Genomic DNA, 71,554 nt, shown 5'->3' with positions numbered 1-71,554 from the left:
GAACAGAACTTGGGAAGAGGTCTTGGAGGTAGATTAGGAGCCCTAAGGGGAGAAGAAGATTGCAGAGCAGCAACAAAGGCCAACTGGGAACTTGTTCTGCCATCCTTTTGATGCCTCAGCTAACCTGACTACAATAAAACCTGCAAGTATCATTTCTAAGTGGAAGCAGATGGCTCAACTAGCTGAGTTAAGCACTCTCTGCACCATCCTAAGCGTTGTTCGAGTGTGGGAGCTTTGTGGGCTAGGAGAAGAGAATTTGGGTGAGTGAGGGAGAATCTGCTGCCAGGATTAAGTATGAAGCATCCTCTGATCCACTGGAACTTTGAGCTGTTATTCTAATTATTCCCCTAAATCAGTGTTTCTCAACCTTGGCTGGCTGGGGAATTCTGGGAGTTGAAGTCTGCACACCTTAACGTTGCCAAGGTTGAGAAACACTGCCCTAAATAATGGCAAATGGGTCGGTGAGAATGACTTTCTGTTTTGGAGTTAGCATAACTTGCTGAGCCCTGCCACCCTCACTGAGCTTCTGATCTCATAAGGTTTCTACGGTGGGGTGTTTCCACAGGTCAAACCATTCTCTACTGACGTCACTTTCCGCACAGGCCTGCAGGTCCCCAAGCTGGGTGTGATGCTTGTTGGCTGGGGGGGAAACAATGGGTCAACGGTGACTGCTGCTGTTTTGGCCAATAGGCTGGGTCTCTCCTGGATGACCAAGAGGGGTCAAAAGGTGAGTGAGACATTCAGATTCTTGGTTGTCTGTGTCATTTTCTCTGCAAGGGATTTAAATTGTGAGCAAGAAAACTGGTTTATAGTCTGCAAAGTCTAAAGAGGATTTAGCTTGTCTTTCACCTGGTGAGAGGGTTCTCCAAACCAAACATAGACATTATCAGATATTCTACCAGGTCTCATAAGCAGCTTTTAATAGGACTGGTAAAATATCCTACCCTTGTGTTGGGGTGACTAATACTCAATTTTAATGAGAGGTTTTTAAAAAAATACTTAGTTTTTATAGCTCAAAAATTTGAGTTCAAGAAGTTTGGGAACGTCTTCTCTCCCTCCTAGTAAATACCAGAGTGAAGAAATAGATGGGTCTTCCTATATATAAATCCATCTGCACCATTCCTTCCTTTCAGGAAGGGAGTCAGAATTTTGTATATTAGAATTTTATATGCTTTTTAAAAAACCATTTTATATAAAGGAATGTTTCTGTATTTTTATGATTAGCAGGGAAAGTGGGAAGCTGATAGGATGTCTTTAAAGGTGAAAATACAAATGTGTTGCATATTAACAAATCACCTCTCTAATATTCATGGGTTCTAAGTAAATCCTTGCCTGGACAGTGGAAGAATCCTAATTTTATGGGGAAGGGGTGGAAATAAAGATCCCCTCTTAAATTTGTTGCTGAAACATGATTTGAAAGACATCAGTGATCATAATTTAGACAGTGGGAAGTAATAGGGTATGATGTTCACATATGAGGTGATGCCTTAGTAGGCAAGTGGGGACCAGGCACCTTCCCATTAACTTTTTTTTTGTAAGCAAATGACTCTGAAAGTGTGTATGAGAACCAGTTTGGTCTAGTGGTTAAGGCGCTAGAAACCAAGGGTCCATGAGTTCTAGTCCCGCCTTAGGCATGAAGCCAGCTGGGTGACCTTGGGCCAGTTGCTCTCTCAGCCCTGGGAAGGAGGCAAGGGCAAACCACTTCTGAAAAACCTTGCCAAGAAAACTGCAGGGTCTTGTCCAGGTAGTCGCCAGGAGTCAGTATTGACTCAAAGGCATGCACACACAAAAAAATGTGTATAACCTGGTGGTCCTGATGCTGGACAAAAAATTCTGTCCAACTGTGCTCCCCACCTGTCCTGGATGAGACAAGCAAGTTCTCCAGTGTCTCAAGCAATATTAGGATTATTCTCATCAATTGCACTGAATCTTTTGAACTGGAGATGAAAGGACCATAGTTCATTTCCCTAACAGTAAGAGCTTCCTAAAACTTCGTAAGAATAATGCCTATTTAGTAGTGGGAACAATTACAGGTAGTCCTTGCTTAACGACCAGAGTAGGGACAAGAATTTTGGTTGCTAAGTGATGCGGTCATTAAGTGAGGCACCATGTGACTGGACCCAATTTTATGACCATTTTTGCAGCAGGTGCAAAGCAGGTCACCACGATCGTAAAGCGAATCAACCATTTCCAATTGATTGTTTGGGTTGGAAGCCAGTTGGGAAGGTCGCAAATCATGATCACGTGACTGCGGGACACTGCAAACAGTTGCAAATGTGAGCCGGTTGCCAAGCGCCCAAATTGCGATCATGTGACCACGAGGGTGGTGCAACGGTCATAACTTTGAGGACGGGCTGTAAGTAACTTTTTTTAGCCCTGTCATATTTCCAAACCTTCGTTAAATGGATGGTCATTAAGCGAGGACTACCTGTATCCAGAGAGATGATGGGTTTTTCCTTAGATGTGTTCAAATGGAGGTTAGAAGGCCAAATTAAAGTATATCTGGGATGCTTTAATTTGGATTCTAGCCCTTAGGAGCAGGTTGGAGTCAGTGGCAGCCCTTCCAACTCTAGGCTTCTAAAAATTAATATAAAAAGCAAATGGTTGATACTTCTTCTGCTACTGGAAAAGATCATTAGGCAGTTGCATTGAATGCTTCACCCATTTTGCCCATACTGATGCCAGGTCTCCCATTTCTGCCCCTCAGCACGCCAACTACTATGGCTCTCTCTTACAAGCATCCACAGTATGTCTGGGGAGTGGTCCCTCCGGAGACGTTTATGTTCCTTTCCGTGATATGCTCCCAATGGTACATCCTAATGACATAGTCTTTGATGGTAAGTGCTGGTTTGCAAACAAAAACAAAAAGTCAAGGGAAGGGGGTCTGCTTGCCTTCTTATTAAAGCTTCAAACTTTAATTGGGAGATCAGTCAAATTAAAGAAAAAAATTGGAAGAAGGTCATGTTGTGAATTGGCCTGAGAATTAATGCCCAAATTTTGGAAGCAGCTTTGTTGTGCCTTCTTAACATGTTTTTCATGAGCAGTATTTCTCAACTTTGGTAACTTTCAAGACATTCCCAGTTTGCTGGCTGGGGAATTCTGGGAGTTGAAGTCCACCTGTCTTAAAGTTACCGAGGTTGAGCAACACTGATACAGAGGTTGGGATGGCTTCGTATTGGTGATGCTTGCTCTTAAAAGGTTCGCCTTTTTTCCCATCCTGCTAGGCTGGGACATCTCTTCCATGAATTTGGCTGATGCCATGCGCAGGGCCCAGGTCTTGGACTGGCCCCTTCAAGAGCAGCTCCGTCCCCACATGATAGGCCTGAGGCCCCGGCCTTCCATCTACATCCCTGAGTTCATTGCTGCCAATCAGGGGGACCGGGCTGACAATGTTCTGACCGGGAACAAGGCTGAGCAGGTGAGTAGAAGGTGCAAAGGTAAGGTGTAAAGTTACCCAAAGTCCGATCCTTGATCCATCTAGCTCTGTGTTCATTCTTGCAGTAGTTAACAGAGGTCTGTTTTGAAAAGAGCCTTTCTAATCTACATCTTTTTGAGATGAGATCCACATTTGGTCTTCCATTGGGGTGCCAAGAGCCTGGCTCCTTAAATAGGCAGGGCCAGGCTTGAAAACTACACTAGTTTGGATTAAAGTCAAAACTGAATTTAAATTAAATAGAGTTCATATGATTATTTCTGCACTAAGAATACCATTTGGTATTTTGAATAGCAATTTTGGGAAGTGTGCTTGGGGCACTTCCTTCAAGGCTTTGTGGGAGATAGATGTGATTCCTTAGACATCAGCTTTTGCGTTTCTGTTCAGCCTGCAGGTGCCCCACTTCGAGTCTTGATGGACAAGTCCATGCAATTTTCATGGGAGCATTTTTCCAGGGCTGACTGGCCCAAAGTCACCGACCTGGCTTCCATGCCTAAGGCATGGAATTTTCCTGCTCTGTCCAGTGCTGTAACCATTAAATGAAGCTGACTTTCTTGGCCTGCATAAGATGCTTTTTTGGGGGCGGGGGATGCCTTCAAGTCAGTTTTTGACTCCTGGCGACTGCCTGGAGAAGTCCCTGCAGTTTTCTTGGCAAGATTTTCAGAAGTGGTTTGCCATTGCCTCCTTCCTAGGGCTGAGAGAGAGTGACTGGCCCAAGGTCACTCAGCTGGCTTTGTGCCTAAGGTGGGACTAGAACTCACAGTCTCCTGGTTTCTAGCCCAGTGCCTTAACCCCTACACCAAACTGGCTCTCCTAGAGATGCTCTACTGTGGAGTTATGCGTGATTTCAATGAGCCTGCAAAGCAGATCAAGAACTCTTGAGTTTTTCTCACCTTACAGATCCTTTTTCCTGAAGCTCTTGGACATTAAACTTGGCATGTCTGCCAGCCTTCAGTGGTATACAAGCCCTGATGCTCCAGGGGAAGAACGTAGCTGGCTAAATCTTCGTTCATTAAACCAGGAAGCTGCCTGAGGCCATCTAGCCTAATATCACCTCCACCGGTTTTCAGGCAGTCTCTGTGGTCCCATCTCAATAAGAGGCCTTTCTCATCAGTTGCTGCTGGAGTTACTTGCTTGGAAATTGTTGGCATTGTTGGCAGTGCCTTAAATTGTTAGGCACTGAACAGAAATTAAAAAATTGAGGATGTTAATGTTACAGCAGTACTATATATAATCTAAATTGCCTAGATTAGTTAAATCCCAATTTATTTACTTTTATCCAGGGATTTTCCCAAGTGGGCAGTATACAGTGCATATTATCTTACGCAGTCTGGATGTTATCCTCTTATTTCAGATGCGGGGAAGAGTGGCTTACTGAAGGCTGTTGGGACATTTGAACTGGCAGTTTCTCAGTTTAGATCCTGCTTATTTGGACCCAAATTGATGGGAAGTTGTTTGTAATGCATCCAGGATATATTTAGAAAGCTTGGCTTAATTGTCTTGATTAGGAATCTGGTATGATTTGTTTTCCTTTTTTTCTGGAATGAGTTCTTTGCAAGCAGCAGCAATCCAACTGCTCATTTACTTGTTAGAATCTGACATTTAACTTACACATGTTCTTCACCTTATGCTCCTCCAAAGATAGCTCAGATCCGCCACGATATCCAGGACTTCAAGAATTCCAGTGGAGTGGAGAAGGTGATTGTCCTCTGGACGGCCAACACTGAGCGCTTCTGTGAAATCCAGCCTGGAGTGAATGATACAGCCAGCAATTTACTCCAAGCTATTGAGGTGAGATATGGGTGCATATGTCTCTTTCCTTCTTTCATCCAGTGCTGACTCTTCTTGTTCCTCAAATGGATTTTCCTTTTCTTTAACTTGAGCTTAATTTTTTTTAAAGAGATGTAGGACTGAGACTAGGCACCTAAGTGTTGCAAATCTAAACCAATTTAAAACTCATTATTCTTACTTGGTGGACCCCTCTTCTCCTACCTCATCAGCCCCAGTCACACACAACAAATGAGCTAGACTTTTAATGAAAGAACTCAGTATCTTCATATCTTTTCTCAGTCATTTGGCTATGCCAGGAAGGTTAAAATGCTTTGAAACACCAACTTATAATTGCGGTGTAGGTATGCACCAAATATCACCCACTTTAATTTTTAGCTGTGGTATATAATTAAAATTTTGCAGACAGAAGATATAACAGCTTACAGTTTTAAGGAAACAAACTTGTAGCAAAGGTTGAGGAAGAGGGTTTAATTAACTGTGATTACCTTGTGCAGCCTTGTCCAGTTTTTTCCAGATTTGTTGGTATTACATTTCCAGTATCCCCAGACAACCTGAGCATTTGAAATTATACTAGAACTTTCTAGTTTCATCAAAAAGGTTCATATTCCTCACTTTTCTTAGGTTTATAAACATCATATTCATGTGTTTTGGTTTTAGTGTGGTAAGGGAACCCAGCCACTGTAGTTGATAAACCATGGCTCATGGTTCGACCTTGAACCCAGCCAATTCTAGTTTGCTTGTACCGTGGCTTGATACAATATGTGAACCAGCAATCCTGCCCTCAAAATTGTATCTCAGTTCTCCTTTCTCCAACAGCCACTCCCCTGTTCTATCTTGTCTGCCCTAACTTACAGACATTCCAACAACTGCAGGGATGAATATTTTACTGAAGATGTGGGTCTCTGGGGTGGAAGGCAGAAGAGGAGGTCTCTCTGTCTTTCAGCCTCCTGACCAACTGACCTCTTGATGTTTTTCTCCAGTCTGGCCTGGAGGTCTCTCCTTCTACACTCTTTGCTGTGGCAAGCATCCTGGAAGGTTGTGCCTACATCAATGGCTCTCCCCAAAACACTTTTGTACCTGGAGTTATTGAACTTGCTATCCAGCAGGGGGTCTTTATAGCTGGAGACGATTTCAAATCTGGTCAGACAAAGCTCAAGTCGGTCCTGGTGGACTTCCTCATCAGCTCTGGTATTAAGGTGAGTGATGACAGTGGGATGGGACATGGCCTTTGACTTTCTGGTTGTGCTTGAAGATTGGGCAATATGTGGCCTCTCAGAGGTAGTGGAATTTCAGCTCCCAGCAACCCCAGCCAGCATGGCTTATGGTGAGGGATGCTGGGAACAATAGTTTTCAAACATATGGAGGCGGTGTAGATTTTTCCACCCTTGCTGTAACTTTAGTGTGATCTCTGCATTTTGCATATTTTCATATCACAAAACCAGCAAGAATTCTGTTCCGTAGGACCAGAGTAAAAAAATGGGAAACTCCATGATCATTATGTTTTGCACAGTGCTAAGCACCATTGATCCTTGCTGCTGCAATATTTTGTAGTTCAAATGGTGTGTGAACTTCAGGACCCCCCAAAAGGTTCTTAAATTAATGCCAATTTCAGATAGAACAAATCTAAAAGTAGTGGCTTATAAAGGATGGTTGACTATGGACAATTATTTCCATGATGCCGCCTTCCTGATGCATTGGATTATCATTCCCATCCTCTGCAGTCATATTGCCCTTTGGCTGAGTTTGGGGATGATGGCCATGATAGGCCAACACATCTGGAAGGGATTGTTTCAAGGCAGGTTGGCTTAGACACTGATGCTGGATCTGAGATGGGAACCTTTGCCTTTTAGTAAGTGAAATTCAGGAATAGTAGAAGAGCGGGAGAAAGATTAACGAAAAAGTCTGCAAATGACCAGGGGAGATCTCTGGCCTCTGCTACCCCTTCATTAAAACCTACGTGCAGGATTAATCCTAATCCTAATCTGGCTCTGTAACGTGACCTCAAGATGCCACTGCAAGCACCACTGTTCCAAAGATGAACATAGGGATCTAATCTCCCAAACTGAGCTCAGTTGGCATGAGAGTAAGTAGAGTTGTTGCTTTGCCATAGGCATATGATTGGAGCAGCAGACACTCTTTCCGCTTTTTCCAGAAGCTCAGAATAAGGACTAGAAGCCTTGGGTTTTCTACAAACACTGTCTTCCCTTTCTTACAGCCAGTCTCTATTGTTAGCTACAACCACTTGGGCAATAATGATGGGAGGAACCTGTCTGCGCCGGCTCAGTTCCGTGCCAAGGAAATTTCCAAGAGCAGTGTGGTGGACGACATGGTGCAGTCGAACGCTGTCCTGTACAGGCCAGGGGAACAGCCGGATCACTGCGTGAGTGGGAGGCGGTGGTGTGGTTTGGGGCACAATAGCGTGCCAGCCTGTAGGTGGTATGTGTGCGCACATGGGAGGTGCTCATCTTTTTTGGCTGCAAGGGATTATTTACTTGTTGCTTGCTCATAGACACCACTGCACACTCCCTGGACAGGTGGTGATCAAGTATGTGCCCTACACTGGTGACAGCAAGCGGGCACTAGATGAATACACTTCAGAGATCGCTTTGGGGGGAACCAACACCATCGTCATTCACAATATGTGCGAGGTGGGTGAAAAGCTGTAGGGTTCCATGTGACGCAGACATGTTCTGGAAACCCTACATTGGAGGTGATTATGGGTTTTTTTCCTCCAGCATCCCCATTCAAGGGATTGGAAGGGGTGAGGGGTGGAGGTAGTGTCCCATTTCTTGCTTAGCCCACAGGCAGGGAATAACTGCCAGTTCTGAATTGAGGAAATTGGTGCGAATTCCTGCACCTGGGGATGAAGTTGATCACGTTGGGTCAACCTTCCACGTTGCGTTCCTGATTCCTTCTGCAGGATTCATTACTGGCTGCTCCCATAATCTTGGACTTGGTCATCCTGGCTGAGCTCTGCCAACGGATCCAAGTGGGCGTAGGAGACGCCAAGCCGGAGCCCCTTCACAGTGTCTTGTCCCTTTTGAGCTTCCTCTGCAAGGCTCCCCTTGTCCCTGAAGGCGCCCCAGTGGTCAACGCCCTCTTCCGCCAACGGGCTGCCATCGAGAACCTGTTCAGGTAACCGCAACCCGCTTGGATAACCATCCCATAACTTGGCAGCAACCAGTTCTATCATGGCTTTGTGTCACAGTGGAAATCTTCTTCTGTCTGCCACTCCATTTGTGCTGTATGCATGGTTTCATAATCTGGCATATTTTTAGGCTAGTTGTTGAGGCTTAATTAAACCCTCAAGGTTGTGAAAGGCGCACCAGGACTCTGGTTACAGGGATTCAGTCCCAGCTGCCCTTTGCTACCATGCGCACATTTTCCTCTCTACCCTGCATCTTTTAACCTCCTTGCCAGGATGAGTTGTGAAGGTAACCATAGCAACTCCTGCATTGCTTTTTGACTGGGCCTGCTGAGAACTGGGTTTGAGTCACCATGGTAACCCTGTGCATTTCTTCGTGTTCTCAGGTTTCTCCCTTTTCAGGCCCTCCACTATCCCCTAAATCCATTAACTTTAGCTTGAAATGTAGCACTCTGCTCCCATGTATTTCTAGCTGGATAGACAACCACCATTCTGTTTTCCCCAAGGGCCTGATACTTGAAGATAGGCTCCCTCCACCCGAAGATTTTGTCTAGCCGCCATGGTTACTAGCTGCTTGTAGACCCACTTCCATGAACTTACCCAACTCTTTCTGAAAAGCCAGAAGGCACTCTGTTTTATGGCAATGTTCCTTAAAGCTTGCGTTACTCCTCTGTTGTAGATCTCTCGGCCAAGAGGTTTAGTTCATGGTTCCCCTTGAGCCTTACAAGCAGGAGAATGCCCCTTTTCTTCATGTTATAAGCCTCTGTCTCCTTTTGACTGAGGCTTATTAACATGCAGGAAGACTTAAGACTATTTTTTTTGCAGTGGGGGGGACTGCTTGCAAGCAAGATGCGCTAACCTGCTGGCTCTTTCCTCCCTTCCACAGGGCCTGTGTGGGGCTCCCGCCTCAAAACCACATGCAGCTGGAATACAAGACCCAGAGACCGTGGGGCTGTGCAAAGCGGGTCCTGTCCACCGTGCCCCCAGCTTGGCCAGCTGCTCCTAAAAAGGCAGCCCCCCACATGAATGGCTTTGTGGGTCCCATCAAAAGCAACAGCCACCCAGACCCCAATGCCCACAGCTGCTTAGTTGACCTGCAAAATTAGAAGCTCACAGCCATGTCCCATTGCTAGCCAACATTGCATGGCAACCAGACCAGACTTAGAACTTGGACTGTCTGCCTCCTTGACCACCCCCACCCTGCTTTTTCTATTTGGTTACTTAGATTTTTATGTAGAAGTAGTGGCAAAGCTGTGTTTTGGGGACAGGCAATGTACCTTTCTGTGTTCTTATGTTATCTGTTATGAATGAAATTTGATTTGAGTGCTCGAATGTTTGAAATATTAAGATGTAACTATAGTCATCTCCTGAATCTCTTCATCTAGCTCAGAAATTTAGACTGATTTGGCTATCCTTTTTTTTAATTGAGATTAGAATAAACACATTGAAAAAAGAAAGATGAGAGGGCTTGGTTCCTTTGTGATACCAACCTCCAACCTTCCATTGTTGGTTAAGGCTACCGCCTTAACCCTTTTGGGTATACAGATCTCCATGGTTTGCACAGCCTATAGAAAACTCATGTGATACATCCTGTAAATGACAATTAGGAAAAAACCCATCTGGTGAAGATTTATCTATGGCGGTTTTTCAGCCGTGGCAACTTGAAGATGTGTGGACTTCAACTCACAGGTGGCCAGGGAATTCTGGGAATTGAAGTCCACACTTCTTTGTTGCCATGGTTGAGAAACACTGGGTTGCTAGGAGTTGATACCAACTATCCTGTGTGTTGATTGAGCCAAACTGATCTTAGGATGGCTAAACACAACTTCAATGTTAAGAAACGGTGTGCCTTTGGTGATTAGAACAGGATGGAAGGAGTTTCTTGAATATCCATGGGGATCTGACTGGATCTTTCCTGTAGTACACAGAGGTTGTACTCAATTTATTCTTGCTCTGATCTACCAGTGCCCCTTTGCTCAACCTGAAAATGAGTTGCTAGGATTCAAACAAGAAAAAAAAAGACATGATCTCCCTGCCTGGGCACTTCCTGCGGGTGTCTGGCCACCAGATGTTGGCCTAGCTGAATCTTGGGTTTTATGTAGCAGTATAAGAGTTGGTCCCCTGGGGGAAGATAACAGATTGTTCTGCTTGCTGAGTGGGAAACAACAAACCACTTGTAGACATTTTTTTCTTAAAAAAAATCCAAATTACATTTATTGATGCAAGTTTTCTCATTGGAAACCTTAAAAATTCAACGACATCCTCCAAAAATGTTATTTTATTTACACAGAATAACAATGAAAAAAGCCCAAGCTGATGCTGTAATCCTTTGGATCTGGACTGGGGCAGCAAATTTGCCTTCTTCCCCATTCTTTAAGTTTGTGCAGAAGCTGCCCCCAAACCCAGAAAAAAGGAGCAGAGTCAAGCATTTCTCTTCTCCCCAATATACTTTTTACAATCACACAAAAGCTGTGAAACCCCAACACTTCAGTGTTAAGATGTTATGTAGGAATGGATGAATATGAATTTGATTCCTCATTTTTTTTCAGCCACAAATTAATTTGGTTCTGTTTCTGCATCACTTGTAATTTTAAAACAATTACATTTTGATGATACAATTTTTGCCTAATTTTTTGCATACCATCTTTCCTTACATACATTTTTGTATTTGCTTTTCATTGTACTTTTTGGAAAGCTACATTATAAAATTCTGAGATGCAGAAGTACCCCCCAAAAATAATTTGTTTTCTCTGCTGCCTATGAATTTGGGACATGTGAATTTGATGAGTTACTAAGATACCAGCTGAGGAAATTTGTCCCACATCTATCGATCCAGGTTAAATTGAGGAGAAAGTTTTGTACCAAGTGGGAATATACAATCCAAATTCTTACTTTACATATAATTCATTTGCTATTAAAAGATCACACACATCCTGGAGGTATGGAACTGTTGGGTGTAAACATGGTTTTGGAAGTTACAGAGTAACTAGGTAGAAATGGGAACGTGATCAGAAGGGCCCTCCCTGCCTTCTTGCTAAAGTTCCTAGGGAGGGAGGAATAAGATGAAAAGAGCCCATTTTCATATAAACTGTGGAAAAAAATAGATTCTGCCGTTTACACTGCTATCATGGAATGTCCTTGTTTCTCCTCAGGGTGGCAACGGACACAGCATTGACATGAGTTCCCCAATTCCCAACTCTGGGAGTCCTTAAAGTTTCTATAATGATGGTGGTGGGTGGGAGAGTGAGTCAGTATCACGTTCCAATTACGCTGGAAAGGTGGGACTGTAGCTGCTTCTAAGGAGAGCTGGATAGAAAGATCGGGATCAACTGAGAAGTTGCTCTAGGATATGTAGATTGTGTCTGTGTGCCTACCTAAATTCAGCTACTGAAAACTTAGGCTTGTAGGAAGAGTAAATATTCCTGAAATAGTAATGGGCTCGGAGAGGTAATCCATTCTAAATCTGTCTCTCTTGCACTTGGATCTCCATAGCCGGAGCTATCATCATGTAAATGAGACAAGCTTAAAGAGTGCCTACTTCTTTTATAGTGTACAGGTAGTCCTCATTTAACAACCATTCATTTAGTGACAGTTTGGACTTACAACAGTGTTGGAAAAAACGACTTAAGACCGGTCCTCACACTTATGACTGTCATACCATCCCTGCAGTCATGTGATCACAATTTGGGCACTTGGCAACTGGTTGCATTTATGACTGTTGCAGTGTCCTGTGGTCACATGATCGCCATTTTCGACCTTCCCAGCTGGCTTCTGGCAAGCAAAATCAATGGGGAAACAGGTGATGGCTTAATGACCATGTGGTTCGCTTAATGCCTGCAGTAATTTGCTTAACAACTGTTGCAAAAAAGTTATAAAATTGGGTTGGACTTGCTTAACGACCGCTGCACTTAGCAACCAAAATTCTGGTCCCAATTGTGGTAGTTAGGCGAGGACTACCTGCATAACACTAGTCCATGCAACACAATTTGGAACAGGAAACAAGGGCTGGTGAGCTATAATAAAGCAGATGATGAAGAATGGCATTTGAAAGAGCTGATGGAGGAATCCAGAACTAGCAGTGAAAAGGTCTAAAGCAGGGAGTGCATAATCTACAAGTTCACTAAAAGCCCCTGTAAAAGCTGTCCCTGAATTTTAATTTGTGATGTGATAGAGGTTAGTTATCAGGCTGTCATGAGTAAGGATGGCAAGCAGGGGGTTCCCATCCAGGCTGTAAAGCGCATGCGTAGTACTGAGGAATTAAGCAGCCATTCAAAGAGACACGGATCAGGCCCGCCTTAGCCTTTGGGGTTTATATGTCTGGGTTTTTCCCACGCTTATTCCGTTTGTTAGGATTCTGTTTATGTAGCAGTAATAAACATTAGAGAACTACTCGTCTCAGCGTGTGTCTCACTGTTAGGACACAGGCACATGGAAACTCAATGTATTATCTCCAATTCAGTTGAATCAAAGATAAATTAAAGGTGAGATAATTTGTGCTCAATTTTGTATGTGTCCTCTTCCAGTGTGTTTCTCCAACTTCAAATCCAGCCCAGGACTTATGCTGGTTATTTTAGTGGATAGTATTGTAGGCATCCACAACACCAAAACACGTAGAGACATCACAATGGAAGTTCCATCCTTTCCTACCTGCGTCATGACACTGCAGGCAAATATGAAGGGGCAGAGTTTGAGTCGCAACATTACCATGCATGTTCCTCACTTGCCTCCTTTTCAGTGCCCATGAACTGTAATGTTCATTCACATCTACCCAAGCAAAATAGAATGACTCAACTATTTGCTGTTCCCAAAGCCAAGATCTATGATCCCAATACTTTCTGGAAAAGCTGGGATCAGGCATCTCAGCTTGCAAAGATGATAGTGATGACGATGATGATGATGACATATTGCTGTTCAGTCTGATTCTGGACGCCACGTTTTGAGAATGGAGACAAACGGGAATTAGTTCAAAAGGGGGGGGAAAGGATAATTAGGGGTCAGAACTGTAGGGAGCCATGGGGATGACCTTGGAGAAGACACTGAGAAGCCATTAGAACATCAACAGGTGCTGAAGCATGCATTAAGCCCAGGTACGTGGGAAAGAATCAGAAAAAGACTCAGACTGGCTCCCCCCGGTATAAGAGGGATGGAAGGGAAGACATGGGCAGAATCACTGGATTCTGTTACTGTAGCCTATCTCAATAAAGTACAGTTCTAGTCTTCCTGTTTCTTGACTGGGTCTGCTCATAGGGTTGACAGGAACCTTATAGGTTCCTTATAGGACTATGAGGAGACTGAAGGAGTTGGATGGGTTAAGCCTTGAGAAAAAACTATCCAGATCCTGAAGTACCATTGAAGGTCAAGACCTCTGTAGCTTGAATGGACTTAGGATACAAGAAGACAAACTCTGGTTACATGTTTGAGAAAACTTCCCAGCTTTGATAATGGAACCAATGAAGGAGACGGTGGGCTCCCCTTGGCTGGATGAGCTCAGAAGCTGCCCAGCTATCCATCCAGTTTTGACTGGAATGCCTGAATTGAACAAGGTGTTGCCTATACCCAAACGAGCAAATCAACTACACTTGGGTGGGGACTAGTTTTGTACAGCTGGTGGCAGCCCTTTGCCAACATGGTGGTTCTAAAAAAAAAAAAGCTAAGTAGGTTGGACCTGCTTAGCCCTTGGATGTGAGATCTTCAGGACATTCTGGAACTATAGACTGGGAAGTCAAATAAACCCTCCCAGATGGCAAAGGCAAATCACTTCCACATTGTTGCCAAAACATAAAACTCAAAGGAGACTTTACCCCTGTTCTCTCCCTTTGGAGGACCAGCTCATCTCCATCCAACCCACAGACTTTCCACAAAGGATGTGTTCCTTTGATAGGGTGTGAGAACAGGGCAAAGGATAGGTCTCTGCCCATGTATTTACTGACATAGAAGTAGGCTTCCTTGGGTTGGTGCCCTTCAGAGGTCTTCACTTCCAACTCCCAACATTCAAAGTTGTTGACTATGGGTGGCAGGAATTGTAATAGGATGTATCCGAAAGCTGGCAGATGGAGGACTGACTTTGGAGAGAGAAGCTGAAGTGAAAAGTGTTCTATCTTTATATTCTTGTCTGTTAGCATTGGGAAGAGATGGAGGTGTAGCTTTTTTTACAAGTCATTCATAGTGTTTCCCCTTTACCTTCCTAGCTGAAAGGGATGGAAGACAGAAGAGGGGAAATCTGCTAATGCGCACCTCTGTTGACTGCCATGAAGTTCTCTTACAGCCAAGTTTCTTTTTCTGTTACTGATGGCAGAGGGGAAAGAGAAAACATGCTATAGATATTTAAAACACCCTATTCAAGGTAGAAAAATGAAAAAGGCTAAAAACATGATGCAGGGAAAGAGTAAACAGTAACTACTATCATAATTTGTTTGCATAGCAACTGGTGGGTCAGCTGGTGGCAGCATCTGGCTGACCTTGTCTAGTCTTGGAAGCTGTGCAGATTTTAGCCTGGTTAATACCTGAATGGGAGACCACTAGGAAATCCCAAGGCTGTAGGAAGTTGAAAACACATCCCATAAGAATGCAGTGGCAAAATACTTCCATGCTACTGCCAAGAAAACAACATGGAAGTTTCTGTGAAGTCATCAGGAACCAAGCTCAAATTCACCTCAAGCTCAATTTTAGGGTGTCTTTCCCCCCCTATAGCAACAGGTACCACACAGTCTTTGCCAACCGACATAGGTAGAATCAAGAATACTTCCACAGAAGTCTGTACAATGAGGAAACAACTTTGCTATTTTTCTTTCTAGCCCAACGAACATAGGCAGGAAACCAAAGCTGGCTGCAGATATGGGAGAAGGGAGTCTGCCCATTGCTCAAAAAATATTGACAGCATCTTTACGTTGCCAGCTAAGTCCACATATCTACATCCCCAAATCTACTTTAAGGCAGACTCCATCTCACTCAATTTGTAGCAGTCAACTTCTACTCACCACTTCTTCCCTATTTACCTCCCAAGCTCACCAAAATGGGCCTTGAGTCTTCCTCTAGCCCTCCTGCTGAAATCAAGACTCCAGAAGAGCCCCTTAACCACTTTCTCTGGGTGCACGTGCCTTTTCCCCAACTGTACCACCAGTTTCAAGAACAGAGACCGAGATGGAGCTTTCCGAACAGCTCAACCGTTCCTGCTACAATGCAGAACTTAAAAGTCCAAGGATGCAGCGTGGACGATAGTCCCAATGTCCAAGGGCACCATCATAAACCCCTTGGGGCGGGAGATGCTGCAGTCCAGCAGGAGGGGGTGCAGCTCCCTCCCTTTCACAACTGTCCACTTGTGCAGCATATCAAACCTTCAGCTGGCCCACTTGCTTAGTGACAATTGTTCGTGTCACTACAGTTTATTGAGTACCAATTAGAGGGTGGGTGGTGACCTGGGCGGGGATCAACAGTCCAGACTGGGGGCAGGGGGGCCGAGACTAGCAATCAAGGGAAGCTGCTATTAAATACAGGGGGATTAAGGCCCCTGGGGGGCATCAGTCTGGCTCCTCTGGGACTGGGCATCCGGGCCGGGTCACACGCTCATAGTCATGCTGGGCGAATACTGGGGAGACAGATGGGAGACACCACAGCATTAGAGGAAGGGTCCGTCACGGAGGGGGGGCACCGGCCCCCTCTTCACACCTCTGACAGCTGCTGCTTCCAGCATGAGATGGCGCTGTTAGCTGTTGGTACTGGCAGCCCAGTCCGACCCTGCCACAGGGTGCCCCGCCCCCCGCGTGCCCCCCGAGATCCCCGCCCCCTCCGCGGCCGCCGCTCCACGCAGGCCCTTACGCTCTCGCTTTGGAAGGGGTTTAAGAAGCTGCTGCCCATCTCACCGCTGCTGTCATCACGCGGGGTGCCCGGTGGGTTAGCTATGCCGGCCATGCTACCCGGGGAATTCTTGAGAATCGGAAATGAGAGAGAAAAAAAACCAGGCAATTCACACAGAAACCACAATTAGAACACCTTCTGAGAGAGGTATATACCGCATTGTTGAGAAGACAGCATGCTGAAAAGGTCGCTTTTTTTTTTTTTTCAAAGCAGGTTTCTGGACCCTATAAAGATCTTGGATTCTGTTTGCACAGTAGGCTTAACTAAGTCATGGGAACTAGGTCATGTAGGAACTTTCTCTCACACACAAATAATCTGCTTAATTAATCTAGATAGGGTAGCCCCAGAAAGAGCCTGGTTTTGTACAAGATAAACTGGCTCCCTCCCAGTCAAATACCACCCCTCAACGTCAGGAAAACTAATTACTGGTGAATTCAATTGATTCTCTTCATTCCCGAGACTCAGAGAGAGATTCCACTTCCAGAGGGTTCCAAAGAGTAGATATGAAATCATTCTCCCCACTAGAACTGTATATTCCAGGGTTTCTCAACCTGGGCCACTCTTTTAAGATGTGTGGACTGCAACTTCCAGGCTGGGGAATTCTGGGAGTTGCAGTCCACACATCTTAAAGTGGCCCAGGCTGAGAAACCCTGGCATATACTCTCCTGAGTCGCTTCCTCAGTCCTCAGGGCCTCTGGAACTCCTGCCCACCCCTGGAAGAGGACAGCATGACGCAAACCCTTACCTTGGGCATCCCATCTATTTCACCTGGACCTGTAATGAGAATTGAGCCAGTTAAACACCAGTCCATTAGGTGGTCTCTACCAGATTGGAAGAAATTTGTGGAAAGCACTGATCTCTTGGCAGCTGAGATACCCAGGAGCCTCCACTTAATCAACAGAAATTCTTGCCAACAAAAACTTTCTGCCAATGGGCTTTATAGAGGTATTGGATGTCAGTTCCCATTACTATTAGTTTTTAAGAAAGCCTTATAAAATCTATTTATTTCCTCAAACCTTCTGCTGAATGGGAAGTTAGTGTTCAGTTCTTGGTTCTAGTGATACGGTCCCTTTCACACTATCATCATTTTACTTCCCCAACCCCTCAAAAGCAACTTGATTATCTGCATTTCACAGGGCTTTCAGAGCAGGGCCCAAGATGAGTAAGCTCTGCAAAAAGTCAGCCAGCCCCAAGAATTTTTTGAATGAAAGCAGCTATTACATGGCTCCTGAATTCAGGAAGCCAACAGGTATCTAGTCCTATCTAGAGTTACGTTCTTATAGAAGTTCCAAGTAGAATTCAAGCTGTGCAGAGCTCTAACTGGCTGAGGCCTGTGCCGCAGGGGAAAAATCAACTACCCTGTTCCTTGAGTAGTTCTGCACTTTACAAGAAAGTTTCAGTTTTAAATTCATTCATTAACAAGGATGCTGATTGTAGGCCATTCCTGCAATCCTGTCCACGAGAGGGCCATCTTGCAGGGCCCAGGAAGAGAGACTTGTCTGCCATGGCATCCACCTCCTGGAACATCATTCCCCCAGAGATTAGACTTGCCCCCACTCTGCTGGCCTTTCACAAGGAGCTGAAAACCTGGTTTTGCCATCAAGCCTGGGCCCTGGTAGTATGGGAGAGCTCATTTCTCAGCCAGGGTTGTGTTAAATGACGGCTATGTTATTTTATGTTATTTCTGCTGTTTTTAATGTTGGTTTTTTTACTGTGTTTCTATCCTGTTTATAACTGTTAGCTGCCCAGAATCATGGATATGAGATGGGTGGCCATATAAAGTTATTACATAGGTAGGTAGGTAGGTAGGTAGGTAGATCTACAGAGTCAGAAGGGCTCACAAAAGACTATAGGTAGTCCTTGAGTTGCGATGGCAATTGGAACTGGGACTTCTAATGCTAAGGGATGCGGTTGTAAAGCATGACTGCATCATTTAGCAATGGCAATCCCTGCAGTCCCAATTGCCGTCCTTAACTGAATCGCAGTGGTTGTTAGGTAAGGATGTCCTCGCAACTTCCTGCCAGCTTCCCACAACTAAAATCAGTGGAGAAGCCGGCAGGAAGTTGCAAGTCCCGGGCAGCTCGCAAGCAGGCCAGCAGACAGATAAGTGGCTGCTGCTGGCTGGGGGAGGGCACGCGGGAGTGCATGGGTGGCTGGACCAGCACAGCACAAGCACAGTGAGGCTTGGGGGGGGGTTACTGCCAGATGGGGAGGGAGCAAGGGGGTGTAGGAGGTGTGGCAAGGCTCAGCGAAAGTGCGCAGGTGGGGAAGGCTTACTCTAGCAATTTGCGACCTTCTCTGCTGGCTTCCCCACTGACTTTCTGGGGAAGCCAGCAGGAAAGGTCACAAATGACGAATCCTCCCTCCATCCTCTGAAATGATACATTTGTGGTTCTTTTTTCCACAAAAGCAGATCCATGTTATTCTTGATTTTATTGCCCATGGCCAGCCCTGCAGGCAGGCCCATACTTACCTAAGGATCCATTCATATGATGGGGCTCCATGGCACTCATCCCAGCCATTGGACCTTCTGGACTTGGCCCCATGGAGAACTGAACATTGTGCACAGAGAGCAGGAAGAGAAGAGAAGTACAAAAAGAATTAGGAAGAACAGATCCCAGGAGGAAGAAACATGTCAGTCTTCCCCTTCCTATTCGTTTTTATCATAAAATATCACCCAGAAGCTGGGAGTGAGCAGGAGGTAGGCTCTTACCCCAGGCCGGCTTGGAGGAGGGCCCACGGAGTTCATCATGTACATATTTTCACTAGAGTTGGTGGAGTCTGAAACAAGAACAGGACATTACAAGAAAAAGTAGTCAAGCCACTTTCCTTTCACACTGTGGCCATCTAGAAATCTCTAGGAAGCCCATCAGCAGGACATGAAGTTCCACAGTATTCAGAGATATACTGCTTCAGTAAATAGAGGTTTCATCCCAAGGAATTAGTCTGACTGAATGAGGTCAAAAGCCCACCTAGTCCAGAGCTCCATTCCAAAGTGTAGCCAATCAGATGCCTCTCTAATGCACAACATGCTAAGCCATACTGTGAAGAGGAGGCACAGTAATTAATCTGTAGATTAATTACAGTCCAGCATAACAGCTAGACTAAGGTTAAGCAGACCCTAGTCCTCCAGGAAAAGAATGTGAAGTACTAGAATGGCTACAAAGCAGAGGCTTGATAAAAGTGCATTATCAAGGATGTTGTACAGAGGCACTGATGTACAACATCTTCGATAATGCACTTTTATTTTTAGCTGGTGTATGTCTCAGAAAGAAAGGGTCCTAGTAGGAAAAAAAAACAGCCTTCCCCCACCACAGGTACTTTTCTGGAACTCTTTCAATGGCTATGTTTCCACAACATGCTTAATCCAGTGAAAAAAAACAGGAGGAAGCCCATCAAACTTAGCAGTAACCTTCCCAATCCCAATTGATGTACCTTTTGCTTTTACTCTAAAACTCCAATTTACATGTTGGCTGGGCCCTTTACAGACAACGTGAACTTCCAAAAGAATTTATAAAGTGGGTCCCTATTTCCTATGAGGCTCCCAATTTCAAAGTGAAATATTTTTTTCACTACCTTTTAGTTTATAAAAGCGCTAAACAAGGATGCCCACTTTCCCCTTCGATATTTGTTTAGAACTCTTAGCTTGTGCTCCTAAAACAAGACTATAATATCCATGGATTTTTGCACAATTCCTTAGAATATAAATGGGTATTATATGCTGACAATGTTTTATCGTTTATCTCTGAACCTCAAATTTCTCTTTCAGCTTTGGTATATCTGATCAATGCCTTTGATCAAATTGTGGAATATACTGTAAACTGGTCTAAGTCAGAACTGATGCCTACAGGTAAAGATTTGCATAATAATTATCATTTTTGTATAGGTACTGAATTGATAATTGTTTAGGCATTTTTATCCCAAGCAATATTTCTCAAATAATTAACCTAAATATGAGAAAGATATATCAAGAGGTTTCTCTAGACCAGTGTTTCTCAACCTTGGCCACTTGAAGATGCGTGGACTTCAATCCCAGAATTCCCCAGCCAGCCAAGCCCCACACATCTTCAGGTGGCCAAGGTTGGGAAACACTGCTCTAGACACTGATAGATGGGAATTGTTAACTTTACCCTTTGGAGTAGGACAAATGCTTTTAAAATGAGTATAATTCCCAGGGTTCTTTTTATTTTGCATAGAACTCCTATATACATATCCAGAAAACACTTTCAAAAATTCAGTACACTGTTTTGTAAATTTCTATGGGGTTTTTCAATTTCAAAGATATCTTTGAAAAAGATAGAATTGTTAGTTAAAGATGGGGTTTTGGGTTTTCTGAATCTTGAGTTATATCATTTTTATGCATACCTTTTGACTAGGTACCAAACTCTGGATGTCTTCACTTGGTGCAAATTCTCCTTCCTGGACCCTTTTGGAATATTTGTATGTAACACCTTTAACTGACTGGACTGTTTTGGGTTCAAAAATACAAATTTGTTGTATTGCCTGTACTATTATATCAATTTGAAAACTGTGGTATATTATTTCTGGAAATACGTTTTGATCCTTTTTTCATGTTACTGTAACCCAATAAGGTAATCCGGACTTCAAAATTAATTAAAAAAAACAGCTTTATGGAAGATCTGAATGGATACTTGGATTTTTACATTAGATTAACTTAGGGATGATAACATGAGTTTTTAATCATTTTCTATGTTAAAAGAGAAAAAAAATTAATTGACACCAACTGGTAGTAGTTACAATTAAAACATTTATTGGTATCTCGATTTGGATTTGTGGCATTTGCAGCCTCAGACACATCTAAGTTATTAGAAGGGATCATTAAATCCACAAGACCAAAAAGCATACAGTCTGTACTGTATAAATATCTGTTATCAATAAACAGATCTGATATGCAGAATTTAAACACTGAAGGTAGTAAGAAACTGGAGACCCCATTTTGTCAAAAGAAGAAAAAAATGTTTTACCCGTAATAGCAAAAACCTCATTAGATCTCAGATTACAGCTTCTACAACAAAATTAATATTTTGGACTTACTAAACCTCACTGTGTTTGTACAGAAAAAGAATGAGTAAATAATCATGTTACTGGAGATGCAACCAAAATAATGCTTCATTGCAGTTTTTGCAATGCCGTAAAGTTTGTTTTGGGAAGAACTAATTAATTTGAGACAAAGTTTTGTATTTTCAGAGCCACATATTCTTCTGAACTACATGCCTATTACATGGAAATTGACAGCTGAACAACAGAACTGGATTCTCTGTGCCCTTATTATTGCCAAGAGATTAGCTCTTTATTGGAAAGACAATGTATGGCCCCAATTACCCACTGGATTGAAGACCTGAGGTTACATATACATTTATATACGCAAGAGAAGTCCTTACATATATACAGTTTATATTAGATGTATGCAATCTATTCTGTTATTACTGTCACAGGTAATCCTGGGGTTACTGCTGGAATTGCCATCGCTAAGCAATGCGGTTGTAAAGTACAACATCACATGACTGCATTGCTTAGCGATGGCAATCCTGGCAGTCCTGGTTGCCATTGTAACCCTGGGACCGTGGGGTTATTAAGCGGGAAGTGGTGGGTGGCAGGGAGTGTGGCCAGCTGGTGAGGGCTGCAGGTTGGCACTGGGGAGTGCAGGTGGGCCTGCAAGGGCTGCAGGTAGGCTGGGGAGCGTGGGCAGGCTGGCAAGGGCAACAGGCAGGCACTGGGAAGCATGGGTGGGTGGGGCCCCAGATAGGGGGGTGCTGCAGGCACATGTGCGCCACAGAGCACGGGCACGGGGTGCTGTGGGCAGGCGTGCACTACGTAGGGCAGGAAGGTGGTGGGTGCTATAGAGTACGAGATCCCTGGAATCTTGTACTCCAGAGTTGGGCTACTCAGGAGAAAAAGTGGTGGGATTAACTTATGGGAGTGACTTGCAACCTCCTCTGGTAGCTTCCTCGACTTTGCTTGTGGGAAGCCGGCAGGGAAGGTCGCAAATGATGATCATGTGACTGTGGATCACTACAACATCGTAATAGCACCCAGATCGTGATCACAAGACCGCAGGGACACGGCGACGGCCGCAACCCCAGGTACAGGTCGTAAATCCCCCTTGTTCACCGCCATTTTAATTTTGAACAGTTGTTGAACGAGTGGTTGTAAATCGAGTACTTCCTGTATTGCATGTTTATTTTGCTCTTTTCTGTTATTCTTTTTTCTCTCTGTTCTGTCTTTATTAAATAAATAAAGCAAAAAAAAAAAGTTGGCTGGGGACTGTAAGTATTGAAACTTAAAAATCTGAAAGGCACCAGGGTAGGGAGGCAACATGATAGAAAAATGGAGCATAGAGAAATAATTTCCTTCCAGAACATAATCCAGGATACTTACCTCCAGGACTTGGCATGAGAGGGGTGCCAGGGGGCCCTCCGCCTCCCTGCGAGGAGAGAGAAATAATGGTCATGATCCTGGGGTTTGCCTTGTTGAGGAGTGACTCTCATCAATATATCAACCATGTCTTGCAACCAGTTTTTATTGGATTCATCTGCCCTGAGTCAGGACTTGAATTCGATTTGCCCGGGGAGTCCACCCCACATCTTTGCACACCTCTATAGCAACTCACCCCATAGCTGCCAGGAGAAGATGAGGAATAGGATACCTAAACAGGGTAGAAAGGAGAGGGGAAAAGTCAGCTGCTGGGGAGCAGAATATGGCAGGCATTGGCTGCATTCACAAGGCATGCTTAACCTGGTTACCAAACTAACCCATTTGGGGGGTCTGCACCGCAGCCTGAACCACAAACTAACCAAACTGGCTGGGTGTGCACCACAAGCCGAGCCACAAAAACTCTGCGCAAACATGCTTAACATGCTGTGCAACAGCAGCTGCTAAGTTTTCCACCTGCCTGGTGAAGTCTGTTGTGTGAATGCAGCCACTGTGAATTTCTGAATTGCGGAGAAGGCGGGTATTTTTTTTTTTTTTTAAAAGGTGGACCTACCGAGTTTGTGTTTATATTTGGCCAGGATCCTCGAACGCCCGGAGCTCTGCAGAGAAAAACGTACAGTGCTGACCTCTCAAACTTTTGGAAGTGTTCCTGGGAAGGGATGGAGCTGCTTCTGCTCCCTGATTCCCTTTGGCTACCCCTTCCCAAGAGAAACAATGCAGAACACTTACATGGTCATTGTGGGCATCCCAGGGCAAACCAGGGACCCTGGAGGCGGTCTTATGCCACCACCATAATTCTGGATGAAGAAAAAGCAGGAAGGGATTAGGGGATGGAAGAGAAACTGGCCGCTGTCGATTCCCTCCCCAGCCAGCAGGATACATCTATTTACTACAGAGGTCAGGATTTTTGTATTATTACCATCACCTCAACTGCCCAGAGTCCCCCGATGGGAGGAGATGGACGGGGACAAATTGAATGAACGAACGAACGAATGAATTACTGCTACCACTGATAATTAACACCATGTCACCATTAAGGGCAAACCATTTTGTTCCTCTAGTTCAAACAATAACTAGCTGTCACCATTTAAAAAAAACAACAACTATATTTTTGTTACTGTTGCACCTGGATTTCTAAGAAATTGCTTTCATGTTTCCTTAATATTTTATACTACTTAATCCACTGCCTTGAAGACTGTTTACTTACTGTAAGTCACTATGTGATTTTTAATGGAAAGCAGCATATGCATGTTTAATATAAATAAATAAATAAATAAATAAATGGCGGCATGACAGAATATAAATATTTAACACTAGTTTGTATATATACTTCAAACAACCCAGGAGTCTAGGGTTACACAGTGCCCTCCAGATTTTCCTTGAAACGTTCTTTTCTTAAAGCTATTCTTACTGAATGAACGAAAAGAAGAGCAACAGTTTTAAAGGATATGCAAATTAGGTTGTGAGCTTCAAGCAGTCAGAAACTTCCCTGACCATCTTTTGCAGTCAGACTGGCATGCAGGCATCCATTCACACGTACATACACACTATCATCGCAGCTTGTACCAAACAATACTTCCAGAGCCACTGGCTTGTTTCAAAATCTACCCCACAGTTTAGGGAGCTCACCTGTGGAGCCATTCCTGTCATACCCCGTGGTGGGGTCATGCGCTGCATCGGGCCCATGTTAGGATGCCCTACTGGTGGCAGAAGGAGCGGGGAAAGAGGGGAATTGGGGAGATCAAACATATTTAAGATGCAACTGTAGAATCAAAGTCTCTATGTACCTGGAGCCTCAAAAAGAAGCAATAACCCAAAATCTATACATTCAAGCAGTTAAACCAAGCAAAAGGAACAAGTTCATATGTCTACACTATTTGCATTTGCTTTACCGAATGCGACCACATACTGCACTGAAAAAAAATGGGCAAGGATGTGAAAAATTCAGAAACAATTCAGAAGTGTTTTTGTGTTTTTTTATGCAAATAATTTCCAAGTAAGATACATTGACTTATATTTATCTCATTTATTTATTAAATGGATGGATATAGATTCTAAAGAGATGCACCATTAATCTCATTTCGCTGTTTGCACCATATTCTCCTGTCACCCTGACTGCCCGCTCATCCCATTTTAACCCACTGCTCACCTTGCGATCGGATTGCTGGGTCCATTGCACTGGGCAGCAGAGGTTGCGGGCCAGACACACCCATAGATGGCTGTAGGAAAAGAAGTTCATGGTTTTTATCAGACAGATTATGATACTTATTTATCAGCAATGCACTTTTTGCAAGACCATCTTAGAAGTCTGTCCATAAGCTGCAGCTGTTGTAAAATTTAGCAATGGGTTGCCAGATTTGGTCCCCAAGTGCCAGTTGGGAACCAAACCTGAACCTTCTGAGCAATTTTGAGCAGCCTACACAGGTTGAATGAAAAGTAATGCCTCCAATGTTATAAAGTGGCCAACGTATGGCAATACGGAGTGCCAGAAGTTCTAACATGTTCCTTAGATTTGTTCTTTCACTGCAGTGGGCAGGAAATTGCTGTGAGAAAAAGCTGTGTTGCTATTGTTTGTGAAATGGCAGCCTTCAGGGAGTACTCATCGACACACACCATGACTGAATTTTTGACTGATGAAGGAGTCCCTCCAACTGAAATTCACTACTAAATGCAGGTTGTTTGTGGTGATGTGTTGGTGTGAGTACTGTGCACTGCTGGGTCAAAAAATTTAAAGACCACAAACTGGGATGAGCTGATTTGTGTGATAAAAAATGAAGTGGATGACCCATAAGAATTTCACGTGAGAAAGGGTGATTAGCTAATTAAGGACAATTGGAAGATCACTCAAAGGGAAACTGCTGCCAAGCTTGGCATTTCACAGGAACACGTGGGTCACATTATTTATGTCCTTCAAGATCAGATGGTTTATGCAAGATGAGTTGCTGACAGAAAGAGGAAAGCTTCAAGAATTTAAACTGTTGTATCTCTTATGGACTTTTTGCTGAAAAAAGAGAAAAATGAACTTGCGATTTATGGGTTTGAAGATTAGAAAGGGTAGTTTAGGGAAAGAAGGAAATTATGATGTAACCTTAAAGAAAGAGGGCAAAGTAGAAATGTATCTATAACTGCTGTCAAGAAGATCAGAAGCTGCTTCTTTATAACCTTCCTACCTTCCTTCCTTCCTTTTCTTTCCTTTTCCTATTTACTATTCTTCTTTATTATCTTTATTTTCTCTTATGTTTTTTACTTTGTTAAAATTTTCTTTAATAAAAATTATTAAAAAATAATAATAAAAAAAGAACTGTTGTTGAAACTGTTGTTACACTACAAGAATGAAGGTGAGGAATTTCTTCACAGCATCATGACAGTTGGTGAAACATGAGCTCATCATTATGACCCAGAAACGAAGCATCATTCCATGAAATTTCATCACAAAATTTACCTGCAGGAAAAAAAAATCCAAAACCCACGTTTCAGCAAGAAAACTCATGGTTACATTTTTTTGAGATGCAAGAGACGTTACTCACATGGATTTTCTTGAACCTGCACCACTAACAACTCAGAATGCTAATCGCAACACTCAAAAATATCCCAAAGTTTCAGAGGTAGAGGCATTACTTTTCATTCAACTTTTTAATATTGGCTACCATTCCATTGGCTTATCATCTAAGAGATCTTTAAAGCAACAAAGAGCTTCAAAAGCTGTCGCTTGAAGAATCTTCTTCACTAATGTATCCTGCTCTATACTCTGTGATAAAAAGAATCCCTTTCCTGCACCCACTGTCAAGGCCACTTCTTGGTCATAGCACCTCCCTTGGGAATTACCTTTGCCTTTTCAGGACAGGCATTTAAGCAGGCTTCAGTACAGTCTTCGGCAAATATTAGTTAGAGCAGGAACGGAGCTTTATAACAGGAATGAAGAACTTGAGACCCTAGAGCCACACGCTAGAGTGGCCATCCTCTACCTGGTGCTGTCAACACTTTTGGAGAAGGTAAGTTTGAGAAGAGCATTATGGAAGAAATCCAGATATGAGGGAAGTAAAGGGAGAAAGGGAGACAGACAGTTATGTAGGTAAGTTGACTGGTAGACCTTTGTGTGAAGGCTGTCCTGGTCACAGCTGCCACTTGTTATCTACTCCTCAGGCAGGAGCTTTGAGTCCAAGAAGATCCCTAAATTACACACTAGTCCCAAAGAGGACTAGTACAACTCCATTCAGAACTAAAGGTGGAACATCTCCAGACCTGAGCAGTCCAAATATCTACAGCTACTGGGTCTTGTCAGAGCTGAGCTTGAGCCTGTTCTGCCCCATCCAGACCCACATAGACTCCAGACACTGGGACAAGACCTTGAGAGCATCACCTGGTTGGCCCAGGATTGAAATGTACAAATGGGCACCATCTGCATAGTAATGATACCTGATCCCAAACCAAGGGATTACTTGACCCAGCTGTTTCATGTTAAACAGGAGGAGCAGAAGCATCCAGCCTTGATGTCCTCCACACCAGGGGCCTCTAGTTTGATCTCTTCCCCCACCCCACAACACAGATTGAACCTGACAACAGAGAAAGGAGAACCATGCAACACCATACTCCCACTCCTAGACAGTCCAGAAGGATATCATGATTGATACTGAAAGCTGCTGAAAGGTCAACAAGAACCAGGACAGTCACATTACCCCATCCCAGCATTGAGAGATCATCAACAAATGCAACCAATGCTGCCTCAGTATTATGTCCTAGTTTGAAACGAGAATGTTTGGGGTCTAGACAGATTAATTTTTAAAATTTCCTCCAGGACTCCCCAAAGCTGCAGCAAAACCATCTTCTCAGCCACCTTCCTTAAAAAGGGAAGGTTGGAGACTGAATAAAAATTGTCCAGAAGTGTCAAGTCCAGTGAAGGCTTCTTGAGGAGGGGGAGCACTATCACCTCCTTCCAGGCAGGCGGTACCAACCACTCTCTCAGCAAAGCAAATACTACTTTATGGACACGTCACCTCCTGGATAGCTTTCAACAGATGGCTAGGATAACAGTCCCAAGGACTCTGTCTCCTTCCTCAAGAGTTACAAGTTCAATCTCACCCCAAATAATCACATAACACCATGCTTCCATCACCCCAACAGGACTTGTCCAGTCAGAGTCCAACTCCTAAAGAATCTGAACAACTTTATCCACCAGATGCCTAGAATATTCCTCACATGTAAAGGCAGGTCCTCCTTGCTCCTCTTCCCTTTCTTACCACTATCCTCAGAATGTGGAGGATGCATGGAAGCCAGAGAGAGAGTAATATTTTGCCCAATATAAGACAACCCACCATTTCCAATTCCCCAGGTCTATCCAGTAAATGAAGAATTATCTAGTGTCTAAACCCACCTTTCTAACAACCTCTGTGGAATTTTAAAAATGTGGTCTAGTTTTCATCAGTTGTGCCATTGTATAAATAGGATTACCCAGGAAAGGCTTTGGGGAAAACAAAATTCCATTTATTCAGGCTTCCTAGCATGGGCTTAATTTATCAGATGCTTTGGGGGCATCGCTGCGCCACATCATCACAGATGGCCGGATGGACAGTCAGAGGAAGTATGAGGTGGAAAGTAGAGGTTAACTGAAAACTAGGTATTAGAAGGTCCTGGAAATCAAATCATCTTTGGATGAAAGAGGAAATGAAGATAATCTTCTAATGGAAATGGTCAACTTGGCCATTTGCTAACAGCTACCACCGACTAATGGAAAAACTACACAAATGCTAGACAATGTGACAGGACACTAAATCTGTACTTCTGTAGATAAAAAAGGAGAGCTGAAGTACCAAAAAGAGCCCATGGAAGAACTTACCTGGCTTGGCATTCGAACAGAAGGACGGAGCCCACCAGGGAAGCGCGAAGGCATGAATGGCTGCAGGTGGGTAAAAGAGGGGTGAGCAGCTCCAAAACGTAGCAAATTGCAGAAGGACTCACACGTATCTACGCTTTGGGGAGGGTCAACCCCAAACAATGCAAACTGGACTGGATTCACCCTGTATATCTTAGTGAGAGTTAGTATAATGGCACCAAGCAGGCTAATGGGATTCAGAACATCCCAAGTTTCTTATCACTGAATCCAATGACTGGCAACCAGTCTCCAGGCTTCCAAATGCCTTCCCAGCCAATCTGGGGATGTCAGAGTTAAAGGCAGGTCTTCTTGCATGCAAAGCCTACATTCTCCCATTGAGCTATAGCTTGTCCCCAGTTCTGGGCGTTTTCAGTAAAAAAGTAAGTTCCTCTCAATTCAACTGGATTTTTGGTGCGGGAAATTTCTGGCCCTCCAAATGTTGCTGCCAACAATTTCCAGAAGACTCAGCCAGTACCATGAGGGATGCTGGGAGTTCTAGTTCAGTTGACATGGGGATGGTCACATGTTGACCACTGCTTCCTGAAGAAGTACACTGAGGACTAAGAGATGGAGTTAATGGCTGTTACTCATTTTAAGTTCCCTATGTCAAGGACATGGGTCAAGGTTGCCCACAGATGCCTATAATAATTCCTTCTGTGCATCCATAAATCTAGAACTTGACTTGAATATAATATTCCCTTATTGCAGCCACAGCAATCTAAATGAGACAAAGAGCAATTTTGCAAAGGACTGGCAGCCACCTTTTTCTCTGGTTTATCTATTACAACCACCTGTACAGTTCTGCTCCATTCCCAGCTATCCCAATTCTTGCCTTGCTAAGTTCAACACTGACAACTTCGGAGATAGTCTGAAGCTGTCTCCTTCAGCTGCAGTGTTCCCAATGGCAACTTTAGGGTAGGGATATCTTCTTGTCTTATACAGTTGCTGTATGGCAGCAGTTCCCAACCTTTCCCTTATGTAGACCACTTCATTGTCATCAAAAGCTTTCGAGAACCACCTTGCAGGTGAGGGTTGGGAATGCGGCATTTGCAAACACCACACATATACAGTATAATCCCCTGTCCAAATGGCATCAGAAGGCTCCAAAATTAAATAAGAATTAATTTAATGTAGTGGTTAAGGCATTGGGCTAGAAATGCCCAATGGGAGATTGTGAGTTCTAGTTCCACCTTAGGCAAAAAGCCAGCTGGATGACCTTGGGACAGTCATTCTGTTTCAGCCCCAGGAAGGAGGCAATGGCAAGCCACTTCCAACATCTTGCCAAGAAAACTGCAGGGACTAGTCCAGGCAGTTGCCAGGAGTCAGCAATGACTTGAAGGCTCAAATCAAATCCCATCAAATCCCAAATGGCCAAAATGGTGCAATTTTACCAATCGTGCAAAATTTTGGTATTACTTGAAAACTTGTGAGATTTGATGCAACCCCTCCCCCGCAATCTGATTAGATTTCAAGGAAGGAATCATGGCAATTATGCAAGAGTCTTACTGTTTCAAACATACAGGTAGTCCTCAACTTACGACGGCAATTGGGACCAGCATTTCCATCGCTAAGTGATGCGGTAATAAAGCTAGACCGCATCGCTTAGCAACAGCGATCCCCGAAGTCCCGATTGGTCTTAAACTAAAGCCCACAATCATTAGGTGAGGCAACTTTCTGCCGGCTTCCCACAACCAAAGTCAGTGGGGAAACCAGCAGGAAACTGAGAGGTGTGGTGGGCGCGGGGAGGGTGTGCACAAAAAGTGCCAAACGGGTTGGGGAGGGTGCGCGAGGGTGCTGCGCAGGTCAGGAAGGGTGTGCAAGGGTGCATGAGAGGCACTATGTGGGTCAGGCGAGGGGGTGCATGAGTGGCGCAAGTGGCCGGCATAGAATGAGCGCAGAGGGTCTGGGGGAGACTTATCACATTCCCTGCCTGCTTCCCCAATGACTTCCCAGGAAACTGGCACGGAAGGTTGCAAATAGCGATCACGTGGTCACAGGGCACTTGGCAACCGGTCATAAGCGCAAACAGGTTGCCAAGCACCCAGACTGCGATCACATGACTGCAGGAGTACTGGGACAGCCAGAACTCCGAGGACCGGTCACAACCATTATTTGTTCAGCACCACTGTAACTTGGAATGATCTCTGATTGAACGGTCATAGGTCGAGGACTATCTGTATTTTCCTCTGTTTTGGCACCTGCACCAGGGACCACCTGCAGACCCCTCACTGTTAGAAGCACATGTGGAAGAGGCTGGGTTCACGCTATATGCCAGAGTGACCAAAACAGGGTTCTGCGACCTGCGGTTCACTATGTCATGGGACATCAACTACTGTCTTACAGCAAAGGAAAAGATGGGGAAAACCATGGATTGTGCACCAAGTCATCGCATTAAGCCATAATGTGATTCATTTATTAGAGCATTGCATGCTAAGCAGACACAGGCATTGTGTTTTAGTAAGTGCGCTGCAGGCCCAAAATGGCAGGTGCAACCATGGATTGAAGCCCCACCTCCCTGTACACATGTATGTTGCTGACAGACGTAGAAAGGGGCAGGGCTTGAATTCATGGTCGCTTCCACCGTTTTGCCCTCCTCTGTCTCCCCACTGCTCATGCCTCTAGTGAGCTGCATGAACCCAGCCACTCTGTTAAATACGCTGAACACCTAATAGCAGAAGTGGACAACCTACAACTTGCAAGTCACAAGGAACCCCAAGGTCCTTTTTTGCTCCTGATCCTGCAAAAGCGACAGCGGTGTAATTTTTTTCTTTTTTTTAAACTTGGGGGAGGGGTAAAAAACCCAAACCCACCTGGTGACGTAATTGAAACTTACTTCCACGTGAATACACGGGCTCCTTCTGTTTATAGAAGAAACCAAATGCAGGCAAAGGAAACAGGAATTCAAAGAATTAATTGCTTCTCCTGCCCTGCCCCATCTCCAATTAGCACCCAAGGAAAAGATGTTACAGAAAACCATCCTCCAACCCACTCATGTTAAATGCGGCTACTTGCAGTATTAATAATTGTAATTCCCTCTATTAGTTAACTCAGGTAATGTGTGCCAACTGAAATGGAACGAAAAAAGGAAACAAAGAGAATTAGGAGAACATCAAAATTTGCAAAAAAAAACAACACAGGAAAACAGTGGAAAAGATGCCAAGTACAGGTAGTCCTTGTTTAGCGACCACAATTGGGACTGGTAACTCGGTTGTTAAGTGAAGTGGTCACTAAGTGAAACTATGACTGTCTTTATGATCTTACTTCAGCTTTCCCTTGCTTTAAAGACCTGTGAAGGTCATAAATGCAAGGACTGGTCGCAAAGTTACTTTTTCATCACTGTAGTAACTGTGAATGGTCGCTAGACGAGGACTGCCTGTGTATTTCAGAGCCTCCAAAGGGTGACTGTTAAGTTGGTTGAAAAAGGAGCCCTGGGGGAAGAGAGAGAGATGGATTGGACTATCCTGGGGAAGGAACCTGGAAACAGCATTCCCATTACAAGGTGATAATCCAGGCAACAGCTGGATGAATTTATACTATTCAACGCCTGGGTTCACACAGCATGCTAAACTAAAAACACAACCATGTATTCTCTTGGAGGAAATCCCCACGAATTCAACAGGGCTTCCTTGTGAGTAGACAGCAAGAGTCGTGCACGGTCAGTTTGGTTTCTTGGCATTGAGTAATGGGTGAAAATAGCTGGTTGCAAGCATTCCAAAAGGCTTGGTGAGTTGGTACTACTGTGAAATGAGTAAAAGATGAGATGCAAATTGCTCAAGAATGGGGGAAGGGGTGAGGTCAGATAGTAGAGCAAAGCTGGGGCAACGCCAATTTTAAAAGGCTGCCTCTTTCTCTGGTCTTACCTGATTATGTGGTCCCATCATTGCCGCACTGGGGTTGTGCAGGGGAGCCTGAGCATGTAGGGATGGCTGGGAGCCAGGCGGTCCCTGACGGAAGAAGCAGAAATGCAATTATGGGGAGAGGGCTGTGGCTTATTGCTCAAGACTCCCCCTGTTCCACAGTGGTTTTTGCAGAAATCCAAGCAACAGGGATGCATGCTTAAGCCTGGGACCACAAGAGAGGGAAAAGCATTAGGGATCACTCCCTAATGGTAGGGGGATCGATTAGCAAATGAACCTCTGTTATGCATGCAAGGGGAGCTATACATTCAAACACATCCTCATCCTCCAGCCCCTCAACTGAGATCTAGTGGGGCTCCTGTACATTTAACTGCCTGTGTTTAGAAGTACAAGAAGTGCCCTGCTAGATCACATCAAGCGCCCATCTCATTCAGCATCTCATTTTTAGTAAGGCAGTCTTTCCCTGCCAAGCTTCTGACAGCTTCAGAGGTAGACTGCCCCTGAACATGGAGGCTCTACCAAGGTGAAGGCAAGTTCTGCAGGATACCTAGGGTTCACAGCAGCACCCCTTTCCCAACTTCAGTCTGTTCCTACCTGAAAAAAACCTGACAATATAGGTCCGCTGGGGAGGCCATCACTGGGTGGCAGGCTGGCCATCACAGGACTGGTCGTAGCTGCGGAGCTCTGTGGAGAGAGGGGAAGAAGTCAGATTGATGGACTCCCGTGTTTTACCTGCCCAGACCATCCTGGGCCTCCCCATCTAGCCATTCAAGCAGGGCTCAGGCAGCAGAGAAAGATGTGCAAATAGTGGGCTTGAAGTTATTTTGCAGGGCTTTCAGGGCCATGACAGCCAGAGCTGATATTTGTGGGATTTGTGCACTACAGAGTGAGCAGACGACTGAGCTGCATTTTCTGATTCAAGGCAGGCATTCATTGGGAGCCAACTTGGCTCCAGGGGGAGCTGTTAAGACGGCAGGAATTTTCTGCCTTTTTTCCGGCCTGGCCCCTCACGCATTGTCTCCACTCCAAGTGGTTTTAATTTAGAGGGGGGTGGTGAAGGACTGCAGTCCCCCCCTCCCATCTCCACAGGAGGCCAGCTAGAACACAATATTCAACACTGCTGCTGTTGCTTTGAAAGGCGGGCAGAGAAGACGGCCCCAGGATTTTTGCTCCCCACTGCCATTTCCAAATAATTTAGTACTTCCTCCAAGCTGGGGAGGTTGGGATTGGCTTAGAGAACAAGGAAAAACCAAGTCAGAGTTCAAAATAGCACTTGGCTGCCTTCCCTGCCCCACAGCTGTACAGCCTATCCCTTATATGAGAAAAAAGAAAAGGACAGGCACAATCTTTGGCAGGGAATACGGACTTAGGCAGCAGAGAACTGATGTCTGCAACCTGGTGCCCTCGAGACACGTTGGGACCACAACTCCCCGGATGCCAGCCAACATGCCCTTGTTGGCTGGAACTAGCTGTAGTCCCAACAAGCCCAAAATAGGCCAAGCTGGCAAGACAGACAAACAGAGAACAATTCTCCCTTGAGCTGCTTCATACATGGAGCTCCATGTTATTTACTTAGAGTTCTTCCCCTTCCAAAGGTTTAATCCTTTTATAATCTCCCCTTCATGGCCAGAATGACCTCCCAGAATTTAAGGAGTCTATCATCTTTCTGAGCCTGGGTATATTTTGAACTTTGGAAAGGCCTCGAAGGCACTCTCACAAAATGGCTGCCTTGAATGGTGGCATTACTAAATCCCCCAAATGCATGCCACGGGGATAAAGTCAGTCAGAAAATACCCACTTCCTCCCACACCAATTGAAGCTCAACGGCAAGGAATTCAGGCAAGAAGTTGAAGCAGACATAGGAACTGAGTACAAAATATCGTATCACGCAAAACATCATTTGTCCTCTTCAAAAAGAGCCCCCATATCCATTTCTGAAAGGATAAACTGGCAGCCAGCATGTCCACAGGAAAGGGGGTTCAAAAAATCAAGATGGCAGCCACAACCACATGATCAAAGCCTCACCTGCACATAAGAAGGGCAGGACTTCGACCACATGGTTGTGGCTGCCATCTTGACTTTTTTGAACCCCCTCCCCATGGACACCCCCACTGGCAGTACTCAGATAAATCATAAATCTGGAAGCCTAGCAGGAAAAACACGACATAAATATCCAGGCAACTAAACCAACCACAGAAAGGGGAAACAACAACAAAAAATACAGGGAGAACAAGGACATCTGCTGGGGGAGTGGGAGAAGGTGCCAGAAAGGGGCAGGGCTTTGATTGCACGGTCAAGGCCACCATCTTGATTCTTTTGACCCCCACCCCTCTGCTGAGTCTATGGGCAATACATTAAATGACGCAGGTAGTATTAAGAGAAGATGGAAGGAATATACAGAATCACTGTACAAAAAATGAGTTAGTTGATGTTCAGCTATTTAAGGAGGTAGAATCTGATCAAGAACAATTGGTACTGAAGGAACAAAGTCAAGCTGCACTGAATGCATTGGTGAAAAACAAGGCTCCAGGAATTGATGGATTACTAATTGAGATATTTCAACAATCAGATGCAGCAGTGGAAGCACTTACTCTTCTATGTCAAGACGTTTGGAAGACAACGACCTGGCCAGTTGACTGGAAAAGATCAGTATTCATACCCATTCCAAAGAAAGGAGATCAAACAGAATGTGGAAATTATTGAACAATTTCATTAATTTCACATGCTAGCAAAATTTTGCTGAAAATAATTCAACGTTTGCAGCCTTACATCGACAGAGAACTACCAGAAGTCCAAGCTGGATTTAGAAGAGGACGCGGTATGAGAGGTATCACTGCTGATGTCTGATGGATCTTGGCTGAACGTAAAGAATACAGGAAAGATGTTCACCTCTGTTTCATTGATTACACAAAGGCGTTTGACTGTGTGGACCATAACAAGTTATGGTTAATATTACAAAGAATGGGAATTCCAGAGCACTTAATTGTACTCACGTGGAACCTGTACACGGATCAAGAGGCAGTCGTTAGAACAGAAAACGGTGATACTGAGTGGTTCAAAATTGGAAAAGGTGTGTGGCAAGGTTGTATACTTTCACCCTACTTATTCAATGTGTACGCTGAACAAATAATTCGAGAAGCAGGAATGTAAGAAGAGGAACGGGGTATCAGAATTGGTGGAAGACTCATTAACCACCTGCAATATGCAGATGATGCAACTTTGCTTGCTGGAAGTGAAGAAGACTTGAAGTACTTGCTGAGGAAGATCAAAGATTGTAGTCAGCAATACGGACTACACCTGAAGTGAAGAAGACGAAGATACTCACAAATGGACCAATAAACAATGTCACAATAAACAGAGAAGAAATTGAAGTCGTCAACAATTTCAGGCTACTCGGATCAACGATCAGTGCCAAGGGAAGTAGTAATCAAGAAATCAAACGATGTATTGCGCTGGGAAAATCTGCCATCAAAGACCTATCTAAAGTTTTCAGAAGCAAAGACATCAGTTTAAAACAAAGGTGCGTCTGACTCACACCATGGTCTTCTCAGTTGCCACATATGCTGTGAAAGTTGGATGTTAAAAAAGGAAGACAGAAGAATTGATGCATTCGAATTGTGGTGCTGGTGAAGATTACTGAAAATACCATGGACTGCCAGAAGAACAAATAAATCAGTTTTAGAAGAAATACAACCAGAATGTTCCCTAGAGGCGAAGATAACCAGGCTTAGACTCTCATACTTTGGGCACATCGTCAGGAAAGACTGATCGCTTGAAAAGGACATCGTGTTCGGTAAAGTCGAGGGCCAGCGGAAAAGAGGAAGACCTTCAATGTGATGGATTGGTACAATTACCGCAACAATGGATGCAAACATTGGAACTGTCAGGCATATGGCGCAAGACCGAACAGCATTTTGTTCTGTTATACAGAGGGTCGCCATGAGTCATAAACGACTTGACGGCAACTAACAACAACCCTCTGCTGAGGCTTCTGACATAGTCCACCAAAAATGAAAAAGCACAGCTTTGGCCTCCACCAATGATCACCTAGCCTAATCTTGTAGGATGTCTACCCCGTTCCCTAGTCAAGCTCTATGCTTGATTTGGCACTAATCAGTAATTGTCCACCATTTTTATTATTTTCCGAGAATGCCTCTGGGCTTCAAAGGAGCCAGCCTTCGCTCTGCAACTGGTCAGTTGGTAATTTTGCAAGCTGGAGACTCAACACATCAGGAGAGTACCAAGCTGGGAAAGTGGATCAGAGTAAAAATGTATCCACTGGAATCAGGAAGCTACTTCCAACTGTGGCTGTTAGATGGTTCCAGGAAACTGACAAGGAGGGTATGAAAACAACAAACTGATCTCCTGCTATTTGATTCAGTAGGTTAGGCTGGGAAGTCCAAATAAGAAGTCAATGGCAAACAACTTCCATTTTGTAGCCATGGAAACTATACTAACATGTCCATGAAGACACCAGAAGTTGAGCCTGACTGGAAGACTTCCTCTTTATTCGGTAGTAGGCCCCATCGTGTAGCAGCATCTGGCCAGCTGTGTCTGGGCTTAATCTTACCTCAACCTTAACTATGGTTAATACGTAAATGGGAAGCCTCACATATCTTAACGCTGTTGAGGTTGAGAAACACTGCTCTAGAAAATACCAGGCTGGGATGCTCGAAAAATACTGGAAGAAGAAATTACTTCTGTACCATTGCTAAGAAAGTTACGTTTGTGAGATGGGTATATATAAATATGATGAATAAATAAATAAAAGTTATAGATAGATTTCTGTGAAGTCACCCAGATTTTAACTCAGCTCAACCAAGGCTTTATTCAGAGGCAAATGGAGATGTCACCTCTATCGGGCTATACATACATGAAGAGCTTGCTTTGCTGGCCCTAACTGGTTTCATATATCACAAGAAGCCATGATTTGCTTAATCACAGTTACTGAATAAATCAAATTGTTTCAGTTCACAAATCATGCTATGTCACAGACCATGATTTATAAACCATAATAAGTCTACACCAGGGTTTCTCAACCAGGGTTCCGTGGAACCCTAGGGTTCCGCGAGACGTCGCTAGGGGTTCCCTGGGAGATCACGATTTATTTTAAAAATTATTTCAAATTCGGGCAACTTCACATTAAAGAGGTAAATTTCATTCTTTATTTGTAGTTTAGGAACGCTGTTAATGCATATATACAGGCCTACACATGAAACAAATATAATAATTTTGTAACTTCTGGCCTATATTTGAGCCTGAATGTGCAGGGGTTCCTTGAGGCCTGAGAAATATTTCAAGGGTTCCTCCAGGGACAAAAAAGTGAGCAAGGTTGGTCTACACATACTAATCCAGAAACTGAGAACCTTTTCTGGTATTTCAGTGATGCTGTATGAGCTTGAATCACAGATGTGTGCTTAAAACACACCTACATAAATGTCGAGAACCTTGTGAGGCTGTCAAGCATACTTGCCCCAAATCTTTCAAGATTCATAAGCAGGCTTTTGAAACAGCTGGTCCTTCCAGAACCAATCTCTATGAATATAAAAACTGGGGATTATTTCACATTCCAAGGAAATTCTTAGAACCGCTTAAACATCATATAGATAATGCAGGAAGGAGCAGATCGGATTTGGATTGGCTAACACAAGGAACAGTAATTCATTAGATTTATATCTCACTTTGTTCAGGAGCTGAAGGCAAGATACCTGAGGATCTGCCTTCACTTTATCCCCACAAAACAAAGTAGGTGGGGCTGAGTGTGCCTATCCAAAGCCTCCCAGTGAACTTCCAGAGCTGAGGGCAGATTTAAAATCTGGGTTTTCCCATTTGTCATCCAGCATCTTATCTGTTATATCCCACATACTGTATACTGTAACCTTCTCCAGATTAATTTAGGGGTGAGCTGGGAAATTCAGCCGCCCGCTGCACTCTACGGCCGTGTTATTCAGGTTGCTGAGGATGGGACAGAGCTCCGTCACAGAACATGAGTCATTTGCTGTGCACAGACCTCCTGCAGTGCTACCTGAAATACTGACATAAGTGGCACATGGCCAGTACGTGGGCAACATCTAGGACGTTAACCTCTGCTGGCCTGTGGGCAGAGGGAGAGGCGGGCAGGGCCGAGGGCTGAGGGCTGCTGGCCTCAGTGTGTGTCAGAGGAAAGGTGGTCCAAAAAGAATGCGGTTCCCATGGAAACAGGCAGGGAGGGATGCTGGATGTGCGGTACAGCACCGCGTGGCCACCTAGCAAGGAAACAGCAGAAACAAACGCTGCATGACTCCTCTTAGGCAATTTCTCGCTCACAAAGGATCCAAAGCATATTCTCCAGGGGAGTGATGTGGGGGGGGGGGCAGAGAGAGAGGGAGAAAAAGGAGTAACAGAAGAGGGTTCGAGTCTGGAAAATTAAAATGCAATTTCTTTTCCTCCCTTCCTTTCCCTCGCGCGCCTCCCCCACACCTCCCCCCGATTTTATAGACTATTAGACTGAATTTTACCGCAAACATATTTTGGTGCATTTCTATTTAAACAGAGCGCTTTTGTTTCTCATTTCCCATTAACTGAATCAAAATGTTATACCTTAATGAATCCAATTACGAATTAAAATAAATAAATAATTGGATCCCTTTAAATTCTTTGCTTTTGCCAGTGCCTGTTTATCTTTTAGGTCTTGGGGGCTAAACCTGTGTTTAATGATGTATTTAATAATGCCTGCTAGCTTAGCCCCTAATTAGGACCTGTTCTGTTCTTCTTCTTCCTCAGATACAAAGTACTGCAGAAGAGCTGAATATCAACAATGAAATAAATGCATTTCACTCTCGATAGATAGAAAATGGCTCTCCTATGCTGGCACTACAGTATTAGTCCTTCCCCAGAGTCAAATCCTATCTCTACAAAATACCTTATAGGCTGGGATTTAAAAGCTTTCCAAAAGGAGACAGATTCAACCCTAACCTCACAAGCAAGTCATGTTTAACTATATTCTATCTCTGAACATGGAGGCTCCGCGTGACGTAATGAATAACAGCCATTCATAAACCAGCCGGCCTGTGAACAGGGCACAATGGGACAGCCTACCTCTATAACTTCTCTCTTAATATCTGGTAGTAAGATGTAGATGCTCTCAACCCTAGGAAGAAGGCAATGGCAAATCATTTCTGAAATCTTGCCAAGAAAACTGCAAGAATTTGTCCAGGCAGTTGCCAGGAGTCAAGACTGACTTGAAGGCACCAAAAAAAAAAAAAGTAGACTGCCTCTAAACATGAAATTATATTAGAATTAGTAAAAAATTCTAATATAGACCACAGCCTGCACTGAGCAATCGCTGATCAACCTGCAAAAACAGAATTGCTTCTTTAACTTAGAGACTTTTTAAAACTGCTTTTGCTAAGACTTGCTACAAGTGGCTGAAAAACTGTGGGGAATATGAGATCATTCTAGGAAGCTCCAGAAAAGCTTTATAGGCAGATGTGAGAGTGGGTGCCGTGCATTTGCTGCCCGTGTGATACCTCCATATGAGGGAAACAGAGATCTATTGGCAGCTGTTTACACAACTACGGAATCTGTATGCTCAGAGGCACCCTAGCTCTCAAAATACAAGTTGCTGGTGGTTAAATAAAAGCGTCTATGGGCTTTTATTTATTGCTTGTGGGATACTGACATCTAATCAGATGTTATGAGAAAAAGTGTTGGACTGGACATCGCTTTGGTCTCATCCAGGAGGCCCTCCAAATGCAAAGCACACAGCATCTGAATGACTATGCAAGGGATCTGCCTCAGCTACACCGACACCGTACTCACATAATCATGGAAAGCTTTGGCCTCACTCGAGTGCTCACAGGTCTCTCGCCGATCAGGTGCTGCACAGTACAGGTCCCAAAACACACTATGGGATAGCAAGGGGAGAAAGAGAAAGGGAGGGATCATCAGTATGGATCTTGGGACTTCTGGGAGGAGGATGCCAGGCTAAAAGGAAGTTAAGCTGTCCGTGATTTATTCAGCACAACCTCCAGATGTCACATTAGATCTTTCAGGTTCCCTGGCTATGGTGGAGCTGTTGAAAGCAGACATTCGGGCAAACCATGTACTAGACATTCATAACTTAGTCCCTCTGATAGATGGATGGATGGATGGATGGACAGACAGATGGATAGATGGATAGATAGATAGATTACTTACTTACTTACTTAAATTGGAGATCCCAGAACCCAAATATGGACCTTTGGCATCATCTGTTTTCACAGATTAAATCATCGTGCTAGACATTCATAAATTAGTCCCTCTGATTGATTGATTGATAGATAGATAACCAACTAACTAACTAACTAACTAACGTAACTGGAGATCCTAGAACCCAAATCTGGACCTTTGGCATCATCTGTTTTCACAGATTAAATCATTGATCTACCCAGCTCTGACCAAGAATGCTGATTCAGGTCCCAGGAAGAGCAGCTTCTCCTAGCCTCTTTAGCTGAAATGCCAAGGGGATCCTCTGCATGAGCAATGGAACCCAACCAAGATTATCAGCTAACCAGGGCTGGCTGACCCATGTGAGCATAGAAGCAAGTGTTTGTAATTACAGGCAATGCAACAGGGATTATCCTTCCCCAGGTTCATTCCTGTCAATAAAAATTTACACAACTTCCTTAAATCTGAAGAAGTCTGGTAGCACCTTTTCAGACCAACATGTTTTATTAAAACAAAACCTGTTAAGTCTAAAAAGGTGCTACCAAACTCCTGATTTTTGGCTACCACAGACTAACGGCTCTCCTCCCATAATGACAACATCCTTGATATATGTTTATACCACTTCCTATATAATCTGTTTTCTGGCTTCACACAAGAAACTGAACCAGCCTACATATACTGAACCAGCCTAAGTAAATGGGCTGACTCACACAATATGCTATGTTAGCCCAAAAGTTAAACCTAACCAAGTTTAACGTGTGGTTTAATTGTTGAATGCTTTAACTGATCTGCTTAAGAGTGTTTTGAGAATGTAGCCAGCAAGGATCGTTACCTTGTCATGGTGCTGGAGCTTGAGCACCTCAATGATGCCATGAGCTAAACCCTGAAGGGCCACCCAAGACGGGAAGGTCATGACAGAGAGGTCAGACTAAATGCGATCCCTGGGGAAGGTAATGGCAACCCACCCCAGTATTCTTGCCGTGAAAACTAAATGGATCAGTACAACCAGAGATATGTCGGTATACCATCGGAAGATGAGACCCCCAGGTCGGAAGATGGTCAAAAGGCTACTGGGGAGGAACAGAGGATGAGTTCAACTAGCCCCAGACGTGATGACGCAGCTAGCTCAAAGCCGAAAGGACGGCTAGCGGCCGACAGTGCTGGTGGTGAACGGCGAATCCGATGTTCTAAGGATCAACACACCATTGGAACCTGGAATGTAAGAACTATGAGCCGGGACAAATTGGATGTGGTTATTGGTGAGATGTCAAGATTAAAGATAGACATTTTGGGCGTCAGTGAACTGAAATGGACTGGAATGGGCCACTTCACACCAAATGACCACCAGATCTACTACTGTGGACAAGAGGACCACAGAAGAAATGGAGTAGCCTTCATAATTAATAGTAAAGTGGCTAAAGCAGTGCTTGGATACAATCCAAAAAAACGATAGAATGATCTCAATTCGAATTCAGGGCAAGCCATCTAACATCACAGTGATCCAAATGTACGCCCCAACCACAGATGCTGAAGAAGCTGAAGTAGAGCAGTTCTATGAGGATCTGCAGCACCTACTGGACAACAGGCCTAAAAGAGATGTTATTTTCATCACGGGAGACTGGAATGCTAAGGTGGGCAGTCAAATGACACATGGAATTACAGGTAAGCATGGCCTGGGAGAACAAAACGAAGCAGGACATAGGCTGATAGAATTTTGCCAAGACAACTCACTCTGCATAACAAACACTCTCTTCCAACAGCCTAAGAGACGGCTTTATACGTGGACTTCACCAGATGGACAACACCGAAATCAGATTGACTACATCCTTTGTAGCCAAAGGTGGCAGACATCTATACAGTCGGTAAAAACAAGACCTGGAGCTGACTGTAGTTCCGATCATGAACTTCTTATTGCACAATTTAGGATCAGACTAAAGAGATTAGGGAAGACCCACAGATCAGCTAGATATGAGCTCACTAATATTCCGAAGGAATATGCAGTGGAGGTGAAGAATAGATTTCAGGGACTAGATTTAGTAGATAGGGTCCCGGAAGAACTATGGACAGAAGTTCGCAACATTGTTCAGGAGGTGGCAACAAAATACATCCCAAAGAAAGAGAAAACCAAGAAGGCAAAATGGCTGTCTGCTGAGACACTAGAAGTAGCCCAAGAAAGAAGGAAAGCAAAAGGCAACAGTGATAGGGGGAGATATGCCAAATTAAATGCAAAATTCCAAAGGTTAGCCAGAAGAGATAAGGAATAATTTTTAAACAAGCAATGCGTGGAAGTGGAAGAAGACAATAGAATTGGAAGGACAAGAGACCTCTTCCAGAAAATTAGAAACATTGGAGGTAAATTCCAGGCCAAAATGGGTATGAACAAAACAAAGATGGCAAGGACCTAACAGAAGAAGAAGAGATCAAGAAAAGGTGGCAAGAATATACGGAAGACCTGTATAGGAAGGATAACAATATCGGGGATAGCTTTGACGGCGTGGTCAGTGAGCTAGAGCCAGACATCCTGAAGAGTGAGGCTGAGTGGGCCTTAAGAAGCATTGCTAATAACAAGGCAGCAGGAGACGATGGCATCCCAGCTGAACTGTTCAAAATCTTGCAAGATGATGCTGTCAAGGTAATGCATGCTATATGCCAGCAAATTTGGAAAACACAAGAATGGCCATCAGATTGGAAAAAATCCACTTATATCCCCATACCAAAAAAGGGAAACACTAAAGAATGTTCAAACTATTGAACAGTGGCACTCATTTCACATGCCAGTAAGGTAATGCTCAAGATCCTGCAAGGGAGACTTCAGCAATTCATGGAGCGAGAATTGCCAGATGTACAAGCTGGGTTTAGAAAAGGCAGAGGAACCAGGGACCAAATTGCCAATATCCGATGGATAATGGAAAAAGCCAGGGAGTTTCAGAAAAACATCTATTTCTGTTTTATTGACTATTCTAAAGCCTTTGACTGTGTGGACCATAACAAATTGTGGCAAGTTCTTAGTGGTATGGGGATACCAAGTCATCTTGTATGCCTCCTGAAGAATCTGTATAACGACCAAGTAGCAACAGTAAGAACAGACCACGGAACAACGGACTGGTTTAAGATCGGGAAAGGGGTACGGCAGGGCTATATACTCTCACCCTACCTATTCAACTTGTACGCAGAACACATCATGCCACATGGTGGGCTTGAGGAATCCAAGGCTGGAGTTGAAATCTCTGGAAGAAACATTAACAATCTCAGATATGCAGATAATACCACTTTGATGGCTGAAAGCGAAGAGGAACTGAGGAGCCTTATGATGAAGGTGAAAGAAGAAAGTGCAAAAGCTGGCTTGCAGCTAAACCTCAAAACAACCAAGATTATGGCAACCAGCTTGATTGATAACTGGCAAATAGAGGGAGAAAATGTAGAAGCAGTGAAAAACTTTGTATTTCTAGGTGCGAAGATTACTGCAGATGCTGACTGCAGTCAGGAAATCAGAAGACGCTTAATCCTTGGGAGAAGAGCAATGACAAATCTTGATAAAATAGTTAAGAGCAGAGACATCACACTGACAACAAAGGCCCGCATAGTTAAAGCAATGGTGTTCCCCGTAGTAACATATGGCTGCGAGAGCTGGACCATAAGGAAGGCTGAGAGAAGGAAGATCGATGCTTTTGAACTGTGGTGTTGGAGGAAAATTCTGAGCGTGCCTTGGACTGCAAGAAGATCAAACCAGTCCATACTCCAGGAAATAAAGCCAGACTGCTCGCTTGAGGGAATGATATTAAAGGCAAGACTGAAATACTTTGGCCACATAATGAGAAGACAGGACAGCCTGGAGAAGATGCCGATGCTAGGGAGAGTGGAGGGCAAAAGGAAGAGGGGCTGACCAAGGGCAAGGTGGATGGATGATATTCTAGAGGTGATGGATTCGTCCCTGGGGGAGCTGGGGGTGTTGACGACCGACAGGAAGCTCTGGCGTGGGCTGGTCCATGAAGTCACGAAGATTCGGAAGCGACTAAACAAATAAACAACAAGCCAGCAAGACTAAGAATTGTGGTTAATTCCAGGTCAGGGGCATCCATGGAAGGGACAACAAAGTCAAGATGGCAATTGTGATGCATGTAAAAAAGGAATGGGGCTTTGATCATGAGGGCACAGTCATCATCGCTGACTTTTTTGATAACCCCTACAGGTGACCCTGTTCCAGCAAACACAGTGCTTTCTAATGGGCCACCCATGAGCTGATGCTTCCCCTCAGAGTGGACAGTAGTTTGGGGATCTCCCGGAGCAAGGTTAAAAAAAACCCAACTCGTACTTCTGTAGCAGAAGTGCACAATTTGAGTCACTGGAGCTACGGGGACACCGACTGCATGGGATGTGGTCCTCAACACCTCCAAAATGGTTATCAAACTGTAATTTTTAATGCAATAGGAGAGCAGAATGATAAAATAAATGGCCGGAAAATAATTTTAATTTTAAACAGAGTGAAAGCTGATTTAGATTTTGCCCTGGCTTTGCGGAGTGCTTTTCGGAGCAAAGCACTGCCTTGTGCTACCCAAAGGGGACATCCCAGCCCTTGGCCCAGAAAAAGCTGCTCTCCAGTTCACATCAGAATGCCAGGAAAAGAATCCCAGTGCGGGGGCTGGCAGAAGAGACTGGCAGCTGCCCTTAGCTACCAGATGCAGAAGCTGGGCAGTCACTACAGTTAAGAGAATGAAATGCAATTTCACAATGAAATGCGATTTCATCCCTTCCTCTGGCTATACTCTCATTTATCTTTCCCAGCTTCACCTTGCAATCCAACAGGTCAGGTAGTTTTGCAAAGGATACTAAAATCAACCGACCTATTTGGTATCAAACTTTCTGAGCAAGGTCACGAGACAGACGAGGGCCCCCCAGGCTCCCACCCTAATGCTAACAAAGCAAGTATCTATCTTGGTGGGAGGATCTGTTTTGTAGCTGGACAGCTGCCCAAGCCCTCCAGTGGCCAAACTTCCACTTCACACGCATCTGACCTTCTCCATCTAGCTTCTGAAGGGTTAAACCCAGCAGCCTGGATCATCTTGCCTGCTTCAGCCTCCAATAAATCAGGCTGCCTGTTGGATTTCTGGGAAGCGGTCCCCTGGCCCCATGGGAAAGGAGTCACGTGATCTTGGCTGCTGCGTGGGGCCTCTCCCCTTGTGGTCTTTCTGCAAAGTCTTGGGGGGGGGCGAGGGAGAAGGGAGCAGAACTATCCCCATAGTGTCTGCCAAGAATTCGGTTGCCAAGAATTTTTAGAGGGACAAAGAGAATTAGCCACAGACCTGGAATTTCTTTCTCCCCATCAAGCATGTGTCTCTGTAGATTTACACACACAGACTTCACTTTGCCCATGATTCTTACTGTAAAATTAGAAGGCCCAGGGAGACTTGCTCTTGCCGGTTCAACAAACAACTGTACCCTGTTGTGGCAAAACCCAGCAATTGTCTTAGCACTGTTGTGTCATCCAGGCCGACATGGTGAGCCATCATCTTGTTTTTCTGTTTTGACATTGCACGTTACGCAAACATGTGTTTTGCTGACCTGCACTTAGGGTTCAAGGTGTTGTGTGAGCCAGCCATTCTGTTTTTGTAAATGTGACCATGGGCGGTAATTTGGAGGGGTATTCCAGAATGAGATTTTAAACTACTTCTGAAAGAGAAAGGTGAAGAGGGGCTGATGCTCAAGAACGAAGTGATGTGATGGACAATCCTGCTTTGCAGCTGCAAACAAACCACTCCCAACTTCTAATCTTGAAAAATAGCTCTATTATCCAAATTGGGGGGGGGGGGAGTTGGCACATATAATGTCTGAGAAGCCCCATTAAATTCACCCAGGCTTACTTCCTAGTTAACGAGCCCCACATTATAACAATCCTCTGGATGTTACCCTGAGCTGAGCCTCACTGAATTTCGCAGGGCTTATTTCCCAGGCTGTCAGCGTATGCAGTAACTTGTAATTTCGTACACCAAATGAGATTGCCTTTGCTAGAAGGAAGAGACTTCTTTCCATTTCTTATTACAGTAACAAGGATCACAATATCCTAAATGATAGGATATCCTGAAAGCTCAGCCCCCCTGGATAATGATCTGGGGGAGAGGGGGAGAAATTTTGGATTTCTCACCCAGAAGGCTAATGTTGCCAATGATAATTGATAAACCTGCAAGCAGGAAAAAGGGATTTCTGTGCCTGCCTTTACTCCCATGTTCTCTTGGGGAAAAAAATTATTTATTTTACAGTATTTATCACTCGAGCCAGTCCTGATTCTCTAGGCAGGATACAATAAAGACAAAGCAAAAATGTAAATTAAACAAAATAATATAAACCAAAGACATCTGTAAACATTTAAACCAATCTAATCTAATCTAACCTAACCTAATCTAAGGGCTGAACATGTACTGAAACGAAATTTTTTTGACTTGTTTACAAAATGCCAGCAAGTTCAGGGTCATCTGTACTTCTGAGGGAGAGTATTCCATAATGTGGGGGCCACCAATGAGAAGGCCTGTCACCTGGTCAATATGGCATGTTCCTTGTAAGGAAGGCACTCCTTCAACAGGTCCTCTCTTGAGGACCACACTGGACAGACAGGTTCAATTCTAGCAAGGTGTTGCCCAAATATCCTGGTGTTGCTCCACAAAGTCTTTAAGATAGACAGATAGATAGACACACACATACACAAAATGTATCTGTATATACAGTATATCTGATGCCACTTTGCTCTATAGAGTAGCATTAAGTGCTCTGAAGACACACCAGGAGAAGCTTTGGGATCTCATCCTTCCTGAATGGTGTGAGGAAATAAAAGTAATCCTCGTTTAGAGACCACAGCCGGGACTGGCAACTCAATTGTTAAGCAAAGTGGTCACTAAGTGAAATTGTGACTGTGCTTTCGATCTTCAGCTTTCCTTTGCTGCAAAGGTTGTAAATGTGAGGATCGGCCACAAAGGTACTTTTTCATTGCCATAACTGTGAACAGCTGCTAAACAAGACAGTCACTAAATGAGGACTACTTGAACTTCTCTTCTGTAGCTGATTTCCCATTTGAACCAAACTGGAATCAATGGGAATACAGGTAGTCCTCACTTAATGACTATTCGTTTAACAATGGTCTGAAGTTATGACAGCCTCGGAAAAGGTGCTTTATAACCTGTATTCACAGTTTTGACTGTCACAAAACGTCACACCACACCTGCAGTCACGTGATTGAAATTTGGGCACTTGGCAGCTGGCTCGCATTTACAACTGGTTGCAGCATCCTGAGGTCACATGATTGTGATTTGCGACCTTTTTTGTCAGTTTCCATCAAGAAACATCCATTGGGGAAGCTGGATTCGCTTAACGACTGTGGTGATTCACTTAATGACTGTTGTAAAAATTGTCATAAAATTGGGTCTGGTCACATGGTGACTCACTTAATGACCACACCGCTTAACAATCAGTATTTCAGTCCCTGTTGTGGTTGTTAAGTGAGGATTACCCGTATATAGAGAGAAAGAGAAAATATAGATATTCTCAGACAGAGAATCAGTGACTGAGAAACTGCTAATCAAGACTCAGCATATAATAAAACTATATTTTGTTAGCTATATCATATACACAGGTGTGGGGGTGTGCGTGTGTAACTAGATGCATGTGTCTTTGTGTGCAAGTATTTGAGTTGGCAGTGCTTAATCCCCCAAACCAAAGTGCTGTATATACTTTGCCCCAAACAACAGATACACATAAATTAGATGCAAGGAGAAAGAAAGGCAAGACAAATACCTTGCAGTCCATATGACATCAGACAGATAAAGGAAAATCTAGTCATTTCAACAGTATATAATATATTTGTGCATTTTTGACACTTTTAATGAACTGTCTCTTTATTATACCATTATGCTGCCAAATCCCATTGCTTTATTGTCCCTGATCCCAGAAATCTGATTCTCATGAAGGGCAGTAGAGAAATGTGTCACCCAAAAGGAAGATTCAGAGAGAAACAGAGAGGAAGGCTAAGAAAATAAAGTGACTGCGTAAAAAGAGAAGGCATGGGGAAGGAGAGGAGAGGAGAAACAAAGAAAGGGAGTGTGTGTGCTATGTTTTTCAAAAATGGGAAAGATGGAGAGAGAGAGAAAAAAAGGAAAGTGTAGCTGCAGCATGATGGTGTACATCATAAAACAAAATCGCCCTTCTTGAGAAAAGAAAGGGATGTGGTGGGGCGAAGGGTGGGCGGGAGGAGAGGGAAGGCGGCTGGAAGAAGGCAGATGCTCCAAACAGGCCCATCCGTCTAAAACTGTACAGCCAGCCAAATTTGGAGACTCGGGTAGGGGGAGTCAGCGTGGCGGGAGAGGGGGATGTGCAGCACTTCATCCATCATGCCCTCCAGCCTCTGTCCCCCCCCACACTTTCTAGGCCCTTTCCATGTGATAAGAGCCGGGGGGGGGGGACACTTATCAAGCCAGATCTCCACTGCCGCCACCCCCTAGTTAGGTCCCTGGAATATTCTGCCTCTGGATTCCACCAAATCACATCCATGTGTGGAAGCTGGAGCCAGACGCCGCAAAGGACAGGGGGGTTTCCGGGAAGGAGCACACGCACTGAGGGGGGAAAGCTCTTGAATGTGTTCCAGTTGTGCCTGAAGCCAACAACAAGAGTTGGGCGGGGGGCTACTTTTAAGGTTGGGACTGAAAGACAGAGCAGAAATCCAGGAGAGAGAGACACACACACCCTTCCCAAGTCAACGCCTCTTCTAAGGGTATCCAAAATTCGCTACCTTCCAGGAACTTTCTCCACCCTATTTTCTCTGCCAACAAACTCCTGCAGAAGGCAGAAAATAAGGATGGGTGTGGTAGGCCTGTATGTTTGTGTCTGTGTATATGACAAACACAGGGATCCTACGATCTACCTACATTATATGAAATTTGCATCCTGATGCAATCTCTTCTGCCATCATCCCAACTTTTCAAGTTTTTGCCACGTGCTCTATTTCAAACTGCATTAAGGACTAGTAAGTTGAAACTTGCTCTATTTTTGTTTTTTGTTTTTTTTTTAAGGAATGCAGATACTCTCAGGATGCTGATTCTTTCTTTCTTACTAGATTTTGAATATGGTCATCTCATGGCGGCATACATACTTAATGCTCCCACCTCCTGGCTTCTCCACAACAACCATCCTGTGAGGTGGGCTGGGCTGAGAGGGAACAACTGGCGCAAAGTCATCCAGCTGGCTTTTATGCCTAAGGGAGGACTAGAATTCGGGTCCTGGTTTCTAGCCCAGCACCTTAACACTATACCAAACTGGCTCTTGAGCCCAGCTCTACTTCTTCATAGAAGAAGTACTTCTATGTACTTCTGCAGGTATCTGTATTGAATATATCCCAAACAGTTTCAGGACACCCTCACACATACGTATTTTTTGGTCAAAGGAATGCGAAAATAAATTGCTATACATAGTCCTCGCTTACCAAATGCCTCGTTCAGCAACCTTTTGAAGTTATAGCAGTGCTGAAAAAGTAGATTTATGATCAGTCCTCAAACTTGCAGCCACTGCAGCATCCCCGCAGTCATGTGATCACCATTTGCGAGCTTCACTGCCGGCTTCCAAAAAGCAAAGTCAATGGGGAAGCTGGCAATAAATCACAAGTCACGCTCACATGACGTTGTGCTTAATGACTTGTGGTGATTCGCTTAATGACTGCAGCAGAACTAACATCATAAGTCTGGCGCAGTCACAAGATATTTCACTTAACAACTGTGTCATTTAACAATGGAGTTACCGGTCCCAACTGGGGTCAGTAAGTGAAGACTACCTGTACATTCTGAGAAGCAGGACAAGGTGGATGTCATTGGCCCTGATTTGTTCATGGCTGCCTCTTCAATTGTAAATCCTTGTTCTCAAACAGCAATGGTGTCACCAAAAAGTAAAAGAAACTTAGTGAGTGCAACAGATCCTTTATCTGAAGAAGTTTCTGGGTTCAATATCTGACAACATATCCTCTTAAAAAGACCTCAATCAGCACATAATGGAAAAGTCCCTTCTAGTCTAAGAACACGGAAAACCTTCATCATTCAGAGTAGCTGATAACAGATTTGATGAGCTGAGCTGGAAGGAAACTGCTTTCTATGTTCACAGGCCTGCCTTCCCCAATCTGTGCTCTCCAGACAGGTTGGCTAGGGATTCTGGGAGGTAAAGTTGAGACACTGGAGAGCATTGTATTTGGAAAGGCTGACACTGAATAATCGAGGGAATATCCATCTAGACCAGTGTTTCTCAACCTCAGCCACTTGAAGATGTGTGGACTTTAACTCCCAGAATTCCCCAGCAAGCATGGCTGGCTGGGGAATTCTGAGAGTTGAAGTCCACACATCTTCAAGTGGCCGAGGTTGAGAAACACTGGTCTAGACAACGCATTCCACCCACCATCCCATTGAGAATGATGTGGATGCTACTCACCACCACCAGGAGTGAAGGAAGCCAGGTGGTTCTCCCAGAGTAATGTTCTTTTCCCACCGGATCTGGGGAGAGGCAATGAAATACCAATTAAATAGATAAGACCAGTTTTCTGATTGAAAATTGAAGATTAACCTGAATTTTATAAATTCATGGAGGACAGGCCTATCAAGGGCTATTGGTCTTAATCACTCAATGTTCCCTCCAGGTTGGGGGCAACAGGTCTCCAAGCTCCTACTGCAAGAAAACCCCATCTTTACCGTCTTTGGTTCTGGATGGGGTTGCACTGTCCCAGACAGATCTGGTGTGTAATCTGGGGCTCTCCTGGACTCACGACTCCTGCTCGAAGAGCAGGTGGCAGCCGTGGACACGGGAGCCTTTCACAACTTTGTGTTGTGTGCCAGCTTCGCCCCTTCCTGGATTGGGAGGCCCTCTGAACAATCACTCACTCCCTAGTCATCTCCCACATAGACTACTGCAACGCACTCTACATGGGGCTCCCCTTGAAGAGTATCTGAAAGCTACAGCTGGTTCAGAATGCAGCCATGAGGGCAGTTTTAGGAGCTGGAAAAAAGGGCCCATATAACACCTTTGCTGCACGAGTTGCATTGGGTGCCTGTCTAGTTCTGGGTCCAATTCAAGGTGTTGGTTATCACTTTTAAAGCCCTACATGGCATGGGGCCAGATTACCTAAGGGACCGCCCCACCCCCATTACATCAACCCATCCCAACCAGGAGAGAGGGCATGCTACAGATCCTGTCCATGAGAGACTGTCGATTGGCAGGGTCCAGGAGGAGGGCCTTCTCTGCCATGGCCCCTGCCCTTTGGAATAACTTACCCTGAGAGGTGAGACAGGCCCCCACTCTCCCAGCCTTCAGAAAGGTAGTTAAGACTTGGCTATGCCACCTCGCTTGGGGCAAGGGGGGGATAGTTGATCATGGGGGTGGTTGGTACCTTGATATGGCCCTGAAAAATTTTACTAAGACCTCTTAGACTTTTTATTTTATATTTCTTATATTTATGTATATTTATATTTTATAATGAATCTTTTATTCTTTTATTCATTTGTAAACCGCCCAGAGTTGTTGCTATACGAGATGGGCAGTGAAGATGATAAATGAATGAATGGCTCCATTTACTCAATGGATTGAAGACCTGATTGCACTTGTCACCTATGAGAGGACTGCCAAACGGATGTAGACTTTGTGTGGATAAGTACAATGAAATATGGGACTCATTTATATAAAATATAGTAGTTTAGGGAAAAGCATGGTTATATAATCATATTATATACTGTATACACACACACACACACTTGCACCATATTTGCATTAGATAAATTTATATAGAATTGTAATTGATTATTATTGTAATGACATTATATTTCATATTTTTCTTTCTGATGTTTTTCTTTAAGGATCTGTTATGTATTTTTATAGCATTATGTATCTTTGTCCAAATTCAGTGTTATTAAGATTTTGTAGTAGTAATAGGGAGAACTGTGCTTCTGACAGACTTGAATCAAAAAGGTAAAATGGAGCAAACAGAAGAACAATTTCTTTTACATGGTTCTGTCATCTGGTACCTTTCAATTAAATATTTCTGTTTTAACATTTTATTCAAATTTATCTTTCCCCCATCCCCAGAGGGATGCTTTGAAGACACAAAGGAACTCCTTGTATAAAGAGATGCAACTAGGAGAAAATAAGAAAATGGAAATGGATGTTTAAATTGGCCCAGCTAATTGGCCACACCTGGGTTGACACCTTGACAAGTAAAAAAAGTTTAACTTGCTTAGCGATGGATGGGAGACCACCAGGAAATATAACACGAGGGCTAAACTGGAATGTCAGAGCAAGATTCCCAAAGACGGCAACGTCAAATCACTTCCCTAATGCTGCCAAAAAAACTACTCAAGGGAAACTTGATGTTTTTATTTTAATCACTACAAATCACATTATGATGGCCCCTGGCCTGTGTTCAAAAATATATTTAAAAAGGGATTACAAAGTTTGTACGGAAGGAAGCACCTGCAAACTTTGTATTGTTTTGTCATTTATTAGAACCCTCTCTGCAGAACCCCCAGTTTTAAAGAAAATCATAGAATCAGAGGTTTGGAAGGGACTTTGGAGGTCTTCTAGTCCAACCCATCCCTGTATCTATATCTATATCTATCTCCAACCCATAGATATCTACGTATATCTATATCTGTATCTGTATCCAACCCATATATATATATATCTATATGTGGAGTCCTTGGTGCTCTCTGAGCCTTGTTGTTTTCTTGCAGACATTTCATTGCCAGACTAGGCAACATCTTCAGTGTGAAGAGGGCTTGCTCTCAGTTTATATACTGTGGCTTGTCCTGCTTGTGTTGGTGGAGGTGTTGTTCCCTCCTTGGGAGTACCTTGATTGGGCTGTTGTTTGCTGCGTGGTTAACAACAACACCTCCACCAACACAAGCAGGACAAACCGTGGTATATAAACAGAGAGCAAGGCCCACTCCCTTTTCCCACTGAAGATGTTGCTTAGTCTGGCAATGAAACGTCTGCAAGAAAACAACAAGGCTCAGAGAGCACCAAGGACTCCACACTTCAACCCTGAGCTACAAATATTCTCGATTGGCACTACATCTATATCTCCAACCTATCTATATCTATAGCTATAGCTATATCATCTCCAACCGATATATCTATATCTTTATCTATCTCCAACCTCTCTCTCTAGAACAAAGTGTGTCAATGGATATTCCTCCCTCTGGTCACCCCCCTGGCTTTGGTTCCTATTCTTACCTCTGAGAGGAAGGTCTGTGCAGATTTCTGAGCCCCAACATGAAGGAGATACTCATATACATACAGTGCCAACCTGAGGGAAGAAGGAACAAAACTTCAAGTACTCCACTTATTTAGGAACACCCAAACAATTAAAAAGCCTGTCTGGGTCTTCCCTGAGCATTCCTAGATATTAGATGAGGTCCCTGAAGACATATTGGTAGCAGAGAATTAACAGCATCTTCTCCATCATGGTCATTTTGGATTATTTTAGGGGATCAGATCAAGCTCCATCAATCCTACAGGCAAACTCCAACCAACCAGGGCTTTTAGGAAGCTTATGGGTGGGAAGTAAAGCAATTGGGCCCATCTACACTGGCCCAGCACTGAAATCAAAGGTAGACGGCCTTGGAAAGTAGCCATCTTTAGTAGTGAGATCTAGTAGCCATAATTACTCTGTGTTTCTTTCAATACTCACACCATCTTGGCTCAATTAATCTTCTGAGTTCACACATCATACTGAAGTATCATTGGCAAGTCTGTGGCTCTGCGCAGTATGCACACTTGATGGCTTCCTATCTGACCCACTTCCTGTGTCATATTTTCATGTGGGTTTTGACATCTGCATTTTCATTTAAGCATCTGAATAACCTGCACTGGGGCAACACTAGTCTGCTGCTAACACAACTTCTACCATTTTCTGATATTCTTTTTTTTAAGCATGAGGATAAATTTGCTCAGTATAAGGAACAGGAATAAGGAGGATTATATAGAATTTGAGATTTAATTATAGATGGAAACCCTACAAATTCTAAGTGTGTTTTGCAAAAGAAATTGTCACAAGTACCACCCTGGTTTCAAATGAATCGAGCCCAATCAATCCTTTGTAAAGTATCCAGGTGTCTTCAATTAAAACCAAGAACAGCTTGAAGAATGGTATGTATTTACTTCATTCAAAGTATTGTATTAATATGAAATACTTATATTAAACACAACAGATTCTCTTGAAAGTTTAAAAATACTCTGGGAGAATGCTGGGATTTGAACTTCCTGAGACTCACTGGAACATTTTGTAGCATACATTTATTTTAAATCTATTTCAGCAATTCATTAGGAATTGATCTAAAGATAATCCATAGGCGGTATTACACTTTGCGTAGCATTTCAACATTAATTGTAATATTTCCAGATTGTACTGGTTGGATTATAAACATATTGGCACATATTACTAACTTTGATAGCAATGTCTAATTAGTTAGGCCTTGCAGCTGAAAATTTTTGAAGAACTTGGGAAAGTCACCAATCTTTCGTAATGAATCCTGCTGTTCATTTATTTTTTTCTAGCTCATATAAATTAATGCAGTATAAGAAGTTGGTTCAGTTCCTGTGTTAGATGCCAGGTTTGATATCATCAGAAACATCAGAAAAGTAAAATACATCTTTCCTTGGATGAATATTATATAAAGATATAGAAAATTGTTTTAGATGAAAAATAGAGAGTTTTTAAATACTCTGAGGACAAGTTCATCTAAATCTGATCATCATTTATTGTCTATATTCTGTATGTTTTTCCCTAGTACATTACCTTCATCTGAATAACTCATTTTGGCCAGAGAAACTGAATATATTTAAAGTATTTGTATTTCTCTATAAGATTACATATGTCTTTATTATGCTACTAAGTTTTCTTTTTTCTTTGATTTAGTTACTGGTTTAATGGTCCTTTTTAATCTTACTTTTGCTGGCCTCACCATGTCACCAAGATGATCTGGGAGAAATTCTACAATGAGCGAAGCTTGCGATACAGAAGCTTCAGGAAAAACACAGAGAAGCAGGGATATTACAGAGATAGTCTATCGGTGGTCAGACCAGAAAGTGTGGACATTTTTCTCCCAGTCTCTTAATGCTAAAACCTGGTGAACTTTTTCACACAATGCATAGTTAAAGTACTAAACTGGCCATTGGAGTCTGGTGCCAGAGGTGTCTGCAGTGAGGTCAAAGAAGTCAAGATGGTGGCTGTGACTGTGCAGTCAAGAAGAGCCCCAAGGGGTGGAAAAAAACTGTTTCAGCCTCTCTATTTCGTTTGCTGTCTCTTGTGACCATAGAAGGTATGTCGAGCTAAACTCCCTCCCTCCGCCCCCCATGGCTCTGACTTCAATTGAGCCACCCCCATTTATTTTTATACTTTACTCCAATATTTCTCAACCTTGGCAAGTTTAAGATGGGTGGACTTCAACTCCCAGAAAAGCCAGCAAAGCTGTCTAGGGAATTCTGGGAGTTGAAGTCCACGCATCTTAAACTTGCCAAGGCTGAGAGACACTGCTTTACCCAAAAGAAAACCCAACTAAGAAGCAACAGCCTACAGACTGAGATGCTGCCCAAGATGACCGCTCCGAATATCTCTGGGACAGCCTTTGGATGCTTCAGCCATCTGGCACAGGATCAGCAGGTGAGTCTCCAGGAGTGTCTGTCGAGGTGGGGACAAAAATGACAGTGGCTGCAGCTGTGTAGTCAAAGCCCAACCCCCTTTACTGACACACATAAAAGGGGCGTGGCTTCAATCATGCAGTCACCATCTTTTTTTTTCCTTCCCCCCACAGTTCTCCTTGTGACCTACCCTGGCTCAGCACTGCAATGATGACCAACCATTTTTTGTATGTACCTTTGAGTCAGTAACTCCTGGCAACTACCTGGATGAGTCCACGCACTTTTCTTGCCAAGATTTCAGAAGAGCCTTGCCCTTGCCTTCTTCTTTCTAGAGCTGAGAGAGGGGGACTGGCCCAAGGTCACCCAGCTGGCTTCGTGCCTAAGGCAGGACTGGAACTCAAAGTCTCCTGGGTCCTAGTCTAGAGCCTTTAAGTACAGTAATGGACCAAACTGGCTCTCAACCAACCAATTAATTGCCATTAAAAGGGAACTGGATAAAATGTATGTAGGATAAGGCTGTTAAAGACTATGAGTCAAGACTTTCAGCAACAGAGACAGGATTGTAATATTCACACAACACACTAGACCAGATCAGTTAAAGACATAGCAGTTGTATTCCAACAACCACTAAGGGTAGTTGGTCTTAACCTGGTTCATCTATTTACCTATTTTTGGTGGCACAGCCTGTTGCCCCCCCAAGCCCATCTGGTTTATGGTTCAGTTCTTGTGTGAACTCAAGAAATGAATTGTACTTCATATCAAATATCCACACTGCATCATGCAGTCCATATTCTGCTTCCCATAATGATCCATCAGATCTGATAATTCCATGAAGCCCACATACGTGGCATGAAGGGAGCAGCCCATCCCTTGCATTCAGAGATAGAGTGCCTCTGAACATGGAGGTTCCATACGTTAATCCTAGCCAACAGCTTCTAAAAAATTTTTCCACTTCCTCCATAAATGTATCTAATCTCACTTTATCTCCCCTCCAAGCCAGCGGTCCCTGATCTTTTGGGGCTAGTGGATTCATTTGGAATTCTGAGCACTTGTTATGGGCGATCGCACAAAGTAGCTGCCCAGATGCACATAGCCAAACATGAAATATTCATTTACCTGAAGACAAACTGCCTTGCTCTGTCCTTTTTCTGAACAGGTAGGCATATTTCTGGAAAAACAAACAAACACCAGGCTGCAGCCACTCAGTTTTCATTTTCTAATTAATGTCTTTGGGATCTATGTGGGGCCTAAAACCATTGATGCAATTATTGGTCAATATTTTGTACTATGATAGCTTCCTATTTGAAAAAACTAAAATAAAGGCAGGTAAAGTAAGTATCTATCGAGAAAGCTTGATATGGGGACATCTGGCTTGTAAATTCTATATTGGGGACTAGGATTAGGATAGTGGCTATCCATACCTGTTGAAGCCAGTGAATTCTGTAAATTAATTTTCCATTGCATAAAGGACCTCCTTTAAACTGCCTTGAACTGTCTGGCAGTTGCATATCAAGGACAGCAGTGTCCTTTGGATTCAACCACAAACAATGCTCTGGAGCATGCAGGAGCAGGAACAGGTATCTGCCTGCAATTCCTAAAAGCAGCCACACCTATCCCAGGATTGCACAGCAGCTGCCGAGCCAGAGATGCAGCTGTTTCAAAGAGCTGCAAACAGGTTCTGTCTCTGCACTCCTGCGCTGCACAGCTCTAGTTGCATTCTCTCTACCACTGTCCAAATTCTATTGCTGTGGGAACAACAGGCCCTACTTCCCCTGTTCCCCAAACTGTTCAGCTTTTGGCCACACTGCAGACAGGTGATCCACATCTTCTTGTAAGTCAGTATCCCCTCAACAGTAGACCTGGCCCCATGGCCACAGAAAGGAAGCTCAACTGCCTTCCTTTTTCACTTCTGTGTTGGAATGGGCCACTTTCCAGGAATCTGTGGCTGCAAATCTCAACGTACGACTTGTTAGATTTATATCCCAGCTTTCCTTCCAGAGAAAAAAGCAATATGATAGCACTCTCTCTTCTAATATTTTCCCCCAGCAATCCTATGAAGGGCATCAAGGTCCTTCTTCTTCTGAATCAATGGTATTTAAAAACATGTGAAGGAAGGAACGCTGGCTGAAGAATTAATAGTGCAGTAAAGAACCTCAGAGAATCCTTCTATTAAAGATTCATATTTTGTTGCCATGTTTTAGTTCCTAATAGATCACCTCCATTTACAGAAATGCCTTTCTAAACAGGAACAATGGGTCTGCAAAGGAGGTGCCAAAAAAATCAAGATGGTGGTTGTGACCATGCAATCACAGCCCCACATTTTAATGAGTGACCATCTTGATTTTTTTGACTGCCCCTGCAAGTACCCCCAAAGCAGCATTGAATATAGTTGTTCAAAATTCTGTATTTCTCCTTAAGTAATTAGCCTAACATAGATATTCCAAAAACACAGTGATTAAAAAATATATATTTTTACTCAAAGTAGAGTGAGGATTTTTTTTCTTCCCCTTAGTTATGGCATTTTGTACTTTCAGTGTTTTCTTGACACTCTTTTAAATAAAAGTTTTCAGAACTCTCGTCTTGTCATGCAGTAAAGTTTGTGGGGTGCCACGGGGATCAGTACTCTCCCCTCTCCTTTTTAACATCCACATGAAACTGCTGGGTGAGATCATCCGTCTCCATGGGATGAGGTATCATCAATATGCTGTGGGGATACTCATACAAGTGATGCTGTGGCTGCCCTCTCCAGGTGCCTGGGGGCTGTGGGGGTCTGGATGGGGAACAACAGGATTCAGCTGAACCCTGGTAAGACGGAGTGGCTGTCGGTTAACAACCCCTCGGCTCCTAGGAATTTGCTATCTTTGGTTCTGGATGGGGTTGCACTGCCGCAGACACATCCAGTGCGTAACTTGGGGGTCCTCTTGGACTCATGACTCCCGCTCCAAGAGCAGGTGGCAGTCATGGCCAGAAGGGCCTTCGCGCAACTTCGTGTTGTGCGCCAGTTACGCCCCTTCCTAGAGCAAGAGGCCCTTTGAACAGTCACTCATGCCCTGGTCATCTCCCATACAGACTACTGTAATGCTCTCTACATGGGGCTACATGTGTATCCAGAAGCTACAGCTGGTCCAAAATGCAGCCGCATGGGCAGTTTTGGGTGCCTCAAGATCAGCACATATTACTCCCTTGCTCCGCAAGCTGCATTGGATGCCAGTTTGCTTCTGGGTCCAATTCAAGGTGTTGGTTATCACCTTTAAAGCCCTACATGGCATGGGTCCAGGTTACCTAAGGGACCATCTCATCCCCATTACATCTACCCATCCCACCCGGTCATGCAGAGAGGGCATGCTACAGACCCCGTCTGCAAGAGAATTCCATCTGGCGGGGTCCAGGAGGCGGGCGTCTCTGCAGCAGCTCCCGCCCTTTAGAACATCCTTCCCCCGGAAGTGAGGTTGGCCTCCTCCCTTCTGGACTTCAGAAAACAGTTGAAGACCTGGTTTTGTCACCACGCCTGGAGTGGGGAGAGCAAGAGCCACTCTTGGGGTTGGTTGGTTCCCTAGTCCTGCTGGAACCGGTCCTGTCCCCTTTGGGTGGAATTAGATCTGCCATCACTTGAATTTTATTGTATTTTATATTTATATTTACTGATATTATTCTGATTTTATTGAATTTTATACTGTTTTATTGTGAACCGCCCAGGGTCCCCTGAGTGGGGGAGATGGGCGGTAATAAAAATATGACAAAGTTCTTTGGTAGATCCCGGGCATGAATGGATTCCTCTGTCTCAGTTGAACACCTTGGCCACTACGCTCTCCTGAGTCTCTGTGCACAGAAAGTATCTCTGTATCTTTCCTTCTTTCCTTGGGATCCTCCACACAGGTGGATCTGTGGTGCAGAAGTTGAATTGTTGAACTAGAACAGTGTTTCTCAACCATGGCAGTTTGAAGATGTGTGGACTTCAACTCCCAGAATTCCTCAGCCAGCATGGCTGGCTAGGGAATTCTGGGATTTGAAGTCTACACATCTTCAAACTGCCAAGGTTGAGAAAACTGTTCTAGAACATAGTTCTAATCCACTTTCACCTGTGGAAGCTCATAGTGAGACTTTAGGACAGTCACCCTCTCTCAGTCCAACCTACCCCACAGGGTTGTAGTTATAGGGAAATCCCCGTATTAACTGCCTTGAGCACCTAGCAAAAAGGCAGAACATAAATCCAAATAATAATAATAATAATATAAGTCAGTGTCATTTGTTGTTACCTTTAAAAATATTCACAATAAGTGATGATGTATTACATACTCAGTCAAGCCGTTGTTCCATCTTGCCTACACTTTTATCTAAATAATCAGGGACTCTTCTTGAGATGATGTTTTTTTTTCCCCCAGCCACTGGACCCAAGTACTATTTATATGGAAATGAGGGTTCAGATGTTGGGGCTTTCTGTGCGCAAAGCAAATTGTGCAAACTTACTGGCTGCCTGAAAGAGCTGGAGGACACGGCATTTCAGAGCCATGTTCTGCCAGTAGCAGCTGTCTAAGATATTAGCTACTGGAGATGTCACAGACTGGACCTGGAATTCCTGAAGAAAAAAGATGTGCTCTACCTATGAGCAAGGCTCTTCTCCTTGCCAAAAAAAATGGCTTTAGTCAGGCAAAAAGAGCCATAAAATCTAGATATAGGCAGATGTTCTAGCAACCAACTAAACACTATTAACCCTTGCCCAGACACATTTATTTATTTATTTGATTGATTGATTTATATGGCCATCCATCTTGTAAAACACAACTCTGGGCTACTCACAATAATAATAAAACCAAAAAACAAGAAAATCAGGTGCCTGACCCACATCTTCGATCCATACAATCCTCAGGCTCCAACCTTACCTCATCCTAATGCCCAGGGGAAAACCCAGCCCTTTATGGCTTTCTGGAAGCTAAAAGTATGTAGGCCTGCTGGATCGAGGGGGAAGGGTGTTCTCCAGTTGGCTTACACAACACTGGCCAGAGTTCCCCAACCTGATGCTTGCCAGATGTGCTGGACTTCCAGTGCCTATAACCCCGGTCAGCAGGGGAATCAAAATTCAACATAACTTAAAAGGCACCAGGTTAGGAAAGTGAGGTCTACCATCTGGAATTCTTGGGACAGCAATTTTGCCCAAGTTCAGATGCTTCCAGTTGCCTTGCATCCTCTTCAAGACAAATTCCTTAATGCACCCAAATATCTGTAGATTTACTTCCAAGAGAGGGAATATGGGGAAGTGGTCCAAGTTGTACAACTTGGTATCTTAGAATTCACTAAAGCACCTCTCAGCTTCAGCCTTCCTATTTGCATTATGTGGACTATGATGAGTAGACTACTTTATAGGAATTTTCTAGAGGGAAAGTTTTTTAAAAACATTCTGAAAATATTGTATTTTTATCTCCCACATACTCTTATTGATTAGCCTAGCTACTAAAAGCTGTGCAGTGGAAATAATTCAGAAAAGATGCTTGATCAGAGCATACAGGAACACAAGCATAGCACCTATCCGCAACTCTTAAAAGCAATCCAGTTTTTTTTCTAGGATCATGCAAATTCCCTCTACAGCTATTGCATGGTTCAGGAAAAAGACACGGCTGCTTTAAAGAGCAGCAGACCGGTCCTACATATCTGTCTGTGTGTGTTCCACTGCACCTTTGTGCAACTGAATGTGAAGTACTGCACAGCCTTACTTGCTGCTATGCAATCTCTCTCTAGCCTTTTTTTTTTTTTGCTTCAGTGCAATGGCCCTTTTGCCTTCCTTAAAAGCCCCCATTCATCCATTATCTGGGATGCAAACATCCAGATGTCCACTAAAAGTAAAGAGCAACAGAAAACTCTTTAATACTTTGCTGCTATCAAGTGGTCATCCAGCTTTCTGCAGCCCAAATATGATACCACATATGAGATTTGTTTCCAGAGCCACTGCCATCACAATTGCCAACTTTCTCTCTTGCTGCTGTTCTTGTGGTTTTAAGCTGCACCTCAGCAAGAAGGAATTAATTAGCTGAAGCTTGTTCAAGGCATGGAGAGGAAGCAGCCGGGGGGGGGGGGGGGAACTTTCCCTGACCAGAAGTCTTTTGGCCAAACAGCTGTTAGACCAGGCCCGCAACTAGGGTCTGTGTCACCAGGGGCAAACATGGATTCTGTGCCCATTTTGGCGCCCCCCAGCGCTCATTTTGGTGCTCCCCCAGCGTGGCGCCTGGGGCACATGTCCCGCTTGCCCCCCCCCCCCCCATTGCAGCTCTGTGTTAGATCAGAGGGGAAGGGCCGGGAAAGGGGCACAAAAGATTTGCAAGCACCCCAGCAAATTATCCAAGAACTTTACTATTAATATTTATGTACTGTTATTCCTTGAGAGCCAGTTTGGTCTAGCGGTTAAGGCGCCAGGCTAGAAACCAGGAGAATGTGAGTTCTAGTCCTGCCTTAGGCATGAAAGCCAGCTGGGTGACCTTGGGCCAGTCCCTCTCTCTCAGCCCTAGGAAGGAGGCAATGCCAAACTACTTCTGAAATCTTGCCAAGAAAAACTGCAGGGACTAGTCCAGGCAGTCGCTGAGGAATGGCCAAAAAAAAAAAAAAAGGCAACATAAGCAGTGTATAAACAGATGTCATAAAAAGAGTTTTCTGTTCCATAAATCTTAGAATTCAGTGGCCACTAAAGAAAATAACAACAGTCCAAAATGGTGAGCTCCCTGGTCATCCTAAGGCAGCTTTTTTCCCAGCAGGTACCTCCAGATGTTTCAGATGTCAATGTTCCTAATTCACAGGCAGCACAGTCCAGAACTTCCTGAGGGCATAAGAGTAGGAAAGGCTGTCTGTGCTTCGAAAAGCCCACCACATACCCCATCTAGTTCTGGTGGCTAGGGGCAGCTTGCTCTATCTTGTGGCTTTGAGTTCCACACCTCAGCCAGAAGGGGGTATTGCAGAGACCTAACCTATGCATGCCTGCGTAGTCCAAAATCAGAGAATGTAAAAAGCCCTCTGCTGGGGGGGGGCAGCTCTGCAATACCAGCCTCTGGACTGTTAGGACCCCCTCCTTTGTAAATAACTTTGGTATGCATGTTTTAATCCTTCCCCAATGAGGTCTCCCTCCCCCCCCCACGTATACCCCTCCCCGCACCTTGAGTAGCCCCCACGTATTTCATAACCTCCTCAGCTCTGGCAAGCAAACATACAGAGTCCCCCTGTTGGGGGGGGGGAGATGGGCGGTGATAGAAATTTGAATAATAAACAAACAAACAAACGAACATCCGCGCTGAGGAAAACTGAGGTCACCCCCCACCCAGGTATTCAGCGCCCTCATTCCAGCGCATACAAGCAGAGACGCGGCGGTTCTATTTCTAGGGGGGCTAACCGCCACTTGTCACGCTCGTCCTCCCCCGAACCTAGGAAGATCTGGGGGAAAAGACGGGGTCTGTCGAAGACAGGAAGAGACACCAGCCGCCCACGTGTGCCTGGAGCAAACAACTGAGCGATGCAGGGAGGAAGCGAGCGGCGGGGGGGGGGGGCGAGGAGAAGCTGCATTAGATGCACCCACTCCGCGCCCGGGGGTTTGCGCGTGGTCTCCAGGCAAAGGCCGCCCGCCGGGTGCCTCAATCCAGCACCCTCTCGTCGCACGTCGGGCGAGAGCGCAATGTGCCTCGGGCAGCCTCAGCTTCTCCAACCTCTCCCAGGGTGAAGGCTGCGTGTGCGGGGGAAGGAGGACGCCTCCAGTCTCCCCCTTCTCTGCCTCCACCAGGAGCAACTCTTGCGTTCCTGGGCGATCCCTCCCCAATTCCAAAAGACCCTCCCGTAACTTTTCCCCCGACGGCGCCCACCAGCAGCGCCAAGGCCCCCCGAGGCTCCCTCGCGCCGAGGGGAGCCGCCGGCGCCCAATCCGAGGGAGGGAGGGCGCGCTTTCCAGGGGAGGGGTCGCGGCTGGAGGCGCGCGCGGCCAACTCCAGCTTCAAAGTTTAAGCAGGGAAGAGCGGAGTTGCCTGGAAGCGGGGGAGGTCGGAGGGGTGGGGTCCCAAGGCGTCCCCGACCGTGCCCCGATCCCCGGGGAGAAGGACGCGACGGGGGCGGCCGGGAAGCGGAGCACTTACTTCTCGCGCGCCTGGCCGTCGGAGGGCACGCTGGAGCCCTTGCCCTTGGCGTACATGGCTCGCGGGGAGGCCCCCGCCGAGGCACCTGCCGTTAGAGGAGGAGGAGGACGCGGTCTGGGAATCGGGGCCGCCGCCCGCAGCAGCGCTGGAGCCCCATTGCGCCGCCGTCGAGCGCCCCCCGAGCGAGACTGAGCGCGGAGCCTGCGGACGCCACCCCGACTGAGAAGGCTGGGCGCCGCGCCGAGGGCTCCGGGCTGCCTCCGAAGAGCGAAGACGGCTCCGGCAGACCCTCCCCTCCCCGCGCCCTCCCCCCTCCGCCTTTTCGTGGCTGTTCCAAGAAAGGGGCCTCCTCCCCCTCCTTGCCTCCATCGCCTGGGCTCTTAAAAGGGCAATGCCATTTCCAGCTGGAGGAAGGCAAGAGGGAGGGGGCCGTGCAGCCTCGGCTCAAGTCTTAACCGCTGGTTCACGCTTGTTCTGGGTCTCCCGGGTTGGCTGTTTAATTTACGCGAGCAGGCTGGGTTCCCTCTCCACGTTTAGCCAAGTCAGATGGAGACCTCGCGGCTGCGTTTGTGGAATCGGCTAGGCTTGGAGAGCGCTAACTTTGGGGGTTGGGAGGAGGGGAGGCTTGGGATGCTGTGTGGACCCTGCCCTGTTGGTTAGTTTATGGCTTCGCATATTGTTAATGGGCTAATTGAATACTAAATTAAGTTTAATTAATTAATTAATTAAATTAATACTAAATTAACTGTGCGAACAGTTAAAGTAGTAGGTGGGCCACCCTTGAGTTTGAGGCTGAGGGTATGGTCTTGGACACTGCTTGGACCATTGTCTTGGAACCTCTCCTACCTTGCAGGATTGTTGTAAAATAAAATGCGGGATAGAAAATAAAATTAAATAAGTAAATAAAAGCAAAGTCTATGGGGAAAGGGTAAAATGTAACCGTAATAAATAATAATGTAATCTGCACAGGGATAATCCATCTCAGGGCCATCTAATAGCTTCATTAATGTAGTTCTTTAAAAAAGAGATCAGAACTGGAGCTGCTAAGCTGCTTACTCTCCAGGTTATATTGTTCCCAACTCAACAGAGGGTTGAAAAAAATTGTGTGAAGGGTCTCAGGTCTCTTGCCTGTTCAGCTGGCAGCAGAGAACTCTGAAAACAGCAGAATGAGCCCAAAGAGGACGCCCTCACCTCAGAGCCTCCATCTCAGAGGCAGCCCTCTGCTAAGACAGGCTGAAGTCAGGCTAAGGTGCTCCAGCCTGGAACAAGAGTTTTCCACCCTGTGCTAGCAGGAGACCTCCCATGTGGACATTAGATGGTACATGGAGATCAGCTCTGAAATCAACACCTCCATACGCCATTTAATTCACCCATAGGGTGCTGCACCTCCATGCCCAGTTTCCGTGGCTGCCAGAGGGACTGGACACCTCAGTGGTGCATCCTGTCATTTCTCCCCCTTCTCCTCCTGGTTCAGCCATGGCAATATCAGTCTTCTGGAAGATGGGGCGCAGGTCCCACCAGAAGGTTGATATTCCCACTGATGCACAAGTCAAAAGGCCCGTCAGGGCAGCCCCCTCCCCCACAAGGGTTGACTTTTCATTGAGTCCCTTCTCTTCCATGGAAATCATGCAATGCTTTTTTAAAAAGTTCTAGCCATATGGATAAACCTTAAAAACTAGAAAAAGGCAAGATTCCAGCCCCCAGGAGAAGTGGCTATTCCAGCAGCTGACCCTCCTGGTTTGGGGCTGGCTGATTGGTGAGGGGCTGTCCCCACACCCAGCTCCTTTTTTCCATCCCTGGCTTGGAAGTTGAGAAGGAGATGCTGTTCTGAAAGTGATTTGCAACTACATTACCAGCTTCCTTGCTGAGGCATGGTAAAAGGTAGGCTATGGGCACAGTGGGTTTTCTATTGGCGTGAGTCCTGCATTCGTAAATGGGCTGGATCCACCCAGGGGCTGCAGAGAAAAAAAATCCTGAAAAATTCTCTCCATGCATCTCTTTGAGAAGCAGTGGCTTAGAATGTTGCTGACTGTTCCATTCTAAGTCCCCTCCCGTCTCACTTGAAGTCATGTGACCCAGAGTAGCATTATCCTTAGGAGTTTCTGAGGATTTCAAAAGCCATGCTCAGCATGGTTTCCCAGCTTGTTTTCTTTTGTATCATGTCTGTTAGAATGTGATGCCAACTGAAGTGAATAATTGTAGCTCAGGGTTGAACTGTGGAGTCCTTGGTGCTCTCTGAGCCTTGTTGTTTTCTTACAGACGTTTCATTGCCAGACTAGGCAACATCTTCAGTGCAAAGAGGGAGTGGGCCTTGCTCTCAGTTTATATACCGTGGCTTGCCCTGCTTGTGTTGGGAGGGGTGTTGTTTTCTCCTTGGGAGCTCTTTGACTGGGCTGTTGTTTGCTGCTTGGTTGATTGCCTGAGTTAATAGTTCCTTGATTAGGGTGTATTGTGCTGTTTGATGGTTCATCTGGTGTTCATCCTAGTGTTGATTTTTGCATATCTGGGTGTTGATTGCTGGCAAGGGAGTGTACTGGTCTTTTGGCTTTTCTGTTGTCTCTGTTAGAATGTGAGCCTACAAAACAGTCCACATTGTTTTCAATCCAACAGACTCTAGAACAGATTTATTTTTAAAATCTTATTAATATAGTATGAATGCTTCCAACCCCCCCCCAATTTTTTCTGATATATAAGAACACTAAATAGTCTTTTGACTAGATCGGTACTTATTCTTGTTGAGTTATGTGATAGGATTTGATTACAGCCTGCCCTGGGTAGGGGTTGGACTAGAAGATCTCCAAGGTCCCTTTCAATCCTATGGTTCTAATTCCAGTATGATTGTCCTAAAAAAGAACTGTGATTGAGCTGTGTAAGTAGAAACATGCAGGCCTTCCACTCCAAAAACTAAGGTCTTAGTCTTTTGGTCTAATAAGGCCACCTAGTACTTCATTTTGTACCAACTGAGTGCAACAGGATGCTTTCAGGAAGACCGTTATCAGCACACAAATACAGTTGAGACCTTCTGCTCATGTTCCCAAGCAACCGGTTCTCAGTAACCAGAACTGAGAAGTATATCCCCTCTCTGGAGGTGGTGACATACAGCCATCCCATCTAGTAGCCATTTGGAGCCTTAACTTTAGGCTGACCATATTTCCTTGAGACAAAAACAGGACATTGGGATGGCAAAACCGGACGGGGTTAAACTTATGTAGTATTCCGTATTCACGAAAAATATGATAAAAAAAGTTATCGACAGTAAGCTGGGAAGGTGCGGGAGGGGGAGGTGCGGCAATGGTTGGGTCCGGAGAGGCTGGTGCAGGGGTGGCCTTGGGCGGAGAGGTTGCAGGAGGGCTGCCAGCTGGGACGGAGGAGAGGAAGGAGGCGGCAGGAGGCTGGAGAAGTGCAGGAGGGCTGAGGGCGGCAGTGAGCTGGGACGGGAGGACAGGAATGGAGGAGTCCAGTGAACAGTTGTCCGACAAACTGTTCCTCTCTGGTGCGCCCTTTTATTTTATTTTCTTCCCTCCATTTTGGCCTGAGAGCCAATCGGCTTCTTTTCTTCTGGACGCGCTTTTCCGACCGGCTTCCACTGCACTGATTGGCGGTGGCGACTCTTCCTCTTGCTCACCGCCAATCAGCTGTTCCTGCGGTTCTGCTCCAGGCTTCCTGCCGGATTGAGAACTACTGCCAAGTCAGCCTCCTTTTCAATTTAAATTTCAATTTTTTCCCACTTTTCCCAATACTGGCTCCAATGTTTTTTAAAAAGAGGACAAAATTGACATTTATGTTAAAATGACGGGACGGTCGGGAAATGTTAAAAAAACGGGACTGTCCTGTTCAAAATGGGTTGTACGGTCAGCCTACTTAACTTCCATGAATTTATTTCATCACTTCTTAAGTTATCTGAGATGGTAGCCATCATTAAATCCTGAGCAAATGAATTCCACAATTTATCTACACATGGTATAAAGAAATACATTTTATCCAGGAAGGCGTTCTTCATACTATGTAATGACGTGGGTGTTTAATTCCTCCCGCATCTACTGAGACTCAGCATCTGCCAAACAGGCCTTCCAAGAAATGATGCTTGGTCTTCCTGGTAACTTTTTCATTTAGAGAACAGAGGATGACACATGAGGATTAACCATCCTTGGCTTGATCCTAAACAAGAAGGAAGGGTTAGGTAGGATTCTGTCTAGTGACTTGCAGCATCCTTTAACGTCATTCAGCCATTCTTGGGGCCATATAAGGCATATCCTCATATCTATTATTTCAGCACAATGATGGTAGGATGGCTCTAGAAGATGCTACTGGCCTTTCTCCAGAAGAAAAACATGCAGTTGGCAGCAAATAGCATTGACATGAAATTTGCAATCTCCACAGCCAACCCTTCTCTGGCCTCCGTTGCCTGAGTTTTCAATCACTGCTAAGCCTCTTTCTTCTCTCCCAGGTCTAACAGATTTTGTCTACCTTAAAGCTGCCTTTTGATGATTTTGGAATAAGGTGGAGAATATATACTTGCCATGGTAGAGAATATATGTAGCCCAGAGTTGAACTGCTGGGTTCTTGGTGATTCCAGAGCCTTGCAGACATTTTATTACCAGGCTAGGTGACATCATCAGTGCAGGGGGAGCAAAGAGTACTGCTGGCTCATCCCACCAACCTAGAATGGGGTCCTGTATTGTATCTTCTTTGATCATTCTTATTTGTCTGATGCTGGTTCCTCCTTATCTGGTTAATAGTTATGTGGTGAGGAAGGGTGTATTCAGGTCTCTTTCCTTGACCTTTGATTGCCTCCTTTCTTGAACAGTCTGTAGATGGAGCTTCTCTCAACGTGTCTATCAGTGGCTGACTCATCTGAGTAAAGAACAATCAAATAAGAAATAATACCCCACCCAAAAAGCAATCCAGGAAAAACCAATATTCCAATCAAGGCTGGTAGGAGAAGCTAGCAGCCAGCAAACTCCACTCCACCAAGCACTGACAATGTTGCTTAGCCTGGTCATGAAATGTCTGCAGGAAGAGAAGCAAGCTTAGAGAAGCACGCACAATACAAAGAACCCTACCTTCAATGCTACTTTCTTCAGGTTTGGCTAAGAGCATTTTAAGGCCATCTCTTTCATGGGCTGGGAACAAGAGGAAAGCAACAATATGGGGGACAAGGGATGGCAGGGCACAATTGTGTCAGGATCAGGTCCATGTGGGGACCTGGCCTGTATGCTGAAGGTTGAGGGAAGTGATCATATAATGCTGGAGTTCTTGATTTTAAGGGAAGTAAAGCTATATGTAGTTGAACATATATTTCAAAATAGCATATTTTAATAAGAGCAATAATCAGGATTCCTTGGGAGGGGAAACTAATTGAAAAAGGAGTTTAGAAAAGGTGGGAATTCCTAAAACAGGAGATACTAAAAGTACCTTTGCAATCAGTTCCAATGGAAAAAAAACGAGGACAGAAGAAGAGGCCAATGAGGTGACTAAAAAAAATCTTAGTAAAGATGTGAAAACAGACAGGACATATACCAGAGGTAAAAAAAAAGGGGGGGGGCTGGGGTAAGGGAAACTAAAGATTAAAATAAACTGAATTTGGTAAAGGTTGTTAGGAACAATGAAAAACGGATTCCTTAAATAGAGTTTTTGAAAAAGGAAAACTGAAGTTCACAAAATACAGGCAACAAAGAAAAGATGGAACTAATTAGATCCTACTTCATTTCAATCTTTTCCAACCAGAAGAGAACTATGAAGAACAGAACGAAGCTTGAAATTGATAGAGATGTGGTCGGGGAATACCAGATTACTTTTAAAGAATTCAAGGGTATCTGCAGAGTATACTCTATACTCTTCATTAGTTCTTGGAATAGCTGTTGATTGCATCATGTGGCTGCCAGAAAGACAAATGCAATTTTAGATTACATCAACAGGAGTTTACTGAACACAAGCAATAATAATTTCAATTTATGCTGCCCTGACTGATCAAATTCCATTTCAAATTCTGATTCCACTTCTGGATACTGCACTTGTAGAATAATTCAGACAAATGGGCAGGCTTGAGGAAAGGCAATGAGGAGGATCAGGAGACTAAAAACTAAATCCTATGAGATTAAAGGCATAGGGAAGAGAGGGCTTGGCTTTGAGAAGAGAAAGCTGAGAGGGAAACATAGCACTTTTCAAATGTTTGAGAGGATGTTACAGAAAAGGTCAAGCACAGGTATCCATGGGTAGTGGTGGCCACAACCATGCATTTGAAGTCCTTTTTTTACATGCATTGTGGGATGCATGTAAAAATGCTCAGGGCTTTGAGCACACAGTCATGGCTGCCATCTTTACTCTTTTGAACCCCCTTCCTGTGAATGCCTCTGAGGTCAAGACCTGTTCTCTATCATCCTAAAAAGCAGGACATGGGACAATGGACTTCTGTTCCAAGTAAGCAGAAGAAACCTCCTAATGGTACGAGCGCTTGGACGGCGCAACCCGCTCTCTAGACTTCCCTATTGCTGAATGTCTTCAAGCATAGCTGGATTTACTCCTGGGGAGGAAGTCTTAATTTGGATGCTTTTGTGATCCTTTATGATATGGTTCCCTTTATGATTGCCAACACTAGAATTCTGGATTCTGTGCTATTCTTCCTCCCTCTATTCACCTTCATTTGATGATGCCCTCTCCTATTTCTTCCGGTGTACCACACATTTTATACACCTCTCATTTCTCCTCCTTCGCCATCTTCCTTCTCAGCTAAAATAAAGTCATAACTTTTCCTCCTTGGGGTGTAGTTCCATCTCCATTCTTTTTTGTTTTCTGAACTTTACTCGGCACTAAGATACACACATCGAGGTACAGAAAACTGCACATACTTTTCCCAGGATGGCTGTATTATAGATTTGTATATGCAGGAGCATTACAATATTGGCAACTTATCATCTGTGGCCTGGAGGCTTGCCACATCCGAAATGTTTTAATGGAGCCCTTCCATACGATTAATAGAAAAACCACGGGTTAACACTCTTTGAGGTGAAGGTGAAATTCCCTATACCTCCTTAGCAATTAGGTTTCACCAGTGACTGTGCGAACCAGGTGAAAAATCCCTCTGTGTCTTGCATGAAAATGCTGGGGGGCGGGGTGAGAGAGATGGAGACCCTGCAGTGATCCTTTTTTCCAATTAGTGTTGTTGTTGTTTATTCGTTTAGTCGCTTCCGACTCTTCGTGACTTCATGGACCAGCCCACGC

The 71,554-nt window shown here is 44.5% G+C and overlaps 2 protein-coding genes across 3 annotated transcripts in view; one reads left to right on the top strand and one right to left on the bottom strand.

The window, feature by feature from the left end:
* The window catches only part of ISYNA1 (inositol-3-phosphate synthase 1), a 12,334-nt gene extending 2,355 nt beyond the window's left edge, over positions 1-9,979 (top strand). Inside the window, exons 2-10 of the mRNA XM_063290691.1 lie at positions 566-727; positions 2,708-2,837; positions 3,225-3,418; positions 5,075-5,224; positions 6,205-6,420; positions 7,440-7,604; positions 7,759-7,872; positions 8,145-8,359; positions 9,256-9,979. Coding sequence (XP_063146761.1) covers positions 566-727; positions 2,708-2,837; positions 3,225-3,418; positions 5,075-5,224; positions 6,205-6,420; positions 7,440-7,604; positions 7,759-7,872; positions 8,145-8,359; positions 9,256-9,475 — 1,566 coding nt within the window. The 3' untranslated portion in view covers positions 9,476-9,979. The remainder of the gene's footprint in view (positions 1-565; positions 728-2,707; positions 2,838-3,224; positions 3,419-5,074; positions 5,225-6,204; positions 6,421-7,439; positions 7,605-7,758; positions 7,873-8,144; positions 8,360-9,255) is intronic.
* A 3,047-nt stretch (positions 9,980-13,026) lies between these two features.
* On the bottom strand, positions 13,027-64,586 carry SSBP4 (single stranded DNA binding protein 4). Of its 2 annotated transcripts, none has more exons than XM_063290709.1 (18): positions 64,334-64,586; positions 53,829-53,901; positions 51,039-51,100; positions 40,203-40,287; positions 32,997-33,086; positions 32,406-32,489; positions 28,510-28,569; positions 24,826-24,895; positions 24,306-24,376; positions 23,406-23,473; positions 23,230-23,275; positions 22,855-22,890; positions 22,623-22,668; positions 18,937-19,004; positions 18,697-18,775; positions 16,969-16,997; positions 16,185-16,292; positions 13,027-15,954 (listed from the first exon to the last, which is right to left on the bottom strand). In XM_063290709.1, the coding sequence occupies exons 1-18, from the start codon at positions 64,387-64,389 to the stop codon at positions 15,925-15,927; spliced, it is 1,161 nt and encodes a 386-aa protein (XP_063146779.1). In that variant the 5' UTR covers positions 64,390-64,586; the 3' UTR covers positions 13,027-15,924. The 2 variants fall into 2 exon arrangements, with proteins under 2 accessions (XP_063146779.1, XP_063146780.1); XM_063290710.1 differs by having other exon boundaries at positions 24,306-24,373.
* Positions 64,587-71,554: the final 6,968 nt, after the last annotated feature.

Source organism: Candoia aspera, chromosome 1 (genome assembly GCF_035149785.1).
Source record: "Candoia aspera isolate rCanAsp1 chromosome 1, rCanAsp1.hap2, whole genome shotgun sequence".
Taxonomy (NCBI): domain Eukaryota; kingdom Metazoa; phylum Chordata; class Lepidosauria; order Squamata; family Boidae; genus Candoia; species Candoia aspera.
Note: the sequence above shows the minus strand (reverse complement) of the source record. Positions and strands in the feature narration are given on the sequence as shown.

What these genes read in the sequence shown, in the direction of transcription:
- SSBP4 (XM_063290709.1), bottom strand. Translation starts at nt 64,389, where the DNA reads ATGTACGCCAAGGGCAAGGGCTCCAGCGTGCCCTCCGACGGCCAGGCG. An exon ending in GACGGCCAGGCGCGCGAGAA is followed by an intron (nt 53,902 to 64,333) that starts GTAAGTGCTCCG and finishes TTCTTCCCTCAG; the next exon opens with GTTGGCACTGTATGTATATG. An exon ending in ACCCCTTCCAAAGCGAGAGC is followed by an intron (nt 15,955 to 16,184) that starts GTAAGGGCCTGC and finishes CTGTCTCCCCAG; the next exon opens with TATTCGCCCAGCATGACTAT.